The sequence below is a fragment of the Salmo salar genome, chromosome 11, assembly GCF_965601325.2.
Source record: "Salmo salar chromosome 11, fSalSal1, whole genome shotgun sequence".
NCBI classification, from domain to species: Eukaryota; Metazoa; Chordata; class Actinopteri; order Salmoniformes; family Salmonidae; genus Salmo; species Salmo salar.
This window is the reverse complement of record NC_138301.1, coordinates 9,486,688-9,555,334: the sequence shown is the minus strand read 5'-3', so window position 1 is coordinate 9,555,334 and position 68,647 is coordinate 9,486,688. Positions and strand designations below refer to the sequence as shown.

Here is a 68,647-nt window from a genome sequence, read left to right as displayed (position 1 = left end):
CAATTAACTGGTGTGCCTTCTTAAAAGTTCATTTGTGGAATTTATTTCCTCAATGCATTTGAGCCAATCAGTTGTGTTGTGACAAGGTAGGGTTGGCATACAGAAGATTTGGTAAAAGACCAAGTCCCTATTATGGCAAGAACAGCTCAAATAAGCAAAGAAAAATGACAGTCCCTCATTACTTTAAGACATGAAGATCAGTCAACCCGGGAAATGTCAAGAACTTTGAATGTGTCTTCAAGTGCAGTCGCAAAAACCATCAAGCGCTATGATGAAATTGGCTCCCATGAGGACCGCCACAGGAAAGGAAGACCCAGAGATACCTCTGCTGCTGAGGATAAGTTCATTGGAGTTACAAGCTTCAGAAATTGCATCCCAAATAAATGCTTCACAGAGTTCAAGTAACAGACACATCTCAACATCAACTGTTCAGAGGAGACTGCGTGAATCAGGCCTTCATGGTCGAATTGCTGCAAAAAAAACACTACTAAAGGACACCAATAATAAGAAGAGACTTGCTTGGGCCAAGAAACATGAGCAACGGACATTAGACTGGTGGAAATCTGTCTTTTGGTCTGATGAGTCCAAATGTGAGATTTTTGGTTCCAACCGCCGTGTCTTTGTGAGATACAGAGTAGGTGAACGGATGATCTCTGCATGTGTGGTTCCCTTCCGTGAAGCATGGAGTAGGAGGTGTGATTGTGGTCCCGTTGTGAGGAGGAAGACTCAACAACGGGGCCATGCAAGCACCGCGGAACCAATGGAATAAGTCAGCTGGTCAAGAGGATTTATCAACAACTCCAAGGAGTTTTGAGGAACATTTGATCTAATTACTTGTGATCATTATGAACTTCAACAACGGAGCACCAGCATGCTAGCTAGCAAGTGAACTAGCTTTCCAGCTAGCTGGTTGATTGGGACAGAAACGTTACAGCTAATAGCGTTAGCAGCTAGCTAAGTAAGTCATCATCACAACTGTTAGCTAGCTAGCTGATTATCTATTTAGTGTTCAGTATAACCTACATGTTGTTGAACGTTTATCTAGCTTCTATAAACTAAAATCTTATATTACAACTAAGTTACGTTTACAACATTCGTGTGATAACTTTGTCTGGTGGTAGCTGGCTAGCTAATTTGTCTCCTGTTGCTATGACAACAACTATGTAGCTAGAGAAGTCAACTATCATCGCTGAATTATTTTGCAAGTTAGTACTCCACGTTTTTGCTACGTTAAGGCTTAATCATTCAGTCAATTGAGCATTTCTTGCCGTTCTTATATCTCCATTGTGTCAGTTAATGCAAGATATTTAGGCAATGGAGTGAGACATTCAGGGGTATTGGGAGGGTTTAAGTGATAGACACCGCTGCGTTCAGTCACGGGTCTAACATTGAGTGGAGAGGGCAGACTGTTGTGTCCTAACTTGTCATGGAAGGGATGGATTCTTTGTTTAAATGGTTTTGATACATTTTGCAGGGTTATTGGCGTGGAATGGCAATCTGAAGAGTTTTGTGATTTTATATATACAGTTGAAGTCGGAAGTTTACATACACCTTAGCCAAATACATTTAAACTCAGTTTTTCACAATTCCTTACATTTAATTCTAGTAAAACAAACTTTGGAAGTATGCTTGGGGTCATTGTCCATTTGGAAGATCCATTTGAGACCAAGCTTTAACTTCCTGACTGATGTCTTGAGATGTTGCTTCAATATATCCACATAACTTTCCTATCTCATGATGCCATCTATTTTGTGAAGTGCACCAGTCCCTCCTGCAGCAAAGCACCCTCACAAAATGATGCTGCCACCCCCGTGCTTCACGGTTGGGATGGTGTTCTTCGGCTTGCAAGCCTCCCCCTTTTTCCTCCAAACATAACGATGGTCATTATGGCCAAACAGTTCTATTTTTGTTTCATCAGACCAGAGGACATTTCTCCAAAAAGTACGATCTTTGTCCCCATGTGCAGTTGCAAACCGTAGTGGGGCTTTTTCATGGCGGTTTTGGAGCAGTGGCTTCTTCCTTGCTGAGCGGCCTTTCAGGTTATGTCGATATAGGACTCGTTTTACTGTGGATATAGATACTTTTGTACCGGTTTCCTCCAGCATCTTCACAAGGTCCTTTGATGTTGTTCTGGGATTGATTTGCACTTGTCACACCAAAGTATGTTCATCTCTAGGAGATAGAACGCGTCTCCTTCCTGAGCGGTATGACGGATGCATGGTCCCATGGTGTTTATACTTACGTACTATTGTTTGTACAGATGAACGTGGTACCTTCAGGCATTTGGAAATTGCTCCCAAGGATGAACCAGACTTGTGGAGGTCAGCAATTTTTTTCCTGAGGTCTTGGCTGATTTCTTTTGTTTTTCTCATGATGTCAAGCAGAGGCACTGAGTTTGAAGGTAGGCCTTGAAATACACCCACAGGTACACCTCCAATTGACTCAAATGATGTCAATTAGCCTATCAGAAGCTTCTAAAGCCATAACATCATTTTCTGGAATGTTCCAAGCTGTTTAAAGGCACAGTCAATTTAGTGTATGTAAACTTCTGACCCACTGAAATTGTGACACAGGGAATTATAAGTTAAATAATCTGTCTGTAAACAATTGTTGGAAAAAATACTTGTGTCATGCACAAAGTAGATGTCCTAACCGACTTGCCAAAACTATAGTTTGTTAATTAACAAGACATTTGTGGAGTGGTTGAAAAACGAGTTTTAATGACTCCAACCTAAGTGTATGTAAACTTCCGACTTCAACAGTATATTTTGATTTGCATAGCTTTGATATCTTCACTATTATTCTACAATGTATAAAATAGAAAAAATAAAGAAAAACCCTGGAATCAGTAGGTGTGTCCAAACTTTTCACTGGTACTGTATGTATATAGTGCATTCGGAAAGTATTTAGACCTCTTGACTTTTCCACATTTTGTTAAGTCACAGCCTTATTCTAAAATGTATTAAAACCTTTTTCTTCTCATCAACCTACACACAATAACCAATAATGACAAAGTAAAAAGAGTTTTTTTAGAAATGTTTGTGAATAAAATAAATAAATAAAATGAAATATCACATTTACATAAGTATTCAGACTCTTTACTCAGTTCTTTGTTGAAGCACCTTTGGCAGTGATTACTGCATTGAGTCTTCTTGGGACTTTCTCCCATTCTTCTCTGCAGATTCTCTCAAGCTCCGTCAGCAAGTTCGATCGGGTTCAAGTCCGGGCTTTGGCAGGGCCACTCAAGGACATTCAGAGACTTGTCCCAAAGCCACTCCTGCGTTGTCTTGGCTGTGTGCTTAGGGTTGTTGTCCTGTTGGAAGGTGAACCTTCGCCCCAGTCTGAGGTCCTGAGCACTCTGGAGCAGATTTTCATTAAGGATCTCTCTGTACTTTGCTCCGTTCATCTTTCCTTCGATCATGACTAGTCTCCCAGTCCCTCCTGCTGAAAAACATCCCCACAGCATGATGCTGCCACCACCATGCTTCACCTTAGGGATGTTGGCAGGTTTCCTCCAGATGTGAGGCTTGGTATTCATGGCCAAAGAGTTCAATCTTTGTTTCATAAGACCAGAGAATCTTGTTTCTCATGGTCTGAGTCCTTTAGGTGCCTTTTGGAAATCTCAATAAGTACAGGAGTAAACATTTGCTTAACAAGTCATATAAGTTGCATGGACTCATGCTGTGTGCAATTATAGTGTTTAACTCAGGGTTTCCAAAACTCGGTCCTTCGGGATCTCAAGGGGTGCAAGTTTTGGTTATCGCCGTAGCACTACACAGCTGATTCAAATACTCAACTAATCATCAAGCTTTGATCATTTGAATCAGCTGTGTAGTGTTAGGGCAAAAAACTAAACGTGCACCCCTTGGGGTCCCAGGGCCTGAGTTTGGGAAATGCTGGTTTAACAGGATACCCTACAAATACAATTATGTATAAGGTCCTCAGTCGAGCAGTGAATTTTAAACAAATATACTACCAAAGAGACCAGGGAAGTTTTCCAATGCCTCGAAAATAAGGGCTCCTAATGGTAGATGGGTAAAAAAAAAAATCTAAAAGCAGACATTGAATATCTCTTTGAGCATGGTGAAGCTATGAATTACACTTTGGATGGTGTATCAATACACCCAGCCACTACAAAGATACAAGCGTCCTTCCTAACTCAGTTGCCAGAGAGGAAGGAAACTGCTCAGGGATTTCATAATGAGGCCAATGGTGACTTTAAAACAGTTACATAGTATAATGGCTGTGATAGGAGAAAACTAAGGATGGGTCAACAACATTGTAGTTACTCCACAATACTAACTTAATTGATCAAGTGAAAAGAAGGAAGCCTGTACATAATACAAATATTCCAAAACAAGCATCCTGTTTCGAACAAGGCACTAAATTAATACTGCAAAAAAATGTGGCAAGGCAATTCAATTTCTGCCCTGAATACTACGTTTTATTTTTTGGGCAAATCCAATGCGACACATTACTGAGTACGACAGTTCATAATTTCAAGCATATTGGTGGCTGCATCTTGTTATGGGTATGTGTCACGCCCTGGCCATAGAGAGGGTTTTATTCTCTATTTTGGTTAGGCGAGGGTGTGACTAGGGTGGGCATTCTATGTTCCTTTTTCTATGTTCTTTATTTTCTATGTTTTGGCCGGGTATGGTTCTCAATCAGGGACAGCTGTCTATCGTTGTCTCTAGCCCTTTTTCCCTCCTTGGGTTGTGGGAAGTTGACTTTGTTTAGGGCACATAGCCTTTAGCTTCACGGTTTGTTGGGTAGAGTTTATTGTTTAGTTCTGCGTCTTGTCTAATAAAGAGAATATGTACGCTCACCACGCTGCACCTTGGTCCTCTCCTTTCAACTGGCGTTACAGTATGCTTGTCATCGAGTTTAAAAAATAAACGTAATGAAGCTAAGCACAGACAAAATGAAAACCTGGTTAACACTGCTTTCCACTAGACACTGGGATATTAATTCACCTTTCAGCAGGACAATAACCTAAAACACAAGGCCAAATCTACACTGCAGTTGCTTACCAAGAAGACAGTAAATGTTCCTGAGTGGTCAAGTTACAGTTTTGACTTAAATATATTTTAAAATCTCTGGAAAGACCTGATAATGGTTGTCTTGCAATAATCAACAATCAACTTGAAAGAAATTGAATAATTTTTTAAATAATTTTGTCCAAATGTTGGACAATCCAGGTGTGGAAAGCTCTTAGAGACTTACCCAGAAAGACTCACTGCTGTAATCGCTGCCAAAGGTGCTTCTGCAAAGTATTGACTCAGGGGTGTGAATACTTATGTAAATAAAATATGAATGTATTTCATTTTAAAAAATTCGTAAAAATGTAAAAAAATAAGTTCACTGTCATAAAGTATTCATACCCCTTGACTTTTTCCACATTTTGTTATGTTACAGCCTTATTCTGAAATTGATTCAATAGTTTTATCCCCCTCATCAATCTACTCACAATACCCCATAATGACAAAGCAAAAACAGGTTTTTAGACATTTTTCTTAATAAAACAAATAAATAAAATGAAATGTCACATTTACATAAGTATTCAGACCCTTTACTCAGTACTTTGTTGACGCACCTTTGCCAGTGATTACAGCATCGAGTCTACTTGGGTATGACGCTACAAGCTTGGCACACCTGTATTTGGGTAGTTTCTCCCAGTCCGGGCTCTGGCTAAGCCACTCAAGGACATTCAGAGACTTGTCCCGAAGCCATTCCTGCGTTGTCTTGGCTGTGTGCTTAGGGTCGTTGTCCTAAAGTGGACCTTCGGCCCAGTCTGAGGTCCTGGGTGCTCTGTAGCAGGTTTTCATCAAGGATCTCTCTGTACTTTGCTCCGTTCATCTTTGCCTTGATCCTGACTAGTCTCCTAATCCCTGCCGCTGAAAAACATCCCCACAGCATGATGCTGCCACCACCACGCTACAACGTAGGGATGGTGCCAGGTTTCCTCCAGACATGACGTTTGTCATTCAGGCCTAATCATTCAATCTTGGTTTCATCAGACCAGAGAATCTTATTTCTCATGGTCTGAGAGTCTTTAGGTGCCTTTTGGCAAACTCCAAGTGGGCTGTCATGTACCTTTTACTGAGGAGTGGCTTCTGTCTGGCCACTCTACCATAAAGGCCTGATTGGTGGAGTGCTGCAGAGATGGTTGTCCTTCTTGAATGTTCTACCATCTCCACAGAGGAACTCTAGAGCTCTCTCAGAGTGACCATCGGGTTCTTGCTCACCTTCCTGGCCAAGGCCCTTCTCCCCTGATTGCTCCGTTTGGCCGGGCAGCCAGCTCTAGGAAGAGTCTTGGTGGTTCCAAACTTCTTCCATTTAAGAATGATGGAGGCCACTGTGTTGTTGGGGACCTTCAATGCTGAAGACATTTTTTGGTACCCTTCCTCAGATCTGTGCCTCGACACAATCCTGTCTCGGAACACTACAGACAATTCCTTCGACCTCATGGCTTGGATGCACCTGAGCTCAATTTCGAGTCTCATATCAAAGGTTCTGAATACTTATGTAAATAAGGTATTTTTTTATTTGTATTTTTATAAATTTGCAAACATTTCTAAAAACCTGTTTTCGCTTTGTCATTATGGGGTATTGTGTGTAGATTTCTGAGGATTTGTATTATTTAATCCATTTTAGAATAAGGCTATAACGTAACAAAATGTGGAAAAAGTAAATGGGTCTGAATACTTTCCGAAGGCACTGTATATATATATATATATATATATATAAATAATAGCCATTAGAATATCAGTATACAGTTACCATAACATCAGGTTAACTTTGGCCTTATATACTATTCTATTCCATAATGGAATTCTCTAAATGTAGGCATAAGTTAATTGCAAGTAGTCCATTAGGTCAATACTTTGAAGACAGGTCAAAATCTGCCTGTACTTCTATCTGAATCTGAATAGAGACACAGATTTTCTTTCCATTTTATATAATTTGTTATGCCTGTTTTATTCGTTTTTTTGCTTTGCATTCGCTTTGAGATGTTATTAGGTGAGGTGCTCATCAGGTGCAGGATGCATGTGCCCCATGTGTCTTTCGATCTGGTTGCATAGTAGACGGTCAAATGATATCAATGGCATTTTGGAAGGTTACCTTTGATAGATGGCAACAGTTGCATTTGACCATCCCAGTGTTAGAAGTGGTGGTGGCTAAGGTGCGTAGTGACCCGCTCTATCCACTGGGGGATGATCGAGTTCTGCCTGCGCTGCGGCACATGCTCGACTTGGACGAGGCACAACTCCTCAATAACACGCACAATGGGAAATTGGGGAGGTAGAGGCAACGGACAGATGTGTGATGCGCTTACTTAACCGTGGGCGATTTCACATATCAACATAAACTTTTATTTGTCCTCTCTCCGACGCAGCTTCTTTGACCAGGCTGAGCTATTGATACTCGCTAGACCTGCGTTTTAATTGTATTTTTTGTTGCTGTCAGCACCGTTGCAGCGGTGGATATTTTTTTCGGGAATGGGGGTGATACTCAATAGATAGATCCTGTTGAATTGAGACAAGGCAACGCCGAGACGCGTCCAAAAAGTGTAATCCCTCGAGTGCAATCGACCACAGATGTATAGGTGATATGTTCGCCGGTTGGATACGTCGAGGGATTTTAATATTCCCAAAACAAGATGCGAAATTGGGCAAACCAAGGAATTGCATCCTCACCTACAGCACATTGTGTAAGGTGCTGAGACGATTTCGCTCGGCCTTTATCAAATGTAAGTGGAATGTCTAAATGAACGAAGGTGGGGCTTTTTTTTTTTAACAGAGTGAACACAATTTCGTGCGTAATTTAAAGAATGTTTACACAGACTGCAATTCTCATGCGTTGTCTCCTGTTGCCATGTTAGTTGTTATTATTAGTATGATTAATTATTAATTCGTGTTATAAATATTGTCGTTATAATTACTGTTATTATTAGACTTGTGTTTTCGGCTCTTATTAAGTTGGTGATGCGTACGTCGGCTATAGTGCATACCATCGCCCAAACACGGGACATACATTTGAATACATACATTTGTAGGTTGTCTAATCGAACTGCTGTTTCTCCCTTGCAGCTGCTGAAGACGTCAGCGGAATAAAGTCATTCAGAATCACTGAAGGTGTACAGCATAAAAGGGCCGGTTTTCTCATCACCTAAAATGGCAACCAGGAGGGACCACGAAAAGGCAAAAATGCCGTATTTCTGCAAGTACTCACACTGGAGTTAAACACCTGAGGGACAAATTAGGTGGTTTTGTCAATATATTGTCCAACATCTGGTGATTTAATAGGCTATACATTTGAAAAGCCTAAAAGGCCTACCCATCCACAGCCTATATTCACTTGGCTGTAATAATGATGTCATAAAATAAGGAGTCCGTTTACAAAAATATATTCATGTGTTCTATGTCAAAGACAATGTGAACTATATTGCAAAAATGGACTTTTAATTACGCATTCTTAAGTCACCTAAGACTCACTGAATAACAGGTGCCTGCTATCTGTCAAAGCAGGAGCAACCAACCTGTGAGCCCTTTGCTACAATTTGCTACTTCCCATTGTCCTACACGTGTCGTCGCTAAAGGGATTATATCATTCACCGAGAACTGAATCTACACCCTCCTCAAAATGGAGTTTGCCATGATAGGTGCAGATAATGGGTGCAAAACTCGACTGCCTTACGGGTATGCTCGCGCACGGGAAAGGGAGCACGAAAGGGAGAGACAGGTACAGCAGGCAACAGCCGCTGCGGAAGGTGCAGCAAGTGGAGAGGGAGGAGAGTCCTCTGGCCATCTCCATAACAACCACCAGCAGCATCAGTCTCGCACCGCCTCCTCATCAAATGCCAACAACAGTAGCGGCAGTACCGCCTCGCGCCCCTCCTCCTCGCAACAGCCACAGCAGCACCACCATGAGTCCGAGCAGCAGGTTCTCCGAGAAAGAAAAAAGCAACGCGGCGTAGGACGTTGGAGAAGGAGTCGCCAGACTCTCGGTGGGGACTTGCGCCACTCGGAGTTGGCGCTACTTGGATCAGAGGAGGATATGATAGAGGAGGACGAGGCGGAAGGCGGAGAAGAGGAGGACAGGGGAAGCAAGAGTTCCAGTTTTCTCTGTAATATGGATGATGAAGATACTGTCTCACTCACAGACAGACGTCCCCAATCAGGATACGCAAATGTTTACAGTGAGTATGGGTGCTGCGAAAGAGTTGTTATTAATGTGTCCGGACTAAAGTTTGAAACTCAACTTAAGACTCTCACACAGTTTCCTGACACTCTTTTGGGAGACCCGGACAAACGAATCAGGTACTTCGACCCTCTAAGGAACGAATATTTTTTTGACAGGAACCGACCAAGCTTCGACGCCATTCTTTATTATTACCAGTCAGGGGGGCGATTGAAGAGACCCCAAAATGTACCTTTTGACATCTTCTCCGAGGAGGTGAAATTCTATGAACTCGGAGAGGAGGCAATATTGAAGTTTCGGGAGGATGAGGGTTTTGTCAAAGAGGAAGAGAAACCCTTACCAGAGGACGAGTTCAAACGCCAAGTGTGGCTTCTTTTTGAATACCCAGAGAGCTCACAACCTGCGAGAGGGATTGCAGTCGTGTCCGTTTTAGTCATCGTTATATCAATAGTCATTTTCTGTATGGAAACGTTGCCAGAGTTCAGGGACGAAAAAGAATACCTTAAACCACGAGACAATTCGACAGAACCTCATGGACAGACCCCTTTTAACGACCCTTTTTTCATTGTGGAGACGGTATGCATTATTTGGTTTTCATTTGAGATTATAGTGCGCTTCTTTGCAAGTCCAAGTAAAACGGATTTCTTTAAAAACATTATGAATACTATAGACATTGTATCGATTTTGCCTTATTTCATCACGCTCGGCACAGATCTTGCCCAACAGCAAGGCAAAGGGGACCAGGCAATGAGTTTTGCAATCTTGAGAATAATCCGCCTTGTCAGAGTCTTTCGCATATTCAAACTCTCCAGGCACTCCAAAGGACTGCAGATCCTCGGACATACCCTCCGCGCCAGTATGAGGGAACTAGCGCTTCTGATTTTCTTCCTCGTCATTGGTGTTATTTTGTTCTCAAGTGCAGTGTACTTCGCCGAGGCAGACGAACCCGCGTCTCAATTCACGAGTATTCCCGACGCTTTTTGGTGGGCTGTCGTCACTATGACCACGGTCGGATATGGAGACATGAAACCAATAACTGTCGGTGGCAAGATAGTGGGCTCTCTCTGTGCCATAGCGGGTGTGTTAACCATAGCTCTTCCAGTGCCCGTCATTGTATCCAACTTCAATTACTTCTACCACAGGGAGACTGATAATGAAGCGGACCCGCCACCGGTTGTTGAAACCCCACCACCTGTCTGCCCCTATTTCCCCAACTTTCTAAAGAAATTCAAAGGGTCCCCCTCAGGCTCTTCGCTGGGTGATAAAGCGGAGTACATGGAGATGGAAGAGGGGGTAACGGAGTCGCTGTGTGGGGTGGATACAAGCCTGAGTAAAGGAAACGGGACAGACATTGGCAGGAAAAACAGTACAAGTTCAAAGTCACAACAGACTGACGTGTGATGACAAAAAAAAAAGATTATTCTCGTGAAGAAAATATATGCTGTCATATCGCACACACATAGGTGGTCAGACTCACACAAGTGCGCACTTGCGCGCATGCACACACACACTTTATATTTAGCTAGATCTTGGGAAGCTCAAACATGGGTGTTTTATTTTGCCATGTGGCTGCTTAGAGGAATATAGGCCTACGGAAAATAGACGCCCAAATCAAAAGCTTTAAAACTATTATGACCAATGTAATCAGATGATATCAGATATCGGCTACCTATCAGGGCCTCGTAAACCTACAAATGAAATCGAAAATATTTAAGGGACAAGCTAATGCATATGCACTTTATGAGTTTCATTTGTCAATAATGGAAGGGGAGAAATAGTTATTGTTTTGCTGTTATGCGATCAAGTCAACGTTTATAGTAGGCCTAGTTTGCACTATTGTAAAAGCTTGTTTGAGACGCTGACTTTCAAGAGAGATAGACTTGGAAGTTATATTGAGAGACAGAAACTGTAGGACATATGGCAACCTAGACACCCTTCGTCTGACATAATGAGTATTGAGATGTTTTTATTCTGAACAAGAATCAATTCTTATTGCGTTTCAGTGTAGGTCTAACCCCTCTGTGTACACAATAAAATAATCATTCAATATCGACCGGAAACATTGAAATAGCTAAATAATTTGTGAGATTCTTGAGTAAATGAGCATGATGCCTATTTTGGCAGCACACTGAGGTCAACAAGTGAGACGCTTGGCAAACAACATTCTTTGCAACGATTAGGACAAAATAAAGCCTTGTATTGACCGACCACCGAGGTGAAGCACAGGAATTACACTAGCTCCTCTGCAGACTGACATGAGAAATTGCTCCACACTGGCAGTCACGAGAGGTCCTGCACGGATATCTTGTGCGACTACAACTCCGTCCCTTTAAAACCACCTCAAACTAACGGACAATATCCCTTTACACGGACGTTGACTGAAACTTATTTGGGGAAAAAATTACTGTCATCATGGAAACTTTGGGTTTGTGAACTTAATCAGTTGTTCGCTGGACCTAGTGCACATTTCTCTAAAATGAGAAAGGAAGGTCTGTTGGTCATCCCAGAAAGCACCAAGATCTCCAGCAGGCGGCTGTTTTCCAAGGTATGTTCACCTTTTAAATACAATCACCATGTGATGTGGGTTTTCTGTATATGAGCTTGACACACACACACACACATACACACACTGATGTCACCGTACACATTATGTGACGCACTCTGGAACCTTTTGGAGACATTCCAAATGAAGTGACGAAAGACTTAAATTGCTTGCTGCATGTTTTTGAATCAGGTCAGGTACTGTCATACTACACCCACATTTATAGAAAGATATACATACATTTCGAACTATATTCAATGATGCAACAATCCAAAAAGTAAGATATGCGCGTGATTTAAAGGGATAATTTGACGCACTTTTTTCATTGACGGCAGTGATGCCATTAAATATGAATAGACTAGGCCAACTGTATCAAAACAAACGACAATGTGCTGCACAGGAATCTACTTGGTTGTACAGCCCCAATACACACACGCACAAAACACACAAACACACACTCTTGATGTTGACAGCATTGATACTTTTGGGGCCCTGACATTCTGCCTGATATAATAATAAAATATCTAAAACTGAGTTGTGCAAAGCAATATTTGTATATTCTCTGCACTCAAGAGCTCTGTGTCTTTATCCAGAAAACCTGTCATCGCCTGTCAGACAAATGCATTCACTGGTATTCACTGTTCTTTTGAAAGTACATCCAGACACACAAAGCGGCGGGGCTTAATGTGTTTTGTTACTGCATCAATACACTGTAATTAGTTATGTTAAAAAGTTGTTGCGTAGCAAATCCTCATCAAAAAGGTTACCCGGCATCTGCTTGCTGTGTCCCCAGTATTGGATTCAATGCCTTCAATTTAAACTTGTTTTACTTGACACATGCAGTCATCATGGTTACCCTACCCGATTTATGACAACGAAATGGTAAGCCTGTGTCGGCTACGGATACTTGGTTAAAAAGAGGTTGGGACGTCACATGGCAATGTTAAGTCAGATGTCATAAGTTTACATTGTTATGAGTGTGTTTGACCTCTGATGTCATGTGCAAGACAGTCTTTGCCGTGTCAATTGTTATCATACACTCACCTCATATGATGAGTAGGATAAATTAGTGTAAGATTTTCCGATTTTCACGGGGTTTCCTCATCTCCAGGATTCAATTCAAAGGATTCATTGTTCATATGGATGGCTGTTGCTATAGGCGACCTTTGGTGACCCTGGCAAATCAATTTGTGTACACTGAATTTGGTTTAGTGCATTTTCCCATTGAGGCTGTATTTACAACCAATCTGACTGAAGCTACGTATTACATGTGTGGAATACTCTGTGATTCTACAGAGTGGGTCAGATCTGATCGAAAAGATAAAAACACTTCACTTAGCACAAAGTTATCTCTCCCTTTTATGTTTTATTCCATTGGGAGAATAATAGGTACAAACTTTGCTCTGATTCAAAAACATAGTAAATGTATGTTGTCTGTTCTCTGTTCTCTTTTCATGTCTCATCCCTCTATGTATTTATTATTTATCATCACTATTTTTTTTTAACTTTCTCTAGGACAGTTTATGTTATACAGTATAATACAATATAAACTCAGCAAAAAAAGAAACGCCCCCTCACCTCTCACTCAACTGCGTTTATTTTCAGCAAACTTAACATGTGTAAATATTTGTATGAACATAACAAGATTCAACAACTGATAAACTGAACAAGTTCCACAGACATGTGACTAACAGAAATGGAATAACATGTCCCTGAACAAAGAGGGGCGGGGTCAAAATAGAAACTAACAGTCAGTATCTGGTGTGGCCACCAGCTGCATTAAGTACTGCAGTGCATCTCCTCCTCATGGACTGCACCATATTTGCCAGTTCTTGCTGTGAGATGTTACCCCACTCTTCCACCAAGGCACCTGCAAGTTCCAGGGCATTTCTGGGGGGAATGGCCCTAGCCCTCACCCTACGATCCATCAGGTCCCAGACGTGCTCAATGGGATTGAGATCCGGCCTCTTCTCTGGCCATGGCAGAACACTGACATTCCTGTCTTGCAGGAAATCATGCACAGAACGAGCAGTATGGCTGGTGGCATTGTCATGCTGGAGGGTCATGTCTGGATGAACCTGCAGGAAGGGTACCACATGAGGGAGGAGGATGTCTTCCCTGTAACGCACAGCATTGAGATTGCCTGCAATGACAACAAGCTCAGTCCGATGATGCTGTGACACACCGCCCCAGACCATGACGGACCCTCCATCTCCAAATCGATCCCGCTCCAGAGTACAGGCCTCGGTGTAACGCTCATTCCTTCGACGATAAACGCGAATCTGACCATCACCCCTGGTGAGACAAAACCGCGACTCGTCAGTGAAGAGCACTTTTTGCCAGACCTGTCTGGTCCAGCTACGGGGGGTTTGTGCCCATAGGCGACGTTGTTGCCGGTGGTGTCTGGTAAGGACAAGGCCTCAGTCCAGCCTCTCAGCCTATTGCAGACAGTCTGAGCACTGATGGAGGGATTGTGCATTCCTGGTGTAACTCGGGCAGTTGTTGTTGCCATCCTGTACCTGTCCCGCAGGTGTGATGTTCGGATGTACTGATCCTGTGCAGGTGTTGTTACACGTGGTCTGCCACTGCGAGGATGATCAGCTGTCCGTCCTGTCTCCGTGTGCACTGTCTTAGGCGTCTCACAGTATGGACATTGCAATTTATTGCCCTGGCCACATCTGCAGTCCCCATGTCTCCTTGCAGCATGCCTAAGGCACGTTCACGCAGGTGAGCAGGGACCCTGGGCAGCTTTCTTTTGGTGTTTTTCAGAGTCAGTAGAAAGGCCTCTTTAGTGTCCTAAGTTTTCATAACTGTGACCTTAATTGCCTACCATCTGTAAGCTGTTAGTGTCTTAACGACCGTTCCACAGGTGGATGATCATTAATTGTTTATGGTTCATTGAACAAGCATAGGAAACAGTGTTTAAACCCTTTACAATGAAGATCTGTGAAGTTATTTGGATTTTTACAAATGATCTTTGAAAGACAGGGTCCTGAAGAAGGGACGTTTCTTTTTTTGCTGAGTTCAATATATGCCATTTAGCAGATGCTTTTATCCAAAGCAATGTACAATGCCTTGCAAAAGTATTCAGACCCCTTGGATTTCATTGTGTTACAAAGTGGGATTAAAATGGATTTAATTAAAAAACATTTTTTACAATCTACACAAAATACTCTGGAATGTCAAAGTGGAAGAACAATTCTAACTTTATTTAAGATGAATGAAAAATGTAGAAATACAATATAGTCATTGCATAAGTAGTCATCTCCCTGAGTCCATACTGTACATGTTAGAAACGCCTTTGGTAGCAATTACAGCTGTGGAAACAAAGGGGCTGAATACTTATGCAACAACTATTTTTAGTTATTGACTTTTTTAAGAATCAAATGTATTTATTTTTTACATTTTTCTTCCACTTTGACATTAGAGTATTTTGTGTGTATTGTTGACAAAAAAAAAATACTAAAAATTATATTTTAATCGCACTTTGTAACACAATAAAATGTGAAGAAATCCGAGGGCACTGAAATCTTTTATTTGTGCATACATTTTACGTACGGATGGTACCAGGAATCAAACCCACTATCCTGGTGTTGCAAGCATCATGCTCTACCAGTTGAGCTACAGAGACCTCTTTGGACATGTGCAGTATGTCTGCGCCTCCGTCTGACATATTTATAGACTATGCTATGTCGTATTGCATTGCAATTCCAAGTTACACAAATATTGCGTGCGCATGGAAACTGAAAGGCTAATCTGTATGGAAACAATCCTACTGTAGTTCTCGATTGCGGAAGAGATTGACTAATGTACACGTGGGAGCTTTAGGAGACTGACCTCTGTGTAAATGGAACTCCCCCTTAAGGTTTTAATGTTGAAGTCACATAATATGCCTCCATTGAAAGATAGCAACCCAAGTCTTTGTTAACAACACGACATTTCCAATGAGCTGAATTAATCTGACAAGTGCGCACAGGAGTCGATTATGTTACCTCATTCTAGACGTGTAGATAATTGTGCTAGTTACACATATGCTTTAGTGTAGGGTTTCAGGGTTTCCTGACTCACACGTATGGAGATAACGGTTGTCGCGTGAAGTCACAGTGTAATGACAGTAGTTACACTCTTATTACATACGAATGAAAAAGCATGATTCATGGTAAGGTGACGTAAACTAGCAAGTCTTTGTAGACTACGAGTCTTTGTCTTCATGATTCTTTGTAGTCTGAGTGAGCGGAGCTAGGAAGTGTGTATATAGTCCACAGAATTGACTCAAGTTTGGAGTCACACGTAACTGGGGCAGGCAGAAATTAAATCCCGGCACACCGCTGGACAGGTAAGCACTTCCCAGAGATGTCACATGGAGTCTTACTCAGACTTGGTTGTCCCTAGGGGTGCAAGCGAAGGCCCTGCAGAGATGCAGCGGTAGTGTATTAACAAGCTGGGGATTTAATGCAACGCAACAGCTGCTCAACCGTGAAACTTTTTCTTCCTGGCGACGCGGGCTGGTGGCTGGAAGGCTCGCGGCCTGCTGGTAAACTTTAATGGCTCCAGATGTGTCATCAGCTGTGGGAGTCTTGAACGGAGCGTTGAGATAGGTCAGGAATGAGTAAGCGGAGTTTCGCTGGTTGTCGTTAACACCTAACGAGCAACATCATGTGAGCTGTACAGTGTAAACTATTCATGTGATGTTCAGATGCAAGGTGGAACAATCTGGTAAAGTAACAAGGCAAAAAGGTAAAGTAGATGGAGTTTTGAATAGTAGTTGATATACTGAAGGCCTATAGATAATGCAACAAGGTTATTTGTGTAATCCAACCACAAAATGACAAAATATGTGAAGGTAAACCACTTAATTGATTTGTTTTTCCATGATTCGATCCTAAGTAAAATCATGGTTTACAATTCGATTAAAAGCACACGTTGTGCATTGGATACCATATGTAATGAAATGTAATGAGCAACGTGATCATGTTCCTAGTCAGGGATATATGTAATCAAGCACACACATTTTTTCACTCATGACTAATCAAGGCCACCCCCAATGGACGTTGAAATCAACCCTGGATGAGCCGTGATACGTGATCAGAGCGTCCCTCTGTATTGATCAGCTTATGTAAACGTAAGCCTGCAGTCCCAAAATCAAAGCAGTGGCATCTTTAGTCCAGGTGGAGCCAAAATGGCTGCCATAAATGAAGACCCCGTAGACCTATTCTCCCGCTCCCTCTCTGTGCTCTCCTGCTTTGGGGTGACTGGAAGCTTTTATGTGGAGTGATTAATGCTAGCTCTCCATGGCCCTGGGTGTATCGGTGCATGTGTGCGTGCGTTTGTGAGTGCATGCGAGTGTGCTGGACACAAGGAGCCAGCCTACAGGGGCCTCCACTCACTGTTGATGACTCAGAAGGCAGCCCGGAGGACTACAAAGACCAAGATCCCCCGCATAAAGTGCATGGGAGTTGCTGTTCAGTAAAAAATTATGAACATTCTGATAAATTAAAGACTACCCTTATTTTTATAGTGCTTGACATGCCACGTGGTTTTGTTCAAATATATGGTTAGGTCAAGGGAAGCAAGCAGAATCATATTTTCTCAACGTGAAATGATTCAAACCAGGTAACACTTTACATCATCAAGGTGTGCTTTGTAAAGGGTTTGTAAGTGGTTTATAGACTATGTATTATACGTTTATAGGTGGTTTATAATAAATAGCTCTACTCATTAATTGAAATTGTGATTGACAAATTGTGAGACCAATATTAGTTATAACTGCTTATTATCTATATCTATAGATGAATCACGAACAGTCCATAAGCTATTTATAATCCCTTTATAAACCCTTTATAAAGTATGCTTAAATCTAGTGTTACCCAAAATCAATTGGCCGTTTTAAAGAAAAAGTTGAAACTCATGGCTATAATTGGTCTAGTACAGAGTCAAAGGGAGCTGTTTTTAAAGCAACCGAGGTACGTATTTACAGGAATACTGCCGAGGGGTGGAGAATACTGTTGTTTACTTTATATTGCTGACGTCATAACATCCATAATTGAATGATTTATTCACTTCTTGAGTCTCTCACGGCTTCGTTTGATAACATAGACATGTCGTTACCCCAACCATAAATGTTTGGGATATATTTTCCTAAGGAGCCATTGTGGAATCTTTGCTTTACTATTATCCTTGTCTTTGATTTTATAAAAGGTAATGTTACAAAAAAGTACCGGGAAGCCCTTGAATGGTGAAATATCATTGGTTTTTGGATTCCTCACAGAGGTTTTGATGGAGACTTGCAGATATGCCCACTGGCAAAAACATGCTACTTCTCTTTAAAAGTAACAGTCAGTGCTCAAGGGCTTTGTATGTCTTTTAATTTTATTTGGACCAGATCCACAGAATTATTTTGGGAAGGCTTTCACTTTTTTTGGGTGGATTAAGCAGGAAACAACAAAGTTCTCTTTTAGGATTTTGTTTTACTTCTCAAACAGTAAGTCCTTTCTCCCTCAAGCCAAGTCTTGGTTTTTATACAGTCATGGTTTTCTGCTCTTTCGTCAGCTGGCACGTTAAAACACTGCTTGGAAGTGATGGAAAATTCCCTCTCCGTTTTTATAAATAACAAATGGTTTATTTATTTTCTTCCGTAATCCTTTTTACCCATACTTGAGAAACAACTCTGCTGCACCTGCAGGTGGAAAGAGAATGATTAAAGATGGATCTCTAGTGTAAATGATTATACAGCAATTACATTTATCTAGCAATGATGTGAGACAAAGTATTATTTGTTTCTTCTTTATTGATCTTCAATCCTAAATTCCAGATAACGTAGCAGTTTTTATTGTATACTGGGTAGCTGGTTGTACTGTAGTTAGTTGAAGCGTATTTGACATCGATTAACTGATCACATAGCCAGTCTACTGTACTTTTCACTGCATGTCAAGAAATACTGAAGATGCACAGAGTACTCTTTGGGTTGGTTTCCTGGACACAGATTTTTAATCCAGAACTACGCTTAATCTGTGTTCAGGAAACTGCCCCTCTATGTCCTACGTAGAATTAGGCCTACTCTTTCAATGTTCCAAAAGTTACAAAACAACTGCATTTAACAACGTTACTGAGCTGTAAAGAAATTATAAAATGTGCAATATCCTGAACAAAGTGGCTTAAGTGCTGTTCATTAACAATTTTCCCACTCTAGGCCACCAAAGGATTCTCCATTCTCCACATTATCCACTTAAAAACTGTCAAATTTCCTCGCTGCAGCCTATTACGCTTAGTCTACTAAACAACAATCATTTGTTGTTTACTGCTATTGTTTAGGAGATTAAAAATAGTATTGCCAAATACCTTCGTTGTACGGCACATCTGCAAGGCGGTGATATTGGCAGCCTTGTGAGATAAAATAGAAATATTCTAGCATCTGCCTTATCATTAGTAATCTCACTGTTTGCCTTGGTGAGTTTCCGGTGAGTTAATTGGGGTTTTGTGCCCTCCCTTGAGTGCCGGATCAAAAACAGCACGTTTGAGGCTATAAATAGCTGATAGCATTTCCTGCTGTACTGGGGAGATATTTTGTATTTTGAAAATAACCTGTATTGATGCCATTTGTTGTTGTATTGCCTATTTTTATTCTGTATAGACACACCAAGAGGTGTCATGACAGAGAACAGAGAGAACCTTGTGGCACGAGATGACCTTCGTCTTAATTTAAGTTCAAAAGAGGAGGATAAAGATCTGTAATACATTGTAGGAGCTCCTATTCAATTCAACGAGAGTCCTGCTTTTCTCTCGGTACATATGCCAACAAAATGACATTTTCATACTTTCATCATTAAGTATTACGTCATTTCCAAATTTCTTATTGAAATAATTGGGAATACTAACATCTGGAAGGTTTAACTGTATACCAGGCTCTCCGGTGTAGCTTTGGAACCCAGATTGGGAAATCAGAGTTGATCAATCAGTTAAGGCTTATGCTTTTCCATTGTTGCTTTCCCAGGCATAAAAGTTAAAAACACTTTTCCCAAGGGTGCCAGGGGCCACGATAAGCTGCAGATGAGAATGTTTGTGGTAAATGAAAGCATTGTCATAGCAACCGTGACTGAAATGTTCTGATGCATAGTGTGGAGTGATTAATGCTAGTAAAGTGTGCGTGTGCGTGTGTGTGTTTGTGTGTGTACGCTCATCTGTATATGTGTATTTTTAAGTGTTTGAGAGTCTGTTTTTCCAACTCTCACCCTCTGTTTGGAAAATATGTGTCGGGGAAGTACACAGTGCAGTTTTCCCCTAAACAAACCGCTGGCAGACTACAACGCTTAAAATACGAGAGATTTATTTTGCGACTCCATCTGGCATTTACAGCACCTGTGGGTTGGAGTCTGAAATCCAACTGCAAGTCAGCAATAGCGGGGGAAAGTCGTCGGATCACCTTTCTGGTCCATTTTGATGTGCTACATGCTGTGCCCTTAAGTGGTTTCTGTCCTCTGACTGGGGAGCGTGGTTTAACTCTCAGTGCGGGGTTGCATTATTCATCACACTTTCCCAGTTGCGACGCCACGTGTTAAAATGTGGCACTTTGCTATCATTTCAATGTGGCGCAACAACATTTCACACAGTTATGGACGCAAAGGAAGTGTGTGTTTGTTCTTGTTTGGGTGTGTACCTGCGTTTCTTTGCGTTTGTTTTTGTTTTTGCCATGTATCCCCCACAACATTTGTGAATTGGAAGGTTAGAGTAACGGTGTAATAACAGTGGAATAATAACCGTATTCCCTAGGCCTAGGGATACAGTATATCAGTGTAGTGTGTTTTGCACTCTGGCTGATGGAACTATCCTATTCTAACTATCCCAAAGCTCCTGAACATGGCACTGTCAACACCTATTGACCTCCTCCTTGCACATGGCTGTCTGTATTTTTGGGCTCCTAATTGGGATATCACAAATACTATTATCACCCACATTGACATTTGTATTGGTTTTCAAAATGTCTTCGTTCACTCCTTTATCGACTTTCCTTACCGCCCATCAATCAAGTAATGCTGCTCAGATTGGTTCCTTGGAAATAGGATAGCCACTGGAGACCTGTGGTTCTGACAAACAGGATCACTTCTAGGAAGTTCTAGAGTAAAACAGCAAAAGCATTTGGTTGTTACAAAGGGCTACTGTTGAGGGAAGGGTACTTATTCTGCAGCGGATTCATTTGACATTTTAGTCCTTTAGCAGATGCTCTAAGCGACTTACAGTTAGTGCATTCATCTTCAGATAGTTAGGTGAGACCACATCATTCACACAGAAAATTCAAGAACGTTCCTGTGTGAACAGTCATCAATCACACTGGCTAGTCCATTTGCATTTAACCCAAACTGGCTAATCAATGGAAAAAGACAAGAAAGAGAGCAAACCAACTGTTTGTGTTTTTCTCAGCTGTTCGCATTCTCAGCACCCCCTTTTTCACCCCCCCCCCCCCCCCCCCCCCCCAACACACACATCCACCTTCTCCCTCTCATTAATGAAGTCCAAATGTTTCAGTCAGTTCCAGAAGCCTGGGCAGCGTTCCCTGGCTTTCTGGATTCCTGGCCCAAGATAATTATGTGATGCGATTTTTCACTATTCGTGCCAAATGGAGTGTGCAAAGCACTTTTCATTTGCATTTGACTTTATTTATGTGTGTCTTGTCTTATGAGTTTCTTGCTTGACCCAAACTATTTACTTAATGTGTGTAGGTGGGTCATCCATCCATTTCTTGAAGAGACATCCATGCTTTATTTACTGTAAGTTATGCTTAATGTACAGTGTGACCAACTGGCATCACTAACATAAATGGTTGTTAATTGCATTGGCCTTCTGTGGTAGGCGATTGTGGTAAGGAAAGAGGACTAAGTTGTTCTCAGGTGTTATGGTAAGATTAGGCAAAGGAGCTTCAGCAGTGCCGTGCAGTCAGGAAAGGCACTTGTGGCCAATGGCGTTACAAAGAAAGCTGTGTCTAGTGACCACCGTGTAATAGGATCCAAAAGGCAGTCCGAGTTGTGGTAATGAAGAGGAATGGAAAAGCAATAACGATCATGCCACTCGTGTGAGCCAAGATTCAGCCATGCGACTTCAGTAAGGTCATGGCGTAATTGGTTACCTAACACTCATGTAAAATACCTGACCACGGCCATCCATCCCACTCCTGACACCAGTGTAGCATATTTGGGCGGTTTGCTACCTAACTGTAACTGGGATAAAACCAGGAACCTACTGCACGCTAACTCAATACTTTGCTGACACACACATATACACACACATATAAACAACGGCATTCACGTACAGATCATTTGCATGAGCCGCAATCCATTGGAAACAAATGGCTTTATCATTCTCATATGGATGAAGGTCATTGACAGTATGAATTCCTTCGGAGAGGAGGGATGGAAGACTGGGTAGAGATGACAGCTGATATCATTTTTGTTTCAGATGTATCTGTGTGATTTATTATGTAGGAAGTGAGGCTATAAATCAACCGCTCTGGCATTTCTCCTCTGCTAGGGAGTCACAGACACGTTACCGTTCCTGCTTTTAGATGTAGAGACTTGAAAATCAGACATGCTAGCTGGACTTTCCCATTTCGGCTGTGGTTTCACACGATGCAGGGTTGTCCTGCATCTTCTATCCTCACATTTTGATGTTTTGTTTCTAGTTTTTAGGGAGGTGTTTTAACCCCAACTGAGCAAATTAGTGTAAACTTTGTACTTGGTTGTCAACACTTTATAAATATGTCCCTTTTTAGTAGTATATCCTTCCTAAGCTTACAAGCTAGACATGCAAAGTAATTCTACTGTTTGCCCTTGTGAGTTGGTGCACAAATAATGATTAGTTATTCATGGTTGAACCTCTCACTCTGTGGCAGTAATGAAGCCCTGGTCCTTTAAAAAGTTGTCTGTGGACTTGTACAATGTGGCAAAATCACGGTAGAATTGCACATGTATAGCTGTCATTATTTGTGATTATTTCAATATCTTCGGCATATATTTGCTATGGACTTCTATTATACCAGCGATGATCTCCCTACATCCCATAAACACGGATCATTTTGGAGGCGTTTCTCACTGCCTAGCAACCTGTCACAACTGCAGCCAGGCTTGCTTTCCACTTGTAAGCCAGTAGAATAGGGTCTAAACATAGGTGCTTCAACCTCACAGCAATGTCCCAAGAAAAAAAAGCTTTGGTGGGACTGAAGTGATTTGAGTTGCGGATGGATCAGCTCCCTCAGTCGGCTTGCAGGGAATCCACTCGTAAACACCGTATTTCGTAGATCTGCTCTTGCCAGTCCTGCCATCCGTGTGCACAGAGCTCGTTTAGAGGGGACGAGGGCGTCTTTGCATTAATGATGTTTTCTGACCGCCGCCACCCCGCCAGCGCCATGCCTTTAATTTGCTGTGATGTTCTGTCATGGTGTAAAATGACTCACAGTGCATTGCACAAGTGCTTTCTGAGTGGAGCCCCCCCTTTGTCGCTATGAATCAACTTGAGGCGCGCAACCGTCACATACGCCACGCTTGCTTGCATGGGCTGCCTTGGCCAGCACAGCTGACCAGCACAGCACAGCCAATGAGAAAAAGAAACAACAGCGTCTGTGTGGGCACTCAACCGTGCCAGCAAAAAGTACATTGCTGATAAATCTGCAAAGATGAACCGTAGCAAAACGACGTATGAATACTTTCAGCTGACAATTGGTGGCTGTGGGCTTAAAACGAGCTTGAGAATGGTGAACCGAATGTTGATTATTTGTATGTGCGTGTGTGGCCTGCATATTTATAGTCTGCTTTGTGTGCCTGTGAATGTCAGGACTGATCTGAGAGCAGTGCCTGCAGGGGAATGAGGCAAGAATCCCCCAGCCTTTGGATTAGTGTCAGTGTGCAGGAAGCGAAGGCTGCACTTCCCCCCCCCTGAGCTACGTGTGTCTGTTGGGTCTCTAAAGCTGTCTGTTTGAATTCTCTCCATACTACAGTACATAGCGTTCCATTATAGTCTCTCGATTGTCTTGAAGCCCTTCATGACAGCCAGTATCCTCTCCATTAGTTCAAGTTTTCAATCCTCTCCATATCGGTCTGTAGCCACTTGAAATGCATGCCAATTGAACATCAATAGAGATCTAATTCAAAGAATCTGAGTGCGGCTGTAGAGAATTATTATTATTCAATTTTTTTAGGACGTAGATCAGCTTTAATATTGCAGATAAATTGTAGCTTCCATCAATGTACGAGTCTGCATAATTTCCAATCCCTCATATATGTATTTTACCAGTTAAAAGTTTGGACACACCTACTCATTCAAGGGTTTTCTTTATTTTTACTATTTTCGACATTGTAGAATAATAGTGAAGACATCAAAACTATGAAATAGCACATTTGGAATCATATAGTAACCAAAAAAGTGTTAAACAAATTAAAATATATTTGATACTTGAGATTCTTCAAAGTAGCCACCCTTTGTCTTGATGACAGCTTTGCACGCTCTTGGCATTCTCTCAACCAGCTTCACCTGGGATGCATTTCCAACAGTCTTGAAGGAGTTCCCACATATGCTGAGCACTTGTTGGCTGCTTTTCCTTCACTCTGCGGTCCAACTCATCCCAAACCATCTCAATTGGGTTGAGGTCAGGTGATTGTGGAGGCCAGGTCATCTGATGCAGCACTCCATCACTCTCCTTCTTGGTCAAATAGCCCTTACACAGCCTGGAGGTGTGTTGGGTCATTGTCCTGTTGAAAAACAAATGATAGTCCAACTAAGTGCAAACCAGATGGGATGGCGTATCGCTGAAGAACACTTTGGTAGCCATGCTGGTTAAGTGTGGCTTGAATTCTAAATAAATCACTGACAGTGTCACCAGCAAAGCAACCCCACACCATCACGCCTCCTCCTCCATGCTTGGCGGTGGGAACCACACATGCGGAGGTCATCCGTTCACCTACTCTGCGTTTCTTGGCCCAAACAAGTCTCTTCTTATTATTGGTGTACTTTAGTAGTGGTTTCTTTGCAGAAAATCGATCATGAAGCCCTGATATATGCAGTCTCATCTGAAAAGTTGATGTTGAGATGGGTCTGTTACTTGAACTCTGTGAAGCATTTATTTGGGCTGCAACTTCTGAGGCTGCTAACTCTAATGAACGTATCCTCTGCAGCAGAGGTAACTCTGGGTCTTCCTTTCCTGTGGGGGTCCTCATGGGAGCCAGTTTCATCAAAGCGCTTGATGTTTTTTTCGACTGCACTTGAAGAAACATCATTTTTTTTAAAATTATTATTATTTTAATCAATTTGTAGATTTGAGTTTAACCACAATATTTGTTGTATTATTTGTTCTGTCTTTTCTGGTGGATTAAATGGAAATTGCAACCAACTTTCTATGGCTTGTGTTAAAAATAGCAATATTTGGGAGATGATTTCCTTTTCAAATAACTGAAAGTGAGAGGTTGTAATCTGAATAAAGGGAAAAATACCTTTCTTGAACATAGGGTGAGACATTCTTACTAATTTGCTAGAGAACCAGATTTTTCCACAAATAGAAAGGTATTTGCCTTTCCATGGTAGCAAGATCTTATACATTTTTGTAACTCTCTATTAAAATTGATTGGAGTGAGATCATTTATTTCTTTCGGGATATGTATACCGAGTATATCCACATCACCATCAGACCATTTTATTGGTAAACTACATGGTAATGTAAAAGTTGTATTTTGTAGTGATCCATTACGTAATATAGTAGTACACTTATCATAATTAATGATGGCGCCGGAGAGGATGGCTGCTGTTTTATGGGCTCTCAACCAAACGTGCTATTTTGTTTGTTTTGTAACTTATTTTGTACATAATGTTGCTACTACCATCTCTTATGACCGAAAAGAGATTCTGGACATCAGAACAGCGATTACTCACCTTGAATTGGACTAATAATTTTTCTTACAATTTTCTTTAACTCCAGACACCCAAACAGGCTCTCATCCCTGTCATTCACAGGAGAAAGAGATGGTTTTAGGGAAGGAGATTGGGGTGCCTTGTGAGGATTAGGCGACGAGTGGCTAACCTGCCTTTGCCATCGGTATTATTGGCCAACGTACAATCGTTGGATAATAAAATGGACAAACTAAAAGCATGTATATCCTACCAGCAGGATATTTAAAACTGTAATATCTTGTGTTTCACCGAGTCGTGGCTGAACGATATGAATAACATACAGCTGGAGGGTTATACACTGTACCGGCAGGAAAGAACAGCAGCCTCTGGTAAGACAAGGGGTGTCGGTCTATGTATATTTGTTAACAACAGCTGGTGCACGATATCTAAGGAAGTCTCTAGGTTTTGCTCGCCTGAGGTAGAGTATCTCATGATAATCTGTAGACCACACTATCTACCTAGACAGTTTTCATCTATATTCTTCGTAGCTGTCTATTTACCATCTATATTCTTCGTAGCTGTCTATTTACCACCACAAACCGATGCTGGCACTAAGACCGCACTCAATGAGCTACAGTGAGGGAAAAAAGTATTTGATCCCCTGCTGATTTTGTACGTTTGCCCAGTTACAAAGAAATGATCAGTCTATAATTTTAATGGTAGGTTTATATGAACAGTGAGAGACAGAATAACAACAACAAAAAATCCAGAAAAACACATGTCAAAAATGTTATAAATTGATTTGCATTTTAATGAGGGAAATAAGTATTTGACCCCTCTGCAAAACATGACTTAGTACTTGGTGGCAAAACCCTTGTTGGCAATCACAGAGGTCAGACGTTTCTTGTAGTTGGCCACCAGGTTTGCACACATCTCAGGAGCGATTTTGTCCCACTCCTCTTTGCAGATCTTCTCCAAGTCATTAAGATTTCGAGGCTGACGTTTGGCAACTCGAACCTTCAGCTCCCTCCACAGATTTTCTATGGGATTAAGGTCTGGAGACTGGCTAGGCCACTCCAGGACCTTAATGTGCTTCTCCTTGAGCCACTCCTTTGTTGCCTTGGCCGTGTGTTTTGGGTCATTGTCATGCTGGAATACCCATCTACGACCCATTTTCAATGCCCTGGCTGAGGGAAGGAGGTTCTCACCCAAGATTTGACAGCACATTTCCCTGTCAAATGATGCGGTGAAGTTGTCCTGTCCCCTTAGCAGAAAAACACCCCCAAAGCATAATGTTTCCACCTCCATGTTTGACCGTGGAGATGGTGTTCTTGGGGTCATAGGCAGAATTCCTCCTCCTCCAAACACGGCGAGTTGAGTTGATGCCAAAGAGCTCCATTTTGGTCTCATCTGACCACAACACTTTCACCCAGTTGTCCTCTGAATCATTCAGATGTTCATTGGCAAACTTCAGACGGGCATGTATAAGTATTCTTGAGCAGGGGGACCTTGCGGGTGCTGCAGGATTTCAGTCCTTCACGGCGTAGTGTGTTACCAATTGTTTTCTTGGTGACTATGGTCCCAGCTGCCTTGAGATCATTGACAAGATCCTCCCGTGTACTTCTGGGCTGATTCCTCACCGTTCTCATGATCATTACAACTCCACGAGGTGAGATCTTGCATGGAGCCCCAGTCCGAGGGATATTTACAGTTCTTTTGTGTTTCTCCCATTTGCGAATAATCGCACCAAATGTTGTCACCTTCTCACCAAGCTGCTTGGCGATGGTCTTGTAGCCCATTCCAGCCTTGTGTAGGTATATTTTGTGTGCACCACGTCATCACACACAGTTTTTATCTGCAACAAGTCAGTTTGTTGGAAATACACCACTGGTGGGAAAATGTGCATATTTCCTTTATGCGGATTTTAGAATATTCACATGAAAATATCTCTCCAATTGGATGGAAACCTACAGCTTATGACAAAAAAAATCCCAATTTTTTGCTAATCCATTTCACACACATCCATGTGCTTTAATGGAAAAAAGATATAAGTCTATTACAACATTTAAGGTTATCATACATCCTAAAAACATTTTTGAAGAGCATTATGGACTTGTCAAATAGCTGTAATTTACCGACTTCATCACTGCATTCTGGTAGCACACACTGCTAAAGTGGTTCCCTCGCATCAAGCATTTCTGTTAAGGAAAACACGGTTCACTGCTGGTCCTCGATGCTTGATTCAAATAACGCATATGGGACAAAGTGGATGATTATAATGAAGTAATTGTCACGACTTCCGCTGAAGTCGGCTCCTCTCCTTGTTCGGGCGACGTTCAGCGGTCGACGTCACCGGCTTTCTAGCCATCGCCGCTCCATTTTTTCATTGTTCCATTTGTTTTGTCTTGTTCCCTGCACACCTGGTTTACATTCCCTAATCACATTGCATGTGGGAATGATTATTCCTCTGTTCCCCCCATGTCTTTGTGTGAAATTATTTTTGATATGTGTTTCGTGTTACGCGCCAGGCTGGTTTTTCCCCTGTATTCCGTGGTATTTCACGAAGGATGTTTAATTGTTAAACATTTGCTTATTTTTGTGACTGTTTCGCGCCTTGCACTTTTTACCTGTTCGCGCCTTGCACTTTTTACCTGTTCGCGCCTGTTCACAATTCTCTGCTCTCCTGCACCTGACTTCTCCACCAGTAGCGCACAACCTTGACAGAATTTCACACCACCCATGGAGTCAGCAGGAGCAGGTACCCCGGTCAGAGGAGTCCAGGAACACTTGGCAATGCTGCAGCATCTCGGTGCCACGATGGATCACGTTGTCCAGACCATGGACCGCTGGGAGAGACAGGAAGTCTCTCCAGCGCCTCGACCAGCGCAACCGGGGTTACCTCTACCCGTCCCTCCTGGATCCAGTCCCAGTGGGATGCGTCTCTCCCTTCCCAGGGAGTATGATGGGACGGCAGCAAGGTGCCAGGGGTTCCTATTACAGCTGGACCTATACCTGGCCACCATTCACCCAGCACCCTCGGGAAGGGAGAGGGTGTCCTCCCTCGTCTCATGCCTCTCGGGGAGAGCTCTGGAGTGGGCAAACGCCGTGTGGGGAGAAGGAGGCGCAGCGTTGGACCACTTCGAGGAGTTCACCTGACGCCTCCGGGCCGTCTTCGACCATCCGTCCGAGGGTAGAGCGGCGGGGGAACGGCTCTTCCACTTGAGGCAGGGGACGAGCAGCGCCCAGGAGTTCACACTGGAATTCGGGACCTTGGCCGCCGGAGCAGGATGGAATGACAGGGCCCTTGTCGACCACTACCGATGCAGCCTGCGCGAGGACGTCCGATGGGAGTTGGCCTGCAGGGATGCCACCATCACTTTTGACCAACTGGCGGATCTGTCCATCCGGTTGGATAATCTGCTGGTCACCCGCGGACGTCCAGAGAGGGCTCTGTCGGTTCCATCTCCCAGCACCCCCGCTCCGGTGCCCATGGAGCTGGGAGGGGCTGCGCTTAGGGAGGCTGGAGGAGGGGCCTTCACATGCACCATCTGTGGCCGCAGAGGGCACACTGCCGGTCGGTCCCTCTGGGAGTCGAGGCAGCAGGCAGGGCACTCTGGCGTCACCCCAGGTGAGTCTGCACCACTCTCATCCAGAGTCCTCTGTTGTCCACCTGTTTGTACCGGTTTGTTTTCCTGAGTTTTCCCCGCATTCCCAGCATAAAGCACTCGTCAATTCAGGCACGGCTGGGAATTTTATCGACAGAGCGTTCGCCCTTAGTTTAGGGATCCCCATTATTTCTGTGGTTAGACCTTTTCCGGTACACGCTCTGGATAGTCGACCATTAGGGTCCAGGCTAATCAGGGAAGCCACCATCTCCCTGGCCATGGTGATGCAGGGGGGTCACGAGGAGAGAATCAGTCTCTTCCTCGTTGACTCTCCTGCGTTTCCCGTGGTACTAGGCCTTCCCTGGTTAGCTCGTCATGACCCCACCATTTCATGGCCACAGAGGGCTCTCACGGGGTGGTCGCGAGAGTGCTCGGGGAGGTGTGTAGGGGTTTCCGTTGGTGCGCATCCCCCCAGAATATGTAGATTTGGCTCTCGCCTTCTGTAAAAAGAAGGCGACTCAATTACCACCCCATCGACGGGGCGATTGTGCGATAAATCTCCTGGTAGACGCTACACTTCCCAGGAGTCATGTGTATCCCCTGTCGCAAGTGGAGACCGCGGCTATGGAGACATATGTCTCTGAATCCCTGCGTCAGGGGTACATTCGGTCCTCCACTTCACCCGCCTCCTCGAGTTTCTTTTTTGTGAAGAAGAAGGAGGGAGGTCTGCGCCCGTGCATTGACTATCGAGGTCTCAATCAAATCACGGTGAGGTACAGTTACCTGCTACCTCTCATCGCCATGGCGATTGAGTCAATGCACGGGGCGCGCTTCTTCACTAAACTGGATCTCAGGAGCGCGTACAACCTGGTGCGTATCCGGGAGGGAGACGAGTGGAAGACAGCGTTTAGTACCACCTCCGGGCATTATGAGTACCTCGTCATGCCGTACGGGTTGATGAATGCTCCATCAGTCTTCCAATCCTTTGTAGACGAGATTTTCAGGGACCTGCACGGGCAGGGTGTAGTGGTGTATATCGATGACATTCTGATATACTCCGCTACACGCACTGAGCATGTGTCCTTGGTGCGCAGGGTACTTGGACGACTGTTGGAGCATGACCTGTACATCAAGGCTGAGAAACGCCTGTTCTTTCACGAGGCTGTCTCCTTCCTAGGGTATCGCATTTCCACATCAGGGGTGGAGATGGAGAGTGACCGCATTTCAGCCATGCGTAATTGGCTGACTCCCACCACGGTAAAGGAGGTGCAGCGGTTTCTAGGGTTTGCCAACTACTACCGGAGATTTATCCGGAGTTTTGGCCAGGTGGCTGCTCTCATTACCTCATTGCTGAAGGGGGGTCCTGTACGTCTGCAGTGGTCGGTTGAGGCGGACAGGGATTTTGGGCACCTAAGATCTCTGTTTACCTCGGCTCCCGTGCTGGCCCATCTGGATCCCTCTTTGGCGTTCATAGTGGAGGTGGACGCGTCCGAGGCTGGGATAGAAGCCGTGCTCTCTCAGCGCTCGGGCACGCCACCGAAGCTCCGCCCCTGTGCTTTCTTCTCGAAGAAGCTCAGCCCGGCGGAGCGAAACTATGATGTGGGGGACTGGAAGCTGTTGGCTGTGGTTAAAGCTTTGAAGGCATGGAGACATTGGCTTGAGGGGGCTAAACACCCTTTCCTCATCTGGACTGACCACCGCAACCTGGAGTACATCCGGGCAGCGAGGAGACTGAATCCTCGTCAGGCAAGGTGGGCCATGTTCTTTACCCGTTTTGTGTTTACCCTGTCCTACAGACCAGGTTCCCAGAATATGAAGGCAGACGCACTGTCCCGGCTGTATGACACAGAGGAGCGGCCCATGGATCAGACTCCCATACTCCCGGCCTCCTGCCTGGTAGCGCCGGTCGTGTGGGAACTGGACGTGGACATTGAGCAGGCGTTGCGTACAGAGCCTGCTCCCCTCCAGTGTCCCATCGGGCGTCTGTACGTTCCGTCTGCTGTCCATGACCAGTTGATCTATTGGGCCCACACGTCACCCTCCTCTGGTCATCCGGGGATCGGTCGGAAGGTGCACTGTCTGAGTGGGAAGTACTGGTAGCCCACCTTGGCAAAGGACGTGAGGGTTTATGTTTCCTCCAGCTTGGTGTGTGCCCAGTGTAAGTCTCCTAGACACCTGCCCAGAGGTAAGCTACATCCCTTACCCGTTCCACAATGACCTTGGTCACACCTGTTGCTGGATTTTCTGACCGATCTTCCTCCCTCACAGGGAATCACCACGATCCTGGTCGTTGTGGATCATTTCTCTAAGTCCTGTCGTCTCCTCCCCCTGCCCGGTCTCCCTATGGCCCTACAGACTGAGGAGGCCTTGTTTACAAACGTCTTCCGGCACTACGGGGTGCCTGAGGATATAGTGTCTGATCGGGGTCCCCAATTCACTTCGAGAGTCTGGAGGGCGTTCATGGAACGTCTGGGGGTCTCGATCAGCCTCACCCCAGGTCTTCACCCCGAGAGTAACGGGCAGGTGGAGAGAGTGAACCAGGATGTGGGCAGGTTTCTGCGGTCTTATTGTCAGGACCGGCCGGGGGAGTGGGCGGCGTTCGTTCCCTGGGCCGAGATGGCGCAGAACTCGCTCCGCCACTCCTCCACTAACCTCTCCCCCTTTCAGTGAGTATTGGGGTACCAGCCGGTTCTGGCACCGTGGCATTAGAGTCAGACCGAAGCTCCTGCGGTGGACGACTGGTTCAGGCGCGCGGAGGAGACATGGGAAGGCGCCCATGTTCACATCCAGCGAGTCGCGCTGCTCCAAAAAACCAGCGAGGACCGTCACCGCAGTGAGGCCCCGGGGGACCGGGTCTGGCTCTTGACCTGAAACCTGCCCCTCTGCCTGCCCTCCTGGAAGCTGGGCCCGCAGTTTGTGGGGCCATTCAGTCCTGAGGAGAGTGAACGAGGTGTGTTACAGGTTACAGCTTCCCCCCGTTTACTGTATTAACCCCTCGTTCCATGTGTCTCTCCTCAGGCCGGTGGTGGTTGGTCCGCTCCAGGAATCTGAGGTACGGGAGGTTCCGCCGCCCCCTCTGGACATCGAGGGGGCCCCGGCGTACTCCGTTCGTTCCATCCTGGATTCGAGGCGTTGGGCAAGGGGCCTTCAGTACCTCGTGGAGTGGGAGCCGTATGGTCCAGAGGAGAGGTGCTGGGTTTCCGGTGGCGGTTGTGTTGGACCCTAAACTGCTGCGGGACTTCCACCGTCGCAGGCCGGATCGCCCGGAGCCTCGCCCTCCGGGTCATCCCCAAGGCCGGTGTCGCCGCGCGTCAAGGGGGGTGTACTGTCACGACTTCCGCCAAAGTCGGCTCCACTCCTTGTTCGGGCGGTGTTCGGCGGTCGACGTCACCGGCTTTCTAGCCATCGCCGCTCCATTTTTTCATTGTTCCATTTGTTTTGTCTTGTTCCCTGCACACCTGGTTTACATTCCCTAATCACACTGCATGTATTTATTCCTCTGTTCCCACCATGTCTTTGTGTGAAATTATTTTTGTTACGTGTTTCATGTTACGCGCCAGGTTGGTTTTTCCCCTGTATTCTGTGGTATTTCACGAAGGATGTTTAATTGTTAAACATTTGCTTATTTTTGTGACTGTTTTGCGCCTTGCACTTTTTACCTTTGGCTGGAAGTTTTGACGCAGTGGCGTCTGTCTGTTTTATTGCCTCTGCCTAAATAAAGTGTGCGCCTGTTCACAACTCTCTTCTCTCCTGCACCTGACTTCTCCACCAGTAGCGCACAACCTTGACAGTAATATAGCCTATAGTAGCAACGATTATCTATGTAGCTATAAGGTATGCGTAACTGGCTGTAAGGGAGTCAGGCGCAGGAGAGCAGAATTTGGGTAGCAAACGGAGCCTTTTATTTAGGCGAACAAAACACACGGCACTAAGAACACTAAACACAACACGAAACAATAACAATTTCACACACAGACATGGGGGGGAACAGAGGGTTAAATACACGACAAGTAATGAGGGAAATGTAAACCAGGTGTGTGGGAATACAAGACAAAACAAATGGAAAATGAAAGGTGGATCGGCGGTGGCTAGAAGACCTGTGACGTCGACCGCCAAACGCCGCCCAAACAAGGAGAGGAACCGACTTCGGCGGAAGTCGTGACAGTAGCAGTGCCAGTAGCCTGCAAGAGGTATTATAACTAGAAGCACCTCATTAAATGTATTCGTCATCTTCATTTATAAAGTTTTCCTGCCCTTTTCTTCTCAACACACTAACACAATAAATGTAATCCTATATTTTCAAAGGGGGAAAAAACGAGATCAAACCCTTGGCACAATCTGCGACAATTACATGGAGTTAGGTACTCCACACAGAGAGCTATTTGACCAGTCAGTCAAATACATTATATATTGTAGTTGCTTTGATTATCAGAACGTGCTGTTGGACTTCTTTTAAGGACGCTTTCATGAACAAGTGTTGGATCACATCCAACTAGGTCAACGATTTGAATTGGCTGATACGGAATTTGAACCAGATATAATCACAGCCATCTGTCTGCCAGGTTATCTGATGGTAATAGCTAACATATAGCGTGTGATCACACATGCAACTACGTCAATGACTTTAATTCGCTGATGTGCATTTTGAGATGGATAAAAGGTTTAAATTTCAACTATTTCAAATGTTCGAAAGTATGGCCCCAAAGAGTATTGTTGATTAATTTGAGGCATTGGCGGTGTTGAAGGTGTTAAATCGGTGAGCAGCTGCTCTTGTGATCATTGTCACGAAGCCACACCCGTCCCACTCGCATTAGAAGTTCAGAACGAGAAAGTAGGTTATATAGAAATAATGATGCTCAAATTGGGTTGGTTCCCACCGTTCAGAGTTAGCTAGCTGAACTGTTGAGTGTCCTATCTAGATGGATAGCGAACGGCACCACACGTGTCAAAGCTAGCAACCTCTCGTGCTTAGCCGCCATTTGTTTTGTTTGGCTAACAAGGAGCGGGGCTGTTTCTTCAAAGTTGTTACCCAACCATTGAATCACCATCCCCCTTTTAATTCCCTTGTAAAGGATAAGCCTAGCAGTGCATTTTACCTCAAGTTACTTGGTTTAAACACAGTCGGCACATGGTGTTAACACGCGCTGACTTGGCTAACTACCTTTGGTGGTGGTTATAGCCAGCTAATTAGGTAGCATCACTCTTAGAGCTACTTTCACTAACCTGAAAGTATATAGAATGACTTTATTTCCCACTCCCCTGGTGAATAAAGCTCTCTTTTTCTCCTTACCTGACTTCCAGCTAATGTTACCTCGTCTGACTTACTTGTTGAAAGCAGCTTGTGGTGCGGGTATCCATCGCTCCCCCCCCCCCCCCCCCCCCGAAGTGAGATGTCGACAGGTTTAACGACCAAGTCATCAGGGAAGGGGGAGAGAATGCAACGCAAGGCTAGCAAGGCTTGTTCTGGCAATTGCAGCAATTACATGGCCCATTCTGATTCCCATCAGTTATGTGCTGCCTGCCTCGGTGTGGACCACACTATGGCAGCTTTCGTGGACCACGCTAGATGTGCACATTGCGCCCAGCTGGGCCCAGGTGTCCTTAAACGTAGAGCAAGCTCCATTCTCTTCCCCAGAGCAGCGGCGCCTGTACACATTGTGTCAACTGTAAGCCCTGCACATCTACATGGACAGGACGAGGCCATTCCGGGGGTGTGACCAACGGTTAGTTTGCTTTACCAAACTTGCTCAGGGTAGGGCTTTGTCCAAACAACGCCTGGGTAGTGGAGGCTATCACCAAGGCCTACAGTTGTCGGGGACTGCAGTCTCCTCTGGGTGTCAAGGCGCTTTCCACTAGAGAAATTGCTACGTTATGGCCACTGTTCAGGGGTATCTCCGTCTCTGAGATTTGTTTGGCGGCTAGTTGGGCTTCCCATCACACCTTTGGGAGGTTCTATCGTCTGGATGTCACTGCGCCCTTCCTGGCACACACAGACCTCGGCGCTGGAACTGAGTAGGATGGATCAGGTACATTACTACAGTTGAAGTCAGAGGTTGGAGTCATTAAAACTAGTTTTTCAATCACTCCGCAAATTTCTTGTTAACAAACTATAGTTTTGGCAAGTCGGTTAGGACATCTACTTTGTGCATGACACAAGTCATTTTTCCAACAATTGTTTACAGATTATTTCACTTATAATTCACTGTATCACAATTCCAGTGGGTCTGAAGTTTACTAAGTTGACTGTGCCAGTTGGTCTGAAGGTCTGAAGTTAACTAAGTTGACTGTGCCTTTAAACAGCTTCGAACGTTCCAGAAAATGATGTCATGGCTTTAGAAGCTTCTGATAGGCTAATGACATTATTTGAGTCAATTGGAAGTTTACCTGTGGATATATTTCAAGGCCTACCTTCAAACTCAGTGCCTCTTTGCTTGACATCATGGGGAAATCAAAAGAAATCAGCCAAGACCTCAGAAAAAAAATTGTAGACCTCCACAAGTCTGGTTCGTATTTGGGAGCAATTTCCAAATGCCTGAAGGTACCACGTACATCTGTACAAACAATCGTACGCAAGTATAAACACCATGGGACCACACAGCCATCATACCGCTCAGGAAGGAGATGCGTTCTGTCTCCTAGAGATGTACGTACTTTGGTGCGAAAAGTGCAAATCAATCCCAGAAAAACAGCAAAGGACCTTGTGAAGATGCTGGAGGAAACCGGAACAAAAGTATCTATATCCACAGTAAAACGAGTCCTATATCGACATAACCTGAAAGGCCGCTCAGCAAGGAAGAAGCCACTGCTCCAAAACCACCATTAAGAAAGCCAGACTACGGTTTGCAACTGCACATGGGGACAAAGATCATACTTTTTGGAGAAATGTCCTCTGGTCTGATGAAACAAAAATATAACTATTTGGCCATAATGACCATCGTTATGTTTGGAGGAAAAAGGGGGAGGCTTGCAAGCTGAAGAACATCATCCCAACCATGAAGCATGGGGGTGGCAGCATCATGTTGTGGGGGTGCTTTGCTGCAGGAGGGACTGGTGCACTTCACAAAATAGATGGCATCATGAGGGGGGGAAAGTATGTGGATATATTGAAGCAACATCTCAAGACATCAGTCAGGAAGTTAAAGCTTGGTCGCAAATGGGTCTTCCAAATGGACAATGACCCCAAGCATACTTCCAAAGTTGTGGCAAAAAGGACAACAAAGTCAAGGTATTGGAGTGGCCATCACAAAGCCCTGACCTCAACCCTATAGAAAATTTGTGGGTAGAACTGAAAAGGCGTGTGCGAGCAAGGAGGCCTACAAACCTGACTCAGTTACACCAGCTCTGTCAGGAGGAATGGGCCAAAATTCACCCAACTTATTGTGGGAAGCTTGTGGAAGGCTACCCGAAACGTTTGACCCAGGTTCAACAATTTAAAGGCAATACTACCAAATACTAATTGAGTGTATGAAAACTTCTGACCCACTGGGAATGTGATGAAAGAAATAAAAGCTGAAATAAATCATTCTCTCAACTATTATTCTGACACTTCACATTCTTAAAATAAAGTGGTGATCCTAACTGATCTAAGACAGGGAATATTTACTAGCATTAAATGTCAGGAATTGTGAAAAACTGAGTTTAAATGTATTTGGCCAAGGTGTATGTAAACTTCCGACTTTAACTGTACATACCACCCCACAGGCTTCTAAGGAAATGATCAATTGGCAATCGGGGCGTTTTTCAAGTGTGCCATAGTGAGATGTCGAACCGAGTCAATTGAAAGCACTTTGGGTTACGGTTTTACCTCTGGTTCTCTGAAGGAGATGAGGGAGACATTTAACCAGATTGCCCCTCTTGCACAACTCGTGTAAGAGGTAGTTCTTAGGAGGAAACCAGAGCATTGCAGAGGTTATATAGGCAAAGCTCTGATTAGCCTGTTAGGTGTGATTGAATAGGCTTCAGCGAGTGACACGCATGAGCTCGTGTTCCATAGTGAGGGGTCTCACTCATTTCTTTCAGGGAACCGGGGTTACAGCTGTAATCCAATGATTTCACATCTCTAATGCAGTTCCACACCCCCAAACAACCGATATGCGGGTGTTGGCTAGCACGGATCTGACAGAATTCACAATGCCTGGGCAGAACTTGGTTCACCAAAGGTCTGCTTTTCTTTCATACTCCATTCATGTACCTTACAAGCTTTTTTCTTGGTCTGTTAGTAAAAAGATGGCGAGCGTTTCATGAAGTCATTAACTTACCTTTGGAGCCAGAATTATTATTGGGCCACTGTAGACTACTTTTAGCATTCTAAAATGTTTAACAGTCCACTGGAAAGCACATGAGAGTTTTGTCTAAATTGTGATGCGTCATGCAGGGCCTCTCCAATCTATTAACCCCCCCAAACCCCTCCTTACTCTCATACTTCCTGATTCACATTCCATTTCTATGACAACTAGCCTACTTCAAGCCCATTCCATAAAATCTAACAACCAATCAGCATTCATCACACTTTCGACTCAGGTGAAACATCCGAGAAGAATGCTGTTGGTATTGCAGATTCCCGAAAGTAGGAAGTAATGTTGTAAATAAAACGTCACAGGGAAAACATTCTTTTAAGCTATTATTTGATTTTCCTCTGGCCAGGAAATGTTTTTTTCCTTTTTTATTAATGTTATTTGGAGCATTTTGTGTGAGACTGCTGCAGCTCAACGAGAGCCCAAGCATGACCTTTTCCACAGCAATTTAAAAAGGAGCTGCTACAGTGTTACATCGTTGCTTGGAAAGCTATGTTTGGGAGTTAGCCTGCATCATAAAACACATGCCAATAGTTTAAAATGTCTCATATTTGAAGTTAGAACTACTGAAATGATTACTCCAATACCAGGCTGGTATTTAATGGGGTTTATTATGAGATGATTATAATAGATTTAAGTGGGGTTCATTCATGCTCGTGATAACTGCATATTTTTTGGGGTGAGCGAATATCTTGTATTATATTAAGTATAAGGTAACGTAGAAGCAGTACAGACAAGCAGTACACAGGGGAGAAACATCATAATAAAAAGAACTAAGAATAAATAAAGTGAAGAATCAAAAAGAAAACACAAAACAAATAGTGTCACAGTTCATGTGTATTCTGTGGTGAATGATGATAACTGCATCATAATGCATTATACCTGCAGGTTTTAAGTAAACTGTTACCAAAGTGGAATTTGTGGTATTGTGCTTAAGGATATATTTATGGCATCAGCTTTGGTTCTGAAGTCGTTGAGCACACCGATCCACCCTTCTTTGCATGCTGATAGGCTCCTGTTTGACCTTGTGCCCTTGGCAAAATATTCATATCAATCTCTGTCAGAGTAAAGGGACTGACGATAGGTATTTTAGCCCTGCATTTCCCTCGTTAGTCACCTTCAGTCCTGTACTTCCTGCAAATAAAGAGTTCATTTTCAACAAAATGTAAAGGGAACCCTTAAAGGGGAATTCCAGTCAGAGATATATGTTGCTCCTCACATTTATTGGTATATTTGATATAATTTATTATGTATGTTTCAAATCAAATTGTATTTGTCAGATGCTTTGTAAGTGACATGCTTACTTACCCAACAATGCAGAAAGAGAGAAAAATAGACAAATATTAACACGAGGAATAAATACACAACGAGTAACGATAACTTGGCTATATACACAAACAGGTAGGGGTAAAGTGACTAGGCAAGAGGATAGATAATAAACAGTAACAGCAGCGCATATGATGAGTCAAAATAGTTAGTCCAAAAAGGGTCAATGCAGATAGTTAAAGAGTTAACCATTAGCTACCCGGACTATTTAGTAATTATATGGCTTGGAGGTAGAAGCTGTTCAGGGTCCTGTTGGTTCCAGACTTGTTGTATTGGTACCGCTGGCCGTGCGGTAGCAGAGAGAACGGTCTATGACTTTGGTGGCTGAAGTCTTTGACAATTTTTAGGGCCTTCCTCTGACACCACCTGGTATAGAGGTCCTGGATGGCAGGGAGCTCGGCTCCAGTGATGTCCTGGGCTGTCCGCACTACCTTCTGTAGCGCCTTGCGGTCGGATGCCAAGCAGTTGCCACAACAAGCGGTGATGCAGACAGTCAAAATGCTCTCAAAGGTGCAGCCAAAGAACATTTTAAGGATCTGAGGACCCATGCCAAATCTTTTCAGCCTCCTGAGGGGGAAAAGGCATGGTTGTGCCTTCTTCACAACTCTGTTGGTGTGTGTGGACCATGATCATTTCTTAGTTTGAATTTGAATTTATTTTATTTTTACAGGGACAGTGCACATTAATCACATTAATCAGTGATGCGGACGCCAAGGAATTTAAAGCTCTCGACCTGCTCCACTACAGCCCGTCGATGTGGATGAGGGCGTGCTTGCCCCTCCGTTTCCTGTAATCCACGATCAGCTCCTTTGTCTTGCTGACGTTGCGGGAAAGGCTGTTGTCCTGGCACCACACTGCCAGGTCTCTGACCTCCTCCCTGTAGGCTGTCTCATCGTCGTCGGTGATCAGACTTACCACAGTCGTGTCCTTTGCAAACTTAATGATGGTGTTGGAGCCGTGCGTGGCCACACAGTCGTGAGTGAACAGGGAGTATAGGAGAGGACTAAGCACGCATCCCTGAGGGGCCCCCGTTTTGAGGGTCAGCATGGCGGATGTGTTGTTGCTTACCCTCACCATCTGGGGGTCAACCCGTCAGGAAGTCCAGGATCCAGTTGCAGAGGGAGGTCCTTAGCTTAGTGGGGAGCTTGGAGGGCACTATGGTGTTGAACGCTGAGATGTAGTCAATGAACAGCATTCTCATGTCGGTGTTCCTTTTGTCCAGGTGGGAAAGAGCAGTATGGAGTGCAACAGAGATTGTATTATCATTGGATCTGTTGGGGCGGTATGCGAATTGGAGTGGGTCCAGGGTGTCTGGGATGATGGTGTTGATGTGAGCTGTGATCAACCTTTCAAAGCATTTCATGGCTACAGATGTGAGTGCTACAGGGCGATAGTCATTTAGACAGGTTACCTTGGCGTTTTTGGGCACAGGGACTATGATGGTCTGCTTGAAACATGTAGCTATTACAGACTGGGTCAGGGAGAGGTTGAGAATGTAACTGAAGACACTAGCCAGCTGGTCAGCACATGCTCTGAGTACGCGTCCTGGTAATCCGTCTGGCCTTGTGAATGTTAACATTTTTAAAGATCTTTCTCACATCGGCTATGGAGAGGGTGTTCACACATTCGTCTGGAACAGCTGGTGCCCTCATGCATGATTCAGTGTTGCTAGCCTCGAAGTGAGCATAGAATCCTTTTAGCTCGTTGGTAGGCTTGCGTCAATGTACAGCTCGCAGCTGGGTTTCTATTTGTAATCCGTGGTTATTTGCAAGCCCTGCCACATCTGATGAGCTTCAGAGCCATTGTAGTTGGATACTATCTTGATGGCTTGGGGGTAAAAGCTGGCCTGTTTGATGGTTCGTCGGAGGGCATAGCAGGATATCTTATAAGCATCCGGATTAGTTTTCCACTCCTTGAAAGCAGCAGCTCTAGCCTTTAGCTCAGTGTTGATGTTGCCTGTAATCCATGGCTTCTGGTTGGGATGTGTACGTACGTCACTGTGGGGACTACATCGTTGATGCACTTATTAATGAAGCAGGTGACTGATGTGGTAAACTCCTCAATGCTATCGGATGAATCCCGGAACATATTCCAGTCTGTGCTAGCGAAACCGTCCTGTAGCTTAGCATCCGCTTCATCGTACCACTTCTGTATTGAGCACGTCACTGGTACTTCCTGTTTGAGATTTTACTTGCATGCAGGAATCAGGAGGATAGAGTTATGGTCAGATTTGCCAAAGGAAGGGAGAGCCTTGTATGCTTTTCTGTGTGTGTGGAGTAAAGGTGATCTAGAGTTTTGTCGCCTCTAGTTGCACAGGTGACATGCTGGTAAACATTTGGTAAAACTAATTTTAGTTTCCATGCATTAAAATCACCGGCCACGAGAAGCGTTGCCTCTGGATTAACATTTTCTTGTTTGCCTTAGGCCATATACAGCTCATTGAGTGCGGCGTTAGTGCCAGCATCGGTTTGTCACATACAACACTTTAAGGAACACAGAGAAAAATACAAAGTAGTCTGTGATGTCAGAGGTTTACGTTCCCTCTCCTCTACCTATTCATGGGAATAGTTTTAAGTGTTGTCATCAACAATGATGGTATATCATGGCAGGGGATACAGTAGCTGTATGATAGTATTGTGGACGCACAATTAGCTCAATTGAGACTGGGATTTCCACTTCTAATTTACGCTAACTCCTGTGGCAGTATTGAAGATTTGAGACACATAAACATTAGTGAATACACTCATAAAACTCATGAAAATCATTATAATGGCATGTTTAACCATTGTATACATTTGAAAGTAGTGCCTTCTTAGGTTTAGACAGGGGAGATACTGTATAATCCATTGTATAATTTACACTAGCTAGTGTGAAACTTGTGAAAAGCTAGCCCATTTGCTACTCATATGTTCCTACGTTCTATGTTCTACTCCTAGAGCCAGTTTGCGCTGTTCTATGAAGGAAGTAGTACACAGTTGTACCAGATCTTCAGTTTCTTGGCAATTTCTCGCATGGATCAGCCTTAATTTCTCAGAACAAGAATAGACTGACGAGTTTCAGAAGAAGGTACTTTGTTTCTGGCCATTTTGAGCCTGTAATCGAACCCACAAATGCTGATGCTCCAGATACACAACTAGTCTAAAGAAGGACAGTTTTTTGCTTCTTTAATCAGCATTTTAATGGACAAAAGATGTGCTTTTCTTTCAAAAATTAGGACATTTCTAAGTGACCACAAACATTTTCGAACCGTAATGTAAGTGCCATAAAGTAGTCATAAAATAGCCGTAAAGTCATCAGAAGAAACTCTCTACAACACTCTCTATAGCTTACTGTATGTTTCACTTATTAAAAGCTAACAAATGTTGATTGTTGACACCTGAATTAAACAAAATGCAGCAGGAGAATGTGAAGGAGTTTCATGTATTGTCTGTATGTGTCAATATGGGAGCCTATTTCTATTTAGTGGTTCTGGCTTCAGTGTTGTAAAATGAGACAGCAGGACATGTCACATAAATGCAATGCTAATTCAGTTATTTCAGAGAGCAGCCTAAAGACAGACATGACTGTCCTTGAACCTGACCGTTCACAACACAACCACTCAGTAAGAAAGTTGTAGTTGTCTAGTCTCTGGCATAGCTTGGAGTTAACACAGCACGTCTGGGTCTAGGCCTAGATAGTGTGAGAAATCTGGGAATCCTGCAATTACTGATATACTGAAACACCAGCTATTTCATTCAAAGAAGAGGGCTGTCTTGAATTGATAATGTCTTTACTATTAAATGAATACACATGAAATCAGGTACATTTACATTACATAGAAAAGGAAGAGAAATGCTATGGAATTGTACTGCTAATTCATTCAATGTCTCATATATAGATATTATGAGACGTGTCCACTTTCACAATATGCTCTGGGCAATAAAAAATATCTTTAATACATTTAATCTATCCAAATGTTTAAATCTGGGTTTATTTTCCCAATGAGGCCCTAGCCTCAGAGGGAGCATGCAGTTCACCAGCAGTGGAACTGATGTCGGCAGGATGTCACGACGCAACCCTTCATGTTGGCCTCCAGTTCCCACCCCATGGCACTGGCAGTCCAGGTTAATGTTTTGGAACTGCATGAGGTGTTTGGCCCCGAGCTGAACGGCGTGCAAAAGCGTGTCAGGGACCCAATAACTCAGACTTAATGGCTGAGCTAGGGCGATTGTTATCTGTTATGGTATGCTGTAGATATTCCACTGGACCTTAATAAAGAAGAGACTGCAGTGTATTGGTACCCGTGAGATTCTAATATGGGAATGGTTTCATGTTCATAAACGCTGACACCAGTTGCTAACCTGATAGATATTGTATATACTGTATTGATAACATGGAATGATAAGCTGGTATTTGTAGATAACATGGAATGATAACCTGGTACCCACATAAATAACCTGTAATGATAACCTTAATGATAACTTGGTCTTTATAGATAACTGGAATGATAACCTGGTATTTATAGATAACCTGGAATGGTCTTTGATAACCTGGTATTTGTAGATAACTTTGAATGATAACCTGGTATTCATAAATAACCTGGAATGGTCTCTGATAACCTGGTATCTGTAGATAACCTTGAAAGATAGCTTGGGACGATAACCTGGCATTTGTAGATAACCTGGAATGATAACCTGGTATTCATGTGCTGTTTATCTTTTGTTACAGTGCTGTCAGTTGATGGCTTAGGAGAGGATGTGCTGGCTGGTACTCTTGGAATTGGCAGAGAAAGAGCAAATATTATGACTGGTCATCTGGGGTGAGACAACGGACATCGATAACCACAGATCTACTGCAAGAGTGAACCCAGCGATCGGACATCGGAAGTTTGAATGGACAAATTAGACAGTGGGACACTATACGGAGTGCACAAGGAACGAAAATCTTTCCTAGTAAACCTGGAGGCAGGGAAATGAGTAAGTCATGGCCCAAATGATTGCCTTAATTATTACATATATACCAATATATGAAGTGATGAAACTAGAGACTTATCTGAGTTCAAATATGTTTTTCTTTATGTGTGAAACAGTGTCTTGTAAGGAACAGATGTGAATATTTTAATAAGATAGAGAAAAATTGTTTGGTTGTAATGTCGACAATGTTTTAGTTGGGTCTGCTTTGTAGGTGTCATTGATAACCAAATGGTGGAGCTGCTCTCTGCTTACTTGCAGCCAGCAGAATGAGTTGATCTATTTTTATCTCGTTTCGTATTGTCAACCAAAATAAGGCTGGCTTGAGGCGGAGCTGCTCACTCAGCTACCAGCTACAATGTCTTTCAATTCACAACATCGTGTTATGACAACTATATTCCAACTCAGAAAGGAGTAGGGAGTCAAAAATTAGACAAAATGACTCTACAATATACATGAAACATATCTGATTATTTTTCTCCTCTTTTTTTTCACATACTGTAAGCATCTGTTCACACACTCTCAAACACAAAAGATGTCAGGTACGCACACACACACACACCCACACACACACACACACACACACACACACACACACACACACACACACACACACACACACACACACAGAATGATCTACCGAAGTGACACAAAGGGTTTTCCCTAAGATGCAAATTGTATTATGTTAGTGATAGAATTGACCAGCTGCTTTGTTGACGCAAACCTCGATCCATTTAAAGTTAACTGTATGCAAAGTAACATGGAAGTGTGTTCTATATTTTTTTAAACCTAGCCTTGACTATATTACTTAACCAAAGTTTAAACCCTGATTTTATTGTACGTGGTGGACACTTCCTCTGGAGATGTTGTGAAAATAGATACACATTGAATAGAACATATGCTGATGTTTATATTTCTGTGTCCAACAATGTGTCGCAAATCATGACATTCGAGACAATTCTATTTCGTTTGACTGTTAACAATGTTCAGATCTTGAGAAGTCATGTTCCATTTTTATTCACATGTACATTGAACATGTTGTGGATGCTGCGCCAACAAGGTCCATGATTTTCCCCTTCAATTTAGTTTTTTGACAAGTGGGCTATTTCTTTTTTTGTGCTAGTTCTCATATAACTGCTCGTAGAAAATCCGCCCACTCTCTTTTGGCCTGCTTTCAAAGACACAGATTTCTTTGCACTTCCTGCTTTTTGCAGCTTTGTCAGACAAATCAAGTGTTTGCTTTTTTAAAACATAAACGACATCTTATGTTTGTTATGTTTAACCCCATCGTTCTTACATTCAGTCAACAGCCAAGAACTTAGTAATGCTCGCTCCTGGGCGTACTGTCTATTATTGTCAGGTCAGCCCATGATGACTGTGCTTTAGAACATCAACTACAGAGTTCTTTAATCCTTTTATGTTATTGAAAGGGGTGGAACCTAATATTTTATACTGTATTATTTGCATAGGCAATGTATTGCATTTCTATTCTCTTCCATAAAAAGAAAATGAACATATTTCATTGTACTGTCTGAAAAGACAGAACATTTTAATCTGGAGAAGGAAATTCCTCTCATATCAGTGTCTGCCCCCCCCCCACACACACACACACACCACCACCACTCCACCAATATGTGTCTATTTTTATTGGTTATGATATATCCCTCTATTACAAAATAGTTAGAGGTCTGTAGTCAAGATTTTCCTCAATGTTCAGAAAACCCTATCAAACTTACCATGCTAGCCTCTGCTAAAATTGACTTTGTTATCAAATTCTTAAGCATCATTGGCTATTTACCCTTGATTGCAGAAAGAGTAAGTGCTGTTTATTCCCTGATCCCATAGTCCCATTGTTCTACATTTTGAAGCAAACACAAAGCGCATGCACATTCTGATAATTGATGTCGGTCAATCAGTGTATAAGTTTAAAACGAAATCCCTCGGCAATTAATGGTATCATTTAGTGTGCCTAGCAAGAAGTTGCTGTGTCTTGCCATAGTTAAGCTAAAATACTCTGGATTCCCAAATTGTAGTTGAATAAGCAGTAACTTAAGGGAAAACAAAGAGAAAGATGTATCTTTCAAAATCCAGTTTTTCTAGTATATTACGATGTTACTATACTGTTAGATACTGTATACTGTTAGCAAAGCTGACCTTCTTCCTAGATAACTACCCAATCCGTAGTACAACTCCGAAGTGGTGGCTTCTTTTGAAAATATCAGTCAGTGTTATGTCCCAGCCTAAAGCACTTTGCATAATGATGAAAATGTAAAAAAAAAATCTAAAATCATTCTAAGTAATTGGTATAGCCTGAGAACCCAACAATGATATTTGACTACATTATGGTAGCATATTATGGTAATGGCCTAATTGTGATTGGACTGAACTGAAAAGACAAAGTTAAAGAAAAGGCGTTTTACAATGCCCTAATATCAAAGATGGGGCTTAGGCCTGTCTACAGTATCTATACGTATCCTTAGTATAGATATGAGGCCTGCTTCAAGGTGTGGCTAGTTACAGTGAAAAGGTCAAAAAAATGTACATGTAGCTAGTCTGTCTTTGAACACTAACCTGGGCCCGTACTCACACAAAGTGTCTCAGAGTGCTGATCTAGGATCAGTTCCCCTGTCCGGGTTATCTTATTCGTTGTAATATAAAAGGCAAAACGGATCCTTTATCAGCACTTCTACTCTGACACGCTTGATACATACAGCCCCAAATATTACAAATATATACAAATCAAATCAAGTTCATCACTTCAATATCATTATAAAGACATGTTGAACCGTTGTATACATTTGAAAGTAGTGCCTTCTTAGGTATAGACTGGGGAGCTGCTAAGGGTCCATTGTGTATATATAAATATAACAAAAATATACAAATCAAATCAAGTTTTATTTTTCACACGCTTCATAGTCAACAGGTGTAGACTAACAGTGAAATGCTTACTTACGGGTTCATTTCCAACAATGCCGAGTTAAAGATAAAAAAATGTAATACGACATTTAAATAGTGACACAAGGAGTTAATACACAGCGAATAACAAATCAAAATAAAGAGTAAAAGTAACATGGCTATATACAGGGAGTACCAGTAACGAGACGATGTGCAGAGGTACGAGGTAATTGAGGTAGCTATGTGCTGTACATATAGGTAGGGGCAAATTCACTAGGCAACAGGATAGATAATATACAGTAGCAGCATGCGTATGTGGTGAGTGTGTGTGTGTTGCGTCAGTATGCATATGTGTGCATGTTATGTGTGTGTGGACGTATGTAGGGTGTGTGTGTTTGTTACAGTAATATGTTTCAGCCATGGAATCATTGTACCATCACTAAGTACGTTTACCGTGAACATCTACATGGAAATGACATGGGTTATTTTTCTGTTCAAATGTAACTCACTGTTAATGCAGTCTGCGTATGTGTGTGTGTGGGTCTGAACCATTCATTTTCATGAACACTGGAGGGTCGTTAAGGGAGTGAAATCAAAATGGAACTTGATATTAAAACAAGTCGGTTGAAGTGTATTTCAGGAAGTGTATAATATTTCTACAGTCCAAATGTGATAAAGTACCCATGTTTTGGTCAGCCTTGCTTTTCTTCTGCATGATGCTTTGTTTTTGAAACGTGCATCCTAATCTGAGATGTTTGTATTCTTTTCTTGCGGTTACTTCTTCTCTGTGTATTATCTTTGGAGCTCGTTCATTTCCTACCTATATTTTTATTTCCTTTTTATTTAGGTAAATCTTCAGACTTTTTGATTTTCTACATTAATATCATTTTTGTAGGCAGCAATATGAGATGTGATCAAACGGAGTATGTGCAATGTTGAATAAAGAAAAATATAATATATGAAATAGAAACAACTGCGAGAGTGACTCGAAGGTATTGCAACAACGTGATCTATGAGTGGTATTCCTATGTCACCTCATCATTTACTGGTTATGTCCTTATGCAAGAAGCACGTTGGACATGTTTTGCCTTATTTTCTCTCCCATAGCCGTTGATATATAGTGTTTGGCAGGATTCACGATTTAGACTTTTACAATAATAGGACCCATGTTGGCACCAAAAGTTCTAAAACAATGACATAGGATTCCAATGTTAACATTGAGGAGCACTTCATCATCAACAGCATTGCTTGACCAGTACAAAAATATTCAAAAATCCAAAGACGCATATGACAATTACAATAAATAAGGACTTTAAGAATTCAATTCGGAATAAGATGTTTCCCTAAAAATGTTTATTGCAGCCGTAGGCATTCTGTGACTCATCCTAGTTTTTCCAAATTTGAAAACAGACAGTGTCACCCAGGGTCTTTTAGAATGTTCCAAGCTTTCTTACGTCTGTCACCCAGTTGCCTCGAAGGCTTCCCAATAACCAGAAATATTCTGTATAAACCACTCTTGACAATTTTCTTTTACTCTTATCTCATCATTTGAAAGATATTCTTGACAAGACCTTGTACACCGTTTCTAAAATATGTTAGTCCACAACAATGTCCTCAGAAAATCTTAGAGCTGCATGGATTCCTCGAGACTATAACCAGTGTAGCCTTGTCGCGAACCAGGCTTCCCGAAAACAAGTTCCATGGCAGAAATGAGCTAAAGAGGGGTCAAACCACGTCAAACCACTCAAATGCCTTGCTTGGGCAGAGCTCCAAAGGTGGTCACCAGATGAATGCTGTGAGGATGTAAGATGTCTACAATACAAGCACTGGTGACAAAACATTTTAGAACGTTTTTTAGCACGCTGGTTTTCACGGAATTTATATTTTATTTCGAGATGAGCTAAAGCTGCAGCACGGGAGAAATGGTCTACAATACTGGCCATATCAATAATTAAAAAAAATATGTTTCTGGAGTGATATTTGGCTGTGCAGGCTAGCATGAGGGACAGGAAGTAGCTAGCCACTATGAGGTTCACTTTGAGAAAAGTCAGCTAACCTTGTATTGTTAGCCACTAGCTAGTTCAATTTCTGTCACGATTAGAAAGCCATTAAAAAAAATAAAAAAATAAAGAATGTTATTGACATAAAAGGTTAGCTGTGAGCCCAGTATCTAGCTTATCCAGGGTCAGTGATAGACCTACATAGAGCAACCATGTACTGTCTATCTCCCTCAAACCTCGAAGCCTTTTTTTCTTTGTTCCCCTGTAATCACGGACTGATTTAGACCTGGGACACCATGTGGATGCAATTAATTATCAAGTAGAACAGAAAACCAGCAGGCTCTGGACCTTGTAGGATAAGAGTTGAATACCCCTGGTCTATCTACTATGGGAACAACCGCAACCTTTTTGCAACCAACACTGCTAAAATGAATTAAATTAAACCTCATAATATGTTACCTATAATGCTAACCTCCTGTAGCCAAATTGTCATCTCCTTATTTTTATATGGTACCTAAATTACAAGGGTTGGATTTGCACTAAACATTTTTATATGTCAACACTTAAAAAATCTGGTATATGGTTTGCCTCATATACACTGTCTGCTGGTATCATTTTAAATTGAGAACATATAGCTCAACATGTAAAGTTGAGCTATTCTCTGTTTCAGATGACAGATCCCCATAAGGCCAGTAATGCCTCCATACTGTAGGCCTATGGTTGCATTGGTGATGCATGTCATATGATAAGCTGCTAAATGAATTCAGATAGCTGATATACTGAGACAGTTACAATCAAACAAAACAGATTGGAGAACTAGACAAAAAGGAAATGTCAATTTGGGAATACAACAGAGAAACACAGACAAGAAAATGACTTTAAACCTACACAATTCTCTCCACCAACAAGAGGGGTGTGAACAGTGCTTGTGCCCATTGAAATAGACGTGGCGCCGGATGTTCCCCAATGCTGGAAGGTGGGCCCCGAGTGAAAACGTTTGGGAACCCCTGGTCTACAAAACAATAGATCATTGAGTAGTAACAAGTAGGCTATTATTACTAAAGCATCATTTCAGGTGAACAAATAAAAGTCCATACCAGCGGTGGCCAACCTTGCTCCACTGATCCCTGATCTACTGGGTGTTCTGGCCCAGCAATAGCACATTTGATTATCAACTCATTAGTTTGGATAAGTTTAATCAGGTGTGTTATTGCTGGGCTGAAACATAACCCTGCACACCCAGCAGACCTCCAGCAGGATTGGCCTGCTCCAATTGTCATAGGTTTATACATTATGTATGATGTTTAACTGTATTTCTGTATACAACATGTGCTTACATTAGGTAGGAATACACATATAACCCATGGCATATACACTCAATGTCCAGTTTATTAGGTACATCCATCTAGTACCGGGTCGGAACCCCCTTTGCCTCCAGAACAGCCTGAATTCTTCAGGGCATGGAAACGTTGATCAATTGGTATCAAGGGACCTAACGTGTGCCCGGAAAACATTCCCCACACCATTACACCACCACCACCACCAGCCTGTACTGTTGACACCAGGCAGGATGGGACTCATGCTGTTTACGCCAAATCCTGACTCTGCCATAGACATGACGCAACAGAAACCGGGATTTGTCGGACCAGGCGATACTCTCAATTGTCCAGTGTTGGCGATCGCGTACCCACTGGGGCCGCTTCTTCTTGTTTCTAGGTGATAGGAGTGGAACCCATTGCGGTCGTCTGCTGCAATAGTCCATCAGTGACAAGGACCGATGAGTTCTGCCTTCCGAGATGCCGTTCTGCACACCACTGTTGTACTGTGCCGTTATTTTCCTGTTTGTGGCCCGCCTGTTAGCTTTCACGATTCTTGCCATTCTTCTTCGACCTCTCATCAACAAACTGGATGTTTTTTGTTTGTCCCACCATTCTCGGTAAACCCTAGACACTGTCGTGCTTGAAAAGCCCAGGAGGTCGGCCGTTTCTGAGATACCGCAACAGGTGCGCCTTGCACCGACGATCATACCACGCTCAAAGTCGCTTAGGTCACTCGTTTTGCCCATTCTAACACTCAATCGAACAGTAACTGAATGCCTTATCTGCCTGCTTTATATAGCAAGCCACGGCTACGTGGAGCAAATCATTTTCGTGAACGGGGTGGGGTATCAAATAAACTGGTAGACCTACCTATGTTAGCAAATGTTCTATACAAAAATACCGCTGGTATGCACAGTTGCTTTGTGAGAATGTGTTAAAGTTCACAGTTAGCCATTGTTATGTATGTATTTCACATAGCTAAACAGTGTGTTAAGTTAGTTAGCTAGCTAGCAGCTTATTTGAGTTAACCTACAAAGTGGCCTATTACTAGTACTGTAATACATCGTTTAACATTTTCAAAATGTATTTACTTACTTGAATAGGTTCTCCCACTTCCTCCGTTTTTTGAATCCTTAAAAAAACTAAATAATAATCTTCCAGATTTTTCCAGTGATAGCAAAGTGCAGCCAGCAGCCAAATGGATGAATGGAATTGTCACCAGAGCGGTTTAGAATGTGTTGTGATGTTTGACTTTACCAGCATAATCCACTTTCAGTTTTTAGAAACATAAATCACAGACTATCGGCCACACTTGACAACTTCAAAGCGGGCACTTGAAACTAGCAACTCCTCTCTACAAAATGTGTCCTACTGGATGGAAAACAGTGATGCACATAACACACAGCACCCCTTCTATGGGCGTGTGGGGGGAGGGTTCTTGAAACGTAACATCCAATAAACATTCAAACTGTTTTTGCGATACATAATTCTCCAGTCCTCCAAGGGAGGCATGACAACGATGTGATTTTGAAGGTATGGCAACGCGAGACTATAACCAGTGTAATCTCTTAAAGTCACATCTAAATATGAAATCATGTTTTTCAAAATCGTCCACTACTTCAGCAAGTAAGCCATCAACTGTTGCTGGTTGGAATGAATGTGAACTGTCCCTTTGGTTACCTAATGATTTATTTATTATAAAAGCAGGATGTTAATGTCATGGAACATTTGACGCCAACCAGTGGTTCGCTGGCTCTGAGTCTCTCCCTCAGTTACTGTTCAGTTAGATAAAAGGATCCAGCATGTTTTTTATGACTGGCCCCTTTTGTCTCTCACTCAATGTCAGCTCACCTCCGTCACTAGAGATTGAGGATCACAATAACAGGACGTTTTCTTCCAAAGGCGTCTTTAGGTTGTTGTTTTTGAAACCTGATGCTCGAGTCATTCATGTTTGGCACTGTTTAAATATTTTAAATGGGTCTGTCGTGCTGCAATTACTTGACTCTTGGACAAGCGCCAGCCGCATCAGTCAAGCCCTCGACAAAGGCATTGAGCTGTACCTGCTCTCTGTGCTTCTCACAATTAGCTCCATAGGGACACGTCCACAGCAGCAGCCACTGTTCGCAGCAGCCAAACCACACGCATCACCACAGGGACATTTTACCCAGCTGTTTTTAGACAAATATCACTGAAGCCAAAAATCTTACAAATGCCTAAAGTATTTGAAATGTTGATAAGTGCATTATTACTTCATTACATTTTTTAAAGGGGACACAACATTTGAAATGCACCTGAAGCAAGGGTAACAAAATAATTGTCTCCTTGATGATTCTGGATTCTTATCATACTGATCATCAAGGAGTCAATTATTTTGTTACCCTTGCTTCAGGTGTATTTGAAATGTCCTCTCCCCTTTAAGAAAGGGAATGGGGAAATAATGTACTTGTCATTGTGTGTGATAGTTTTCTCTCTCAAAGGTCAATGTGTGACACTGGGGCAAGACCACGGGTGCGTAGACTAGACCTATGTGGAGTTATATATAGCCGGGCGCCCATCACAGCTGTCCTCTGAAACTGGGTGAACCTGCAGAGGGGGATACAAAAGGTTCTGGCCACATACACTTGCTGCGCACACAAACACATGCCGGGACACACATACGCAACACATACAGAAACACCCCCAGACCGCATATAGAGTAATGTTTGTTGTTGGTTCCATAACTTTTGTTAGCGCCTGCCACTGTCTTCCAGGAATAGGCTCCATCACTCAAAGGCGTAACACAAGACTTGACAGGGAACAATATCCCTGCACATGGTAGGCCCAACGCTACGTTCCCATGCCAGCAAATGTGACGCTCATCTTTTCTGCCGCCTTCCACTCGGAGCACTGGGAAACAAAATGCCTCTGTACAGTACCGGCCCCTGAAATGGGACACCCCAAATCCCCAACGGTACCTGTCTACTACTCTACACACCACTGTTCCTTCCTATCCCTCCCTCCTACGAGCTATCTTACCATTTGCAATAGGGGTCTGTACAATTGGACAGCAGGTTGTCAAAGACATGAAGATAACGTATGTATATGTCCTACAAAATCACCCCTCATGTCAACAGGTGACCAAAAAAACATGTCACGTTGATGGATAAGGCTGATGGATAAGATGTCCTTGTACTGTTTTGAAAACGATAATAGTCAAAGACAACCGTGCTATGACTCACGCACCAACCTTCCCTAAGGGTGTGTTTACAAAGCATTGCAGACAGCGTGACTGGCCCTGACCTTGGATGTGGAGCAATAGCATTTGTCTTTCTCTCTCAACTCACCAAATGTAGTGATTTAATAAATGTATGACGGCTAAGGTGAGCACATTAAAGGCCTTCATCTGAATAACGTAAACAGGAGGTTTTGAGATGCAATAGTGTTTGCGGTGAGGTGCTTTTTCTGCAAAGACTAAATAGAAGTTTGTTTACCTAACCTAAGGGTGAATTTAATCACACCTGCTTTAGCAATGTTCATGCATTATCTTTGTTGACACGACTGCTAACCCTGCACGTGTCTAATTCTGAGAAGCGGAAGCATTTCCCCGTGTTTACGTACTGCACTGTGAATACTGAAATGCAAACTTGAGAGAAGATGAGAAGTGTCACAAAATGTAATAGAAGACTTGAATTCGAGTGTGGGGGGGGGGGGGGGGGGGGGAAATCGATGAAAATACAAATAGGCTTTCTCAGTCATTGTTCAGTTGTCAACTGGCCGTCATCTCACAAAACAAATAAAATCTAAATTTAAGCAGAAATTGCTTTATGTTGGGACCGCCTAACTTGGTAGAGGTGGTACCCAAGATAACAGACAATAATGTGCTCCCACCTTATGGCACTAAAATCATGCATTTACAGGGTAGTTATATAAACCAGTACATTTAAATTACATTGTAAGTATACATTGTTAATTGGTATTTTGCTAGTACTTACAAATTGTGATCCTTCATATAAAGTTGGAACAAACTGGTACTATGGGGTGAACAGGCAGACAGTTAAGCCCAGTAATGTACAATATCTGTGGTTGAACCCATGACACTGAATTCATAACATCTGTAATCAACTCACAACAGTACATTCATCATGGCACCTCTGTGTGTTTGGGGTTAGGTGGTCACAGGTCAACTGCCAAAGGGAGGTCAAGTTCCAGTAAGGAGGTCTTGGCCTATTGCATTGATATGCCAGCCAGAGCTTTGGAGCATGTTGCTATGTCTTTACTGTTCTATAATCCCACCAGATCCAAGATAACCACAAGGTTGGGGAGAATTATATTCTTGGATGGATTAAAAGCATGTTTTGTTAGGTAATGTGAGCAGTGCTTATGATGAGGTAGCTTTACTCCTTTAACCCCCTGTCTACCATTGCAAAGGAAAAGAGGGAGTAAAAAAGGATGTTTGGAAGATCCTTTTTTTATATATGGCGGCTTGAATAAGGCAAATAAATGAACTTCGCTGAACTATATACCAGACTTTTTACAAAAGCAAATCATTAAAGATCTATGTTAAAGACAAGCATATTCAATACACACATCATGATACATTACACTCTGATCACCTTGCTGAGCTAGTTATATGTTTAGCAGTTACCTACAGAATGAGCCTGTGTATGATCTAGTGTAGTTGATCCAAATGTTTAGCCATTCATGTGTGCACTTACCCATGACTATGTAATATTCTGAGCTCGTCATAGCCTGTCAATGAAATGGCTGCAAATAAGACATCAGTTTGATAGTAGGCGTTATGTAACACGTGATGTTTCGCTCCAATTGTCTGTAGGAGCTCTGTCTGAGCTTATCCCCTTGTCTCTTGAGGACGCTGCCAGGAGTGAAACGGTTTGTGCGTAGAGAGAGGGCGCTGTGTTGCTCTGGCAGCGAAATGCATTTGGGTGACGTGCGAAGGGAAAATTCTGTTTGTTGTCATGGTAACTGCCGGTATGGTTTGTCTGGAGCAAAAAACATACCCTGGCAAGGGGCTAGTCTGATTCCAACATTGATTCAGAGGAGAGCTCTCCTCCCTATCCTCCATTTTGAAAGAGACGTTCATCTTATTGAAAAGGCTAAACGTTTTATTGTGCACAGAATTTAAAGAACTAAAGGCTAAGACCCTGTTCAATCAAAACATGGAACTGGATTTCCAGGTAAAGTGCATACCCTGCAAACAGGGGATTTCCTGAGGACATGCAGTGACATTCCCATTAGGTCCCTTAAAGGTTTCAACTGACATTCTAAGAACCTTGCGTGATGGTCCCAAGGGAACATTCTCTGGGGGACCTTTGTCTAGTTCCCTGTAAGTTCCCAGGACGTCACTGAGGACCATGTCAGGATGTTCAATTTTACTAGTCCTGAGGACGTTGTGGGATGCTCCTATGGGAACATTCTCTGGGGGACCTTTGACTAGTTCCCTGTAAGTTCCAACGTCCTAAGGACTAATAAAATTAACATCCTGAGAACGTCCTGATTCCAGCACTCTGGAGGACATTTTCTTGGGGACCTTTGTCTAGTTCCCTGTAAGTTCCCTGGACGTCACTGAGGACCATGTCAGGTCCTTTTTAGGACATTCTTAGGACGTTAATTTTGCTTGTCCTTAGGACGTCGCATGATGGTCCCAAGGGAACGTTCTCTGGGGGACCTTTGTCTAGTTACCTGTAAGTTCCCGGGGACATCAATGAGGACCATGTCAGGACCTTTATATAACGTTCTCAGGAGGTTCATTTGACTAGTCTTTAGGGCATCGTGTGTCGATCACAAGGGAATGTTCTCTGGGGGACCTTTTTCTAGTTCCCGGTTTGTTCTTGGGGACGTCCACAAGAACAAACCGGGAACTAGACAAAACCTCTACGGGACCATGACATAATGCCCCAAGAACGTCCTAAAAATATCCTCAGGACAAACCGGGAACTAGAAAAAACCTCAAGGAGAACATGACCCAACTTCCCAAGAATTGTCTAAAAACGTCCACGGGACCAACCGGGAACTAGACAAAACTTCCACGGGTTCATAACACAACGTCCTGATGACTTTAGGCGACCATTTCGCGACGTCCTAACTACTCATTATTGTTAGCAGGGCAACAATAAAAATCCATCCTCCTCTGTATCAAGTTGCCACCATCTATGGCAGGGTTCCCCGACTGACGGCCCACAGGTGATTTTGTTTGGCCCCCCAAGTTTTCTGACAAAAAAGACAGTAAAAACACCAGAAAATCAGATCCAAATTATTTACATTTTGGAAATCTGTTCCAAAGTATTTCTTTGCATAATAGAGAGATGCTGTATATGTGATCGTATTAAGCAAGGTTTGAAATTATTAGGTTTTAGTCAAATGTTATATCTGATTGGGCTTCTTGCAGTCAATTTGCAGTTTACAAATTATTTATAATTATAATTATGTTCCGGCCCCTGACCATCCGCTCAAGAAAATCAGCCCACGGCTGAATCTAGTTGATGATCCTTGGTGACAAATAACGCTTTTAAACTGCCATAAATGCTAAATAACTACATGTTTTGAATGATGGGAATACAATATGTGCCCTTGCCTTTATGTCAGAGCATATCAACTCCCCAAGTCACACACCATTCTAGTTGTATGCTCTTTGGTTTGCACAATGCATTAAGCCTTTTGAAGGTGTCTCTCAGTCCATGGCATGAGCCCGACAAAAGAGAAGTATCTGGACATTGATCACCTGCTAATTCCCTTTACAGGGGAACAGGACAGTAAAATAATCATCAGGAAAGTCCTTCTAAATAGATACATTATCTGTGGAAAATGACAGTGGAAAAGCAACATATGGTCCAACATTATTCACAAAAATATATCAATAAATATATGTCCTTAATGTGGATAACTTGAATGGCCATTGAGTGGCACACTGACTGAACACCTGAAAGAGTGATAGCAGTCTGCGCTAGTCTTGGCTAAACTGAGACACAGTTGTTTGCTGTCACTGCTTGTTTTGAGATACATTTCAGTCTACCATCGTCCCGACTTCACTGGCGAGGAGCAGCGGAGGAGAGAAAGAGAGGAGAGGGATGCTAACAGCTCCTGCAGAATCAGAGCACTTCTTCTTCAAGTCACACGCACTAGAGGAATATAAATGCATTCATCAAAGACCTCACACACACACACACACACACACACAACTGAGGCATGCAGCATATGCAGATGTAACGTTCGCCTCATTCACTCGTACTCGACTGTAATCCGCTGCACAGCTGTAACACGATTGAGGTCTGCTTTGATTGTTTGCACGAGCGTGAACCGAAAGTCATACACATTCCTCCTCCAAGAACCCATACTAAAATTAGCATGACCTTTTTAAATCTTGTTTTTCTCACAGACCAAAATAGAAACGAAATGGCTCGAAGGGAAACAAAAAAGAATCCTCTGGTTCAGAGAAATGTCTGAGCTCAGGCTTTACATAAAATGAGCATTGATAAATTTAGCTTGGACTTACGTAACCACGCTCGATTTGAAACATACTGAAGAAGCAGAAAAAAACGTGAAACGTATTTCATTTCTCAGAGTTGCTCAGCTAATGAATTTGCAGTAAAGCAGCAGACGTGACACACGGTGTTGACAGCGACGCGCTTGACAGGGAGCTGGCATTGGGGAGCAGCTAAGTTGATAGACTCATGCTGTTATGGTAACGTTGCCTTCGACGTTGTTGGCCTTCTCAGCATCTGTTCTGAAAGCTCCTAAATCCGGGGAGAAGGTGCCTACCTAAACAGGTACGTACGCAGGAAGCACTGGGATAGGATCTACGTTTGCGCACATGTGCCTAACTTTACCAAAGTAAGTTATCAGACGGATCCAGCGCCAGTTTCTGAGGACAGGTCTTTTTTCTCCATCTTTACATCCAGCGGCTATATAGGCTCCAAATCATTGATGCATGATGGGAAAAAGACATGCATCCAAGACCAAATTAACCCGGGGGGCCCAGAAACTGTCTTCAGCAACTCAGTTATTCATCCCAAATACGATGTCCAAATCTTCATCTTAACCTTTAACAGAGGTTTGATGATTAATACAGACATAGACATTCTATTTTTGTAGACCCGCCATTCAGGGCAGAGTGTAACGATGTGCGCTGAGAGTCGGGAAGCAAGTTCAGGGAGTGAGTGTTTTAATAAAATAAACGGAACATAATACAAAACAAGAACCTCAAACAACACACAGACATGAAACAGAAACAATGACGCCTGGGGAAGGAACCAAAGGGAGTGACATATGTAGGGAAGGTAATCAAGGAGGTGATGGAGTCCAGGTGCGTCTGATGACCTGGTGACCTAGAAGCCGGAGAGGGAGCGCACGTGACAGTACCCCCTCTCGACGCGCGGCTCCAGCCACAGGAAGCCGACCAAAATGACGATCCCGGGGAACAGGAGCGGACCGGTCACCTCTGCTGAGGAGCAGGAAACCTGTCAATCCGGCTGAGACGCAGGAGCATGGCGACCTAGAGCACCGGAGAGAGAGCATAACTGACGGTACCCCCTCCCCGGCGCGTTCGGCTCCAGTCGCGGGACGCCAACCCAAGGGACAATCCCGGGGATCATGAGCGGACCGGTCACCCCCGCTGATGCGCGGGAACCTGTTGCCGGCTGGGATGTGGGAACCTGACAGACTGGCTGAGCCAGCCCCGGCGCGTTTGGCTCCAGCTGCAGGACGCCAACCCAAGGGACAATCCCAGGGATCACGAGGGGACCGGTCACCCCAGCTGATGCGCGGGAACCTGTTGCCGGCTGGGATGCAGGAACCTGACAGACCGGCTGAGGGGAGCCTGGCAATCCGGTTGAGGCAGGAGAGCCTGACGATCCAGCGAAGGCATGAAAGCCCAATGAGCCGGCTGAGGCAGGGGAGCCTGTCGATCCGGCTGAGGCATGAGAGCCTGTAGTGGCTCCCGGATCCAACATCATTCCCACCTAACCCCCCCCCCCCACCCCCCCCCCAAAAAAAAACACTCCCTGATGCTTCCCTTAGGTGCACAAGGGGTTCGGGGGGGGGGGGGGGCAGTGCCCCTGTGACAACAATTTTGGACCCCCTTGTGGCCCCCATAAATGTGGAGTATGAAATAATTTTACATAACTCATTTTTGCTATCGTTCTTTTTTTAGATCCGTTATTAGACAGTGGCAACGCGGAACACTAATTTAACCCACACATTTTCTAGAGGGACGGCTTTAGGCGGAACACAACAGTATCGTACCACATACAAAACGATATGACAACAATAATGTCTAATGTAACTGGTCCCTCTAACAGCACAACTGTTAGATAATACAAAGGCATTATGACGACCAACCCCTTTAAAAACATTCACACGTTACACCATAGGCCAGAAAAGGTTAAATGTATTGGCCATGCTGTCAAACTAGCATGACTTCACCCAGAGAATGCCAGACTTTGATGACAAAGTAATTGAGAAGTTTGCCCACAAGAAGGACTGTCGCACCACCTTCTTGTTCAAGCACAGCACAACAACGGTGAGTCCAGAAATATGTCTCGTATGCTGCTGCTGCAGAAGTGATGTAATATGCCAGGGAGATACATGTGTATAGTGTAGCTAAGAAAGTAACACTAAGTGTACAGTGCATTCGGAAAGTATTCAGACCGCTTTACTTTTTCCACATTGTTACATTACCGCCGTATTCTAAATTATATTAAATAGTTGTTTCCCCTCATCAATCTACACATAATACCCCATAATGTCAAAGCAAAGAAATATATACATTTTTTTACTGAAATATTACATTTACATAAGTATTCAGACCCTTTACGCAGTACTTTGTTGAAGCACTTTTGGCAGCGATTACAGCCTCGAATCTTCATTGGTATGACGCTCCAAGCATGGCACACCTTTGTTTTGGGAGTTTCTCCCTTTCTTCTCTGTAGATCCTCTCAAGCTCTGTGTCAGGTTGTATGGTGAGCTTCACTGCATAGCTATTTTCAGGTCTCTCCAGAGATGTTCGATAGGGTTCAAGTCCAGGCTCTGTGTGGGCCACTCAAGGACATTCATAGACTTGTCCCAAAGCCACTCCTGCGTTGTCTTGGCTGTGTGCTTAGGGTCGTGAACCTTCGCCCCAGTCTGAGGTCCTGAGCAGGTTTTCATCAAGGATCTCTCTGCACTTTTCTCCGTTCATCTTTCCCTCAATCCTGACCAGTCTCCCAGTACCCTGCCACTGAAAAACATTCCCACAGCATGATGGTGTCACCACCATGCTTTACCGTAGGGATGATATTTGCAGAGGTGATGAGTGGTGCCTGGTTTCCTCCAGACGTGAAGCTTGTCATTCAGGCCAAAGAGTTCAATCTTGGTTTCATCAGACCAGAGAATTTTGTTTCTCATGGTCTGAGAGTACGTTAGGTGCCTTTTGGCAAACTCCAAGCTGGCTGTCATGTGCCTTTTACTGAGTAGTGGATTCTGTCTGGACACTCTACCATAAAGGCCTGATTGGTGGAGTGCTGCAGAGATGGTTGTCCTTCTAGAAGGTTCTCCCATCTCCACAGAGGAACTTGAGCTCTGTCAGAGTGACCATCGGGTTCTTTGTCATCTCCCTGACTAAGGTCGTTCTCCCCCGATTGCTCAGTTTGGCCGGGCAGCCAGCTCTCGGAAGAGTCTTGGTGGTTCCAAACTTCTTCCATTTAAGAATGATGGAGGCCACTGTGTTCTTGGGGACCTTCAATGCTGCAGAAATATTTTGGTACCCTTCCCCAGATCTCTGCCACAATCCTGTCTCGGAGCTCTACAGACAATTCCTTCGATCTCATGGCTTGGTTTTTGCTCTGACATGCACTGTCAACTGTGGGACCTTATATAGACAGGTGTGTGCCTTTCCATGTTCAATCAATTGAATTTACCACAGGTGGACGCCAATCAAGTTGTAGAAACATCTCAAGGATGATCAATGGAAACAGGATGCACCTGATCTCAATTTCAAGTCTCATAGCAAAGGGTCTGAATACTTATATAAATAAGGTATTGTTTTTTATTTGTAATAAATTAGTTAACATTTCTAAAAACCTGTTTTCGCTTTGTCATTATGTGGTATTGTGTGTAGATTGATAAGGAACATGTTTTATTTAATCAATTTTAGAATAAGGCTGTAACGTAACAAAATGTGGAAAAAGTGAAGGGGTCTGAATACTTTCCGAATGTTGTGTAGTAAGCTGTGCCTCACCCAAAGAATTTGGTCCCTCTCCCCCTCAGAACTATTGTTTTGACTTGGTGGTGCACATGTAGCCTTTAGCCTGTTTTAGAGAAATCAAATCATCAAATATTGTAAGAGATTTCATTGTCTGCTTACGTGTACCCGTTATTTAGCCTACTGTTCTGACTTGGTGTACAGGGAGAATACTTTAAGAACGGCCCATGTCCAGAATTCTCCCGCTGTCCATTTCAAAATTGCTGAACGAATAGTCATATAGGCTACATCCGTATCAGCTAACTCATATCTTAATTGAAATTACAGCTTGCCTCTTATCTGCTCATCGTTCCCTTATGCCATAGTTTGTACATCTCTATTGTTATATTGCGTATATACACTGGATGTAGAAAACATTAGGAATCCCTGCTCTTTCAATGACATAGATAAACCAGGTGAATCCAGGAGAAAGCTATGATCTCGTATTGATATCACCTGTTAAATCCACTTCAATCAGTGTAGATGAAAGGGTTAAATAATTATTTTTAAGCCTTGAGGCAACTGAGACATGGATGCCATTCAGAGGGTGAATGGGCAAGACAAAATATTTAAGTGCCTTTGAACAGGGCATGGTACTAGGTGCCAGGCGCACTGGTTTGAGTGTCAAGAACTGCACCGCTGCTGGGTTTTTCTCGCTCGACATGGGCCAGCATCCCTGTGGAACGCTTTCGATACCTTGAAGAGTCCAAGCCCCTTACTTTGTGTATTATAATTAGCTCCTGTGCTTTTCTTCACGAGGAGGGGACACTATATAATGTTATTGGGTCTGTAACCATGTTTGCCAGTGACAGTCTCTTCCCATTCAAATATTTGTGTTTAACAAAAAGTTCAGTAATAGACCCATGTAATTCCAGTTCATGTTGCGAGGGTTTCTTTTTTCTTTGCATAATGCGCTGTCTGTGCGCCAGTATTGTCTATAAAAGTGGATCCTCTTGATTGTATTTTCCTTCCTTTCAAATGGTAGGTTAACCGCTGAGTCCGCGTCTCTCTCTCTCTCTCTCTCTCTCTCGTCACAGCTCTTTTGCTTGTACTTGCTTATAAATTAGAGTCGTGTTAATGATATAAGAACAAACATTATGCATTTTCTGAACATACATGTAATAATGTTTGTGTATGGTTCAAAACAAGTCAAAACTCATGTCAGCATTCGTTATTATTGAAGGAGAATGCGGTTCTTATCGAGTTACACAAATCCACAAGGAGCCAGTAGAAACCATATTTATTTAAGCAAGTCAGCCATATCAGCTATGATTTTTTTAAAAGGCAGGAAGTCAAGCTGAATGAACTGTTTCATTGCCAGATGAGGCTCCACTGATAGCCAGGTGTAGTGGTGGTAATGATTCACTCCATGATGCTGAAAGGAAAGCACAGCTGTCAGAACAGTTTGTAACAGTTTGTGGATACCGTTTGTCACCGTTATACTGCATTTAATGTATTGTTAAGTGTTGTGTTGTGTAGTGGCTTCGCTGGCATGCATCTACAAAAAAATTGGTTGAGTTTGCCCCTCCAAAATATACACACTGAAGTTGCAACTGCCTATTAGATCAAAGGAAGAATGAAGACAATGTCAATAGAAGAGCGGACAGTTGCTTTGTGTCTGTGCTTGCTGGAAAATGACCAGAAGGTTTGAAACAGAATGGCCGCCAAGTAAATGTCAGCCTTCCTCATTATCACCCAGGATCCAATAAACATATTCAAATGACCTCTCGCTTGCATGTCACCTTGCTGTTCAACTGATCCTCCCTACCATCCCCATCTTGACTAAGAAACACGCAGTAGGTTCTTCCAATGTTCCCCTGGCAAAATGACCACCCCCCTTATCAAATCTGGACTGGGGAAGGGGGAGGAGGAATGCCTACAGCAGAAGTCAAATGAGTTGTGGATTATACAGGGCTACTTATGAGGCAGGAACTTTAAAAGAAAAGTATTATTTTGTGATGTCCAATTGGTAGTTACAGTCTTGTTCCATCGCTGCAACTCCCGTACGGACTTGAGAGAGGCGAAGGTCGAGAGCCGTGCGTCCTCCGAAACACGACCCCGCCAAGCCACACTGCTTCTTGACACAATGCTCGCTTAACCTGGAAGCCAGCCGCACCAATGTGTCGAAGGAAACGCCGTACACCTGGCGACCGTGTCAGCTTGCATTGCGCCCGGCCTGCCACAGAAGTCGCTAGAGCGCGATAGGACAAGGACAACCCGGCCGGCCAAACCCTCCCCTAACCCGGACGACGCTGGTCTAATTGTCCGCCGCCTCATGGGCCTCCTGGTAGCGTCCGGCTGCGACACAGCCTGGGATCGAACCAGGATCTGTAGAGACGCAGCTAGTACTGCGATGCAGTGGCTTAGACCACTGTGTCACTCGAGAGATGAGGCATGAACTTAACAGAGATAGAAACAAAGGATGCTTGGTTTCGTATGAGTCTCTTGGTAGATATTTCTATTACAAATGGAAAGTGATCTGAGTGTGGTGTGTTTGTGTTTAGGGATATCCAGTTGTGAACCCCCCTATATTGAGTACTGAGCAGTGATACCGAGAGGCTGTGGCTCGAAGTCTTGGCAAGACTTAACGAGACTCATGTGAGGTTTGGCGTTATGCAGCAGATGGCAAGTCGTCTCATACCCAGTGGCCCAGCCCCGGGCCTCTGCCAGGAAACGGAGGAGCGGAGGCTTCCTTAATGATTCTCTTAGAGATGCCAACTGCTCCACTGCGGCCGCAGCAACATGGGATACATTTTCTTTTTAAATGTTTTTATTTTACGTTTATTTAACTAGTCAAGTCAGTTAAGAACACATTTTTATATACAACGATGGCCTACACCGGCCAAACCCGGACGATGCTAGGCCAATTGTGCGCCACCCTGTGGGACTCCCAATCACAACCGGTTGTGATACAACCTGGATTTGAACCAGGGTGTCTGTAGTGATGCCTCTAGCACTAAGATGCAGTGCCTTAGACTACTGCGCCAAACGTTAAAGAATGGGAGTTGTAACTGGGGCAATGCATAGGCATTTGGACATATGGGACTTCCATAGCCAAGGCCCTTATCATCGCCTATTGTTCAGCAATTCTATAGCCCTGTAAGAAAATTGTAGAGAATGGAGATAAGATTCAAGCAAGGGTGAATCAACCAAGCATCATGTTTTATTTTGGAGTCACTTGTACATGGTTCGACATATGCCATATGTTATCACACCTTGCTACACATTTGAATTATTTCGTTTCTTAGAATTTCCACAAGTTTGAAGCTTGTAGAATGCTACTGTGAGTCATTAAAGCGAATCTAAAACACAAACACTTCTCATTGCACGTAATATCGAAAAAAGAAAAACTGCTTGAACTGGTATTCCAGGCTTTCCCACATGCAAGAACAGGCTCAAATGTTGGGGTAAATTAAGCAAAAAGAAAGATATAAACCAAAAATTCTAACGATTCCACCGAATATTCACATTCCTGTCATTCAATTCACTTCATCCTGTTGGCCAAGACAATTTTAATAGTAGGATGATGGAGGATGTAAGAAAACCTTTTGGCAACAACAAAGTGAAAATGGTGTCAAAAAAACTATATCGCTTTAGAATGCCCACTGCTCAAATGAATGTCCACAAAATCAAATGACACTCAGACGAAAATGATGACACCACAATGTCCTAACTCACCTTTAAGTTTTTCTAACACAGTCCAAGTGCCAGATGAACTCAACTCAAACGTTAGTACAACACTGCAGCGGCAGCCCGTGTCTTTGCCACTCCAAGCGGTCTGATGCATTTTCAAGGACACGGAATGTCAAATTCATTCAGACAGATGGAAACGTTTTCCCAAAAGCCACACTTTCATAATGAGTTTCTAATTACATGTGATGGGGAAATGTCTTTCCTTTCTGTTTTTCACCACATGTTTGGGTACATAAGCCTCATGATCTCTGGCTTCAGCAGATGCTGCTTCCAAATGACATTAAGTGGGCCTGTCGCATACTGTTTACGATTCGTGTTGAAATACTCAAATGCAAGTTAACACTTTATATTAACTGCCATGCGTGTAATGCAATATGAATTCACTATGTAAGGTATAATCAACTAGGGGAAATGCATTCTATGGAAAATAATGAACGACGTGGAAGGTGTGTTACACAAGGTGCTAGCTCGTTACACAAGGTGCTAACCTTCCACGGAGTTGCATTATTTTACAGAGAATGCTTAGAGCCCCGAGTTGATTATCCCTTTTATACCATGGCTACAATTTAACACATTTGACATAAAAAAATGTGTTCATTTGCAGGTAGAAATGTGTTCAACATCCACTGAAGTAGGTAGTTTACTAGATAGCGACAGTAGTTGCCTTGGTAACCAAACGAACAGACTTGCTAGTTTAGCTAACCAAACCATCAACAATTCAATTCAACTTTTTCTTTCAAAAGCAGCTTAAGAAATAATGAACTGAATTAATTGAATTACACCGTGCTGATATACTTTGCGTTATAGGGAATTATACAACAGGTGGGTCTAATCCTGGATGCTGATGGGTTAAAACTGCATTCCAGCCGGTGTCTATTCCATAAATTACCACCGACTAAATCTATGACGTTGAAATACCTATTTCCTCTGTTTCCATCTCACTGCGCAATCCACTGTTTCATCAGCCCAGCCAGACAATTTATAAACTTGATCTCCACTGTAAAAAGCATCTAGACATGATCTCACATTTCTTTTAGACTAGCAATTGGTTTTCTATAGCGGAGATTTGTATAAACCCTGCCATCTGTCTCTCTGACATTTGCAACATTGTTTCAGTATTGAAATTCGATCTACAGTCCTATAGTAATGAACGTGTAGGGGTTGGTAGTTGGGATGAGACAGACAGGTAGTCGTTCGCTCTAAATGTTCCATTGCCATACTGGCTGGCAACGTTCTTATCCCTTGCTTGCTAGCTAGCCAACTAAGGCTAACTTACAGTCACTTCCAAAAGTGCAGCCAGAATAACAGAAAAGTTGCTGCATTTGCATTTGTTTAAGCTGTTTTCTAGTGACATTTATTTGGATACATCCATAACAATGAGCTAATGAGGCACGATTTCACCCGGCATAGAAAATGTGCTCACTCGTCAGCACACTATTGTTCAGAGGAGCTAGCCAACAACACAGCTAACACAATCACTTCAAACTGAAGCTGGAAAGACTGCAAACTAGCTGCATTTCGTTTCGTTTTACCTTTTTTCAATTGACATTTCTTTGTATATATCCATAGAAATGATGCCTGCTGAGAAACGCTGCATGCCTGTCTGTCTCGTTCCCTGTGGCTCAGTTGGTAGAGCATGGTGTTTGCAACGCCAGCATGGTGTGTGCAACGCCAGGGTTGTGGGTTCGATTCCCACGGGGGGCCAGTACAAAAAAAAAAATGCATGAAATGAAATGTATGCATTCACTACTGTAAGTCGCTCTGGATAAGAGCATCTGCTAAATGACCAAAATGTAAATGTTCAATACTATGGGACAGCTGGAGATCAAATTTCAATATTGAAACAATGTTGCAAATGTCAGAGAGACAGACCGCGAGGTTTATACAAATCTCCGCTGTTGAAAACTAAATATTAGTCTAAAAGAAATGTGAGATAATATCTAGATACTTTTTAAAGTGGAGATCAAGTTTATAAATTGCTTGGCTGGGCTGATGAGACAGTGGAATGCACAATCAAATGGAACAGAGTAAATAGGAATTTTAACGTCATAGATTTAGCCAGTGGTAACTTGTGGAATAGACACCGGCTGGAATCTGGTTTTAACCAATCAGCATTCAGGATTAGACCCACCCGTTGTATAAGCACAGATAGAACAATGAGACAGATATTACACCGGATGTATAAATGTGAAGCATCCGCTTGGCATTTCCACTCACTACTTCATTTGCTGGTGAGAGGAAGCCCAGTGGCCGGAAGTGGGAGAAGATGGAACGAGATGATTTTGCCACACATTCTGCAAATGTTCTCATCGATGAAACATTTGATCTCAAAGTTTTCTGTTCCCAAAACTAGAATCTGTTACGAATAGAGTGGACTAAGTTTTGTATACTTTAACCTTTGCCAAGGTTTCAAAAAATTGCATTGTTTAGAACGAGAGCAAGGGTGAAGTGAGTTATTGCAAACTCACACTTCACAGAGTAGGCGTTCCCTAACGGAAAAATGCAAATACATGCTAGAATACGCCAATAGGATCTTACTAGCTCGTGCTTGGCTCTGCCCCATCCTTTCTTGTTCTGCCCACTATGACTTTGTTCCTATTGGAAACGACAGAGTGTGGTGTATCTTGGGTTAGTTATAAACATCTTTGGTACAAGTAAAGGATAAACAACGACGTGGAAGCTGTGTGCTCTTTTGTATGGAAGAGTAGGCCTGCATAAAAACAAAGCAAGGAGAAGCTTTTAGTGCTCTGATTTCCTTTTTCATGTCACATACTCTTTCTTGTCAAGATATTCAAAGCAATTTGTGCTTTTATGCACCCCTACAGTTATTCAATATTTCTTTCAACATGTGCTACTTTCTCTCAATGCAAATGCATGCAAATATTCATGAAGACATACAGGCAATGAGGAAGCCGAAGTTCTGAGAGTTTGTTTATAAATGATCTGCGGCAAACTGAATAACTAATTCAAAAGGAATAAAAGAGACTTGGTAGACAATGTGAAGTGGAGAATACTGTAAGCCTAAGGGTGAACATAACACAATAGCCAGTCGGTCGCACATATAAATGGGTAAGATTACAAAAAAACACTTGAGACCTCCATGGGGATTAAAAAATGTGATCTGTGAGACTTAGGTGTTTTCCTGATGAACTCTCAGTCATTAGATGTGATCTGTGATAGTCCAAAAATGTTATCTGGGGGGGGGGTCCAAGAAAGTTATCTGGTCATTCCCCCGTCTAAAAAAATCCATGCTGAGTTAAAGTAAGTGATCTGAGTACTCTGTTCCCTAAACCAATAATTACTATTGGACACGAACCTGCTACGTTAACTTCTGTGTTCTCCTTCATCAAAACAAAGGATGTTAGAATTTTCCACAAGAACAAAACATGGGTAAACAAAGAATCAAAACAATGTCCTAATATCAAGAGAATAACCTTTGCCCAGGGTGGCACAGGGAAATGGAAAGGACATCAGATGCAAGATAAGAACTGCTTAAATTTACTTCAAAAACAAGGTTGAGGAGAAATTCAGTGTTGGCAATGCAAGAGAGGCTTGGAGAGGACTAAACTCGATGATGGGCAGGCCACAGAAAACAAGCATTCATTGTGAAGACCCCCTTAACTTGGCAAATGACCAGAACATTTTACTTCCGATATGAGCATGATATAAGCATGATTACAAAATATCCCTTTGAGCATGGTGAAGATATTCATTAGACTTTGGATGGTGTATTAATACATCCAGT

General features: G+C 43.1%; 1 protein-coding gene across 1 annotated transcript; it reads left to right on the top strand.

Annotated features, from left to right (window-relative positions):
• Window positions 1-8,099: 8,099 nt before the first annotated feature.
• On the top strand, window positions 8,100-46,176 carry LOC106561928 (potassium voltage-gated channel subfamily A member 1). The gene is made up of 2 exons (XM_045688976.2): window positions 8,100-11,749; window positions 43,542-46,176. The coding sequence occupies exon 1, from the start codon at window positions 8,647-8,649 to the stop codon at window positions 10,603-10,605; it is 1,959 nt and encodes a 652-aa protein (XP_045544932.1). The 5' UTR covers window positions 8,100-8,646; the 3' UTR covers window positions 10,606-11,749; window positions 43,542-46,176.
• The last annotated feature ends 22,471 nt before the right edge of the window (window positions 46,177-68,647 follow it).

What these genes read in the sequence shown, in the direction of transcription:
- LOC106561928 (XM_045688976.2), top strand. Translation starts at nt 8,647, where the DNA reads ATGGAGTTTGCCATGATAGGTGCAGATAATGGGTGCAAAACTCGACTG.